This window comes from Glycine max, chromosome 14 (genome assembly GCF_000004515.6).
Source record: "Glycine max cultivar Williams 82 chromosome 14, Glycine_max_v4.0, whole genome shotgun sequence".
NCBI lineage: Eukaryota > Viridiplantae > Streptophyta > Magnoliopsida > Fabales > Fabaceae > Glycine > Glycine max.
This window is the reverse complement of record NC_038250.2, coordinates 44,608,456-44,680,544: the sequence shown is the minus strand read 5'-3', so window position 1 is coordinate 44,680,544 and position 72,089 is coordinate 44,608,456. Positions and strand designations below refer to the sequence as shown.

At 30.4% G+C, this 72,089-nt stretch overlaps 7 protein-coding genes and 1 non-coding gene across 9 annotated transcripts; 6 read left to right on the top strand and 2 right to left on the bottom strand.

The window, feature by feature from the left end:
- Positions 1 to 6,357: 6,357 nt before the first annotated feature.
- On the top strand, positions 6,358 to 10,062 carry LOC100797856 (transcription factor bHLH96). The gene is made up of 3 exons (XM_003544766.5): positions 6,358 to 7,348; positions 7,892 to 8,314; positions 9,481 to 10,062. The coding sequence occupies exons 1-3, from the start codon at positions 6,893 to 6,895 to the stop codon at positions 9,574 to 9,576; spliced, it is 975 nt and encodes a 324-aa protein (XP_003544814.1). The 5' UTR covers positions 6,358 to 6,892; the 3' UTR covers positions 9,577 to 10,062.
- A 6,352-nt stretch (positions 10,063 to 16,414) lies between these two features.
- On the bottom strand, positions 16,415 to 19,731 carry LOC100813311 (RING-H2 finger protein ATL54). Of its 2 annotated transcripts, none has more exons than XR_005888274.1 (2): positions 18,208 to 19,731; positions 16,415 to 16,823 (listed from the first exon to the last, which is right to left on the bottom strand). XR_005888274.1 is itself a non-coding variant. In XM_014766588.3 (2 exons), the coding sequence occupies exons 1-2, from the start codon at positions 19,635 to 19,637 to the stop codon at positions 18,437 to 18,439; spliced, it is 1,089 nt and encodes a 362-aa protein (XP_014622074.1). In that variant the 5' UTR covers positions 19,638 to 19,724; the 3' UTR covers positions 18,188 to 18,436. The 2 variants fall into 2 exon arrangements, 1 of the variants encoding a protein (XP_014622074.1); XM_014766588.3 differs by lacking the exon at positions 16,415 to 16,823 and having other exon boundaries at positions 18,188 to 18,444; positions 18,557 to 19,724.
- A 4,847-nt stretch (positions 19,732 to 24,578) lies between these two features.
- LOC100797309 (uncharacterized) lies at positions 24,579 to 36,174 on the top strand. Its single transcript, XM_003544765.3, has 5 exons — positions 24,579 to 24,763; positions 34,605 to 34,664; positions 34,799 to 34,881; positions 34,997 to 35,196; positions 36,073 to 36,174. Exons 1-5 carry the CDS (start codon positions 24,579 to 24,581, stop codon positions 36,172 to 36,174), a joined length of 630 nt encoding a protein of 209 aa, XP_003544813.1.
- Positions 36,175 to 44,763: 8,589 nt separating this feature from the next.
- On the top strand, positions 44,764 to 47,709 carry LOC100796784 (uncharacterized). Its single transcript, XM_041008988.1, has 6 exons — positions 44,764 to 45,220; positions 45,487 to 45,753; positions 46,640 to 46,797; positions 46,937 to 47,042; positions 47,117 to 47,239; positions 47,361 to 47,709. The coding sequence occupies exons 1-6, from the start codon at positions 45,029 to 45,031 to the stop codon at positions 47,490 to 47,492; spliced, it is 978 nt and encodes a 325-aa protein (XP_040864922.1). The 5' UTR covers positions 44,764 to 45,028; the 3' UTR covers positions 47,493 to 47,709.
- A 1,433-nt stretch (positions 47,710 to 49,142) lies between these two features.
- On the bottom strand, positions 49,143 to 49,214 carry TRNAK-UUU (transfer RNA lysine (anticodon UUU)). The gene has a single exon. It is a non-coding gene; the product is annotated as a tRNA-Lys (tRNA).
- Positions 49,215 to 52,870: 3,656 nt separating this feature from the next.
- LOC100306407 (putative phytocyanin) lies at positions 52,871 to 54,404 on the top strand. Its single transcript, NM_001251440.2, has 2 exons — positions 52,871 to 53,098; positions 53,721 to 54,404. The coding sequence occupies exons 1-2, from the start codon at positions 52,933 to 52,935 to the stop codon at positions 54,170 to 54,172; spliced, it is 618 nt and encodes a 205-aa protein (NP_001238369.2). The 5' UTR covers positions 52,871 to 52,932; the 3' UTR covers positions 54,173 to 54,404.
- A 4,822-nt stretch (positions 54,405 to 59,226) lies between these two features.
- On the top strand, positions 59,227 to 61,121 carry LOC100812773 (probable polyamine transporter At3g13620). Its single transcript, XM_003544175.3, has one exon. It carries the CDS (start codon positions 59,474 to 59,476, stop codon positions 60,917 to 60,919), a length of 1,446 nt encoding a protein of 481 aa, XP_003544223.1. The 5' UTR covers positions 59,227 to 59,473; the 3' UTR covers positions 60,920 to 61,121.
- A 7,287-nt stretch (positions 61,122 to 68,408) lies between these two features.
- LOC100796251 (uncharacterized) lies at positions 68,409 to 69,266 on the top strand. Its single transcript, XM_003544764.5, has one exon. It carries the CDS (start codon positions 68,432 to 68,434, stop codon positions 69,011 to 69,013), a length of 582 nt encoding a protein of 193 aa, XP_003544812.1. The 5' UTR covers positions 68,409 to 68,431; the 3' UTR covers positions 69,014 to 69,266.
- Positions 69,267 to 72,089: the final 2,823 nt, after the last annotated feature.

The following is a 72,089-nucleotide window of genomic DNA, read 5'->3' as shown; positions in this document are numbered from 1 at the left end:
ATAGTTCAATGTCTTAGTCGCTTCCTATTCCTTTGTAATAAGTTTATTCTCTTTCTTAATAACTTGATCCACCTTTAACATCCCAAAAAGACTTATGAGGATAAATTAAATCCTCCATCATTGCATCATCTTCATCTCCGAGCTGCAAATTTCAATGATACCTTGTTGATTTCAACCTTGCCAAGTTATGAATTGTTGTCGGTAAATTAATGAGAAGTAAATGTATGTCTATAATTTCATAACTTTTGAGTTCTAACGAGTGTTATTGCTATCTTTAGTATTGAACGCTTGATGTATTATGAAGGAGATGAAAAACAAACAAACAAGAAAAAAAGACAGTTCAAGTATGAAATCAATTACTTTCTTGGATGATCGTTCAGAGGTTTAGAGAGGAAGAACAATTATTCACATTTCTCATGTTCTTGTTTATCATCTATGCACTATTTGTGCACTTCTTGAATGCTCTGTACAATGGTTTATTTTATTATTATTGTTGTTGTTGTTGTTTTTGTTGTATGCACTATTTGAGCATGTCTTCTAGACTCTTCTTTTGTATTATTTATTTATTATAGTGGAGATTTTTTTATGGTTTGAACAACCTCTTATTTTTACCCTTGTTCTAAAGAGTTTTTCACATAAAAATCTTTGTGTATCTTGTTAATATTGTAATTTATAATTTGATTGATCATAATTTTGAGTCTACAATATATTATTTGTTTGATAGAAATGTTAAACATAAAAATGTGTAAGATTCCATGTTGAGATTATCTATGAAGAAACACATTTGTTTTTTAAAAAAATGGTTTGTACATCAGTTAGGGAAAAAATCGATATAAAAAGTGGTCACTTTCTACGGCCCTTTCTAACTACATTGATTCTGGAAATTGAATAAAAAACCTCCTAGAACTGATGTAGAAGACCATTTGTATAGCAGTGTAACTTCTTTCCTATAAATAAAAAATTTAAAAGATAATAATATATTTTTTTAAAGACAACATGTGTATTTTACTAAAAATAATTTTACTTGAACTAGATAAGACTATTATAGGAGATAAAGTCTTTTTTATGAATATTTATTGTAATTAGGTGTATATTTAGAGTTCAAATTTAAGATTATTGGTTAAGTTAAAATAATTCCACACTAATTAATAGGATCATAAAATAATTAGGATGTTATAAAATCTATATTTTACATGATCAAAGTCTCACCTAGAGAAAGGGAGATCAAAGTCAGCCACATGCCGAAGACAAAGCTTTATTTCCTAATAAGAAAAAACCCTATGAGCTGATTATAATACCCATAGGTCACATAGGCAGTAACTAACTAGTTTGATGGAAAGTTATACCTTAGTTTTTTGTATACTACACGCTACACTCTACACCTTAATTTAGCAAATAATTTATAATGACGCGTCTTATACATATAAAATTAAACATATAAATATTCATTGACGAAAAAGACATATTTAATATTGAAATAAGGAGGTTGTGATGTGACTTGCTTGCTTGAATAGCATGACGCTAGAGATAGTTAACATTCATTTCTCAACCATTAGTTAAATAAAAAAAGTCATTATATAATTCTATTTAAAGAAGTATTATTTTGGAGCAAATATAGAAATTCTTAATATGAAAAATAAGACGATATCTCTTATTTAATACGAGAAAAAAAAATAACGAGAAGACAATTAGAGACAATAATATTTAAATATTAACTTAAAATTATATTTATAATATTGAAAAACTAAAAATTGAATGAAGATATGTGCTTCTGTAGCGTTCAGTGTCGTGTACATGAGTAATTTTGTCTATTAATATCTAAGACCAGTTATTAAAATTTAAAATAATTTTTTTATTGAAAAGTACATTATTTGATGTATTAATAACTAAAAAAAACTTTGGTCATTCGTACGTAGTAGTAGCTTCAGGATTTCCATATTAGCAAGTTGCCCTGATGTTAAGTTAAGTGGTCATCGAATCTAATAATCTACAACTTCTTCTGATTCATTCAAAGGAATGCCAGTTGGGTTTGGATTTTTGTGTATTAGATTAATCATTCTGTACTCGTAGATCAGAGATTTCAGTGGTATTCTATAATAATTAACGCTAATGGAATAACACATTAATAGTTTGATTAGAATGATCATAAACTAGTTTTATGGTGTTATTATTATTCCGAAGAAGGGAGACCCGAGTAAAAGGGAAGAAACGTACAGAATGTCTTATCGAGATGTGGTCAAATGGTTAATTAGTAGTTTGTGTGAACCAAAACAAATGTGTCATTCAGTCACAGGTAAAAGTAAAATATTTATGGGTCTTCCATCTACATGAAAGATAAGTAGTTAAGTACTTCTTCCTATCTCCTGTATTTGGAAAAATATTTATGTCAAAATAAATGGTGTATTTGATTTTTTTTAATATGATATTAATTATTTTTATTAATATTTTTAATAAGTATTATTTTAATTTTTAATGTGATATTAATACTACAATTAATTTTTAAATATTCTCTTTTATATATTTATTATTTTTGTCTCGATAAAACTACCTACAAGTACAACTACTCTTATTTTAAAATCAATGATACTAAGTATTAATTGAGAATAGTGTATAAAGAAAACAAACCTCGTAGAGAGAGGGAGAGAGAGAGAGAGAGGTGCATCGTAGGTGATTATATTACAGAGTGGCCCATGGTGTGGTCACATGGATTCCTCTGAAATCTGAACTTGTCCCGTTGCCTGAACTAAACTGGTTTGACTGTTGCATGTTTTTCATTTTTCTTTTGCTCCCTCATTTCCTCTTGTATGGATCTATGACCTAAGAATCTCTGAGCTATTAACAGCTTTTTGTGACCTTTCTCTGTTCCATGCACAAGTCTCAGACCACATTATTACCCAATGAAAGCCCAGACAGACTTAATTGATAAAATACAAGTTGTAAAACACACGCATGTATAGAAATAAATTCATTTATTTTATCAATAAGTGTAGAACAAAATTTATTTATTTATTTTATATTTTTACAACTTCAATTTAACAAATATAATGGTTAAATTATATAATATTATTCTATTGAGGTATCATAATATTAATTTGAATAGATTTTATCGAAGACTATGAAATCTGACATATCTCACCTTTAATTGAACCTTTGTCTCTTTCAATCACATCATTTTATCTATAAATCTTATATTTTACATTCAAATCCAATATTATTCATCCAATAAATATAGATCTACATAAAAGAATTTTAAGTGTGATGAAATTTTGGATAGACGATTAGTCCCAAAGTCAGTTGATAAAATTTAGAATATTATGGTTTCAAAATAAATTATTAAATGAATATAAATTATATAAGATATATTTTTAGTGTAAGTATATTTTTTTCCCATACACACAGTATAATGTTTAAAAATTAGACTGATTAACGACATTAATTCACGAATTATTAATTTAACATTGATTATATTATAATTAATTTGAAAATAGAGAAATATTTTTTTTATATTAAGTAATGAAATTTGTAACCAAAAAAAGTAATGAAATAGTATATAATTACAGCAATGCACTTGTGTACAGTGGAAGGACCACAATATTTTTTTTTATATTTGTTAATTAACAAATATCGACAATGCATCGGAAGAAAAGAAAAAGATATCCACAATAGAGATGAATGTCATCACACTGAAGACCCTGCCCCTGTTGATACGGTTTATCTTGTATATAATTTTCTATATGCTTTTGTCCCCTTACCGACCAGCCGTTTGTTTCACACCCAAATTGTCATTGATATATGCACCCACAATCACACTATTTTTGGCTATAATTTGTAATTCTTCTAATTAGAGTTGATTGTGATACATTTTGGGGATAAGATCAAGTTATTCTAGAAACATAAGATTGAAGAATTATAATTTTATGCAATTTCTGCATTTAAATTGTTTTGTTTTTACAAATTGTGTATAAATAACGAATATATGTAAAAAAAGAAAAGGTGGTAAATCAATGTAGCATTTGAGATTTGACAAATTAACACAACGAAATAAACTATATTATTTTGTTGATCTCTATAATTTCACTACGTTAATAAAGTCGATCGAAGTGTTTTATTTTTGTAATCTTATATTATATTTTGCTTTACTTAAAGTTTAGAGTTTTAGAAATTACATTGTCTCTCTTAAAGTACTCTATGTTAAGTGAATCATTTATTAGATAACATTTAATTCTATTCATATAACTTACTCTCAAGATCTTGCATAAAGAATTTTTTTTTTATCAAATTTAGACTAGTGATTGATTTGGTTAAAATATTGAATAATGATGATCATCTTAGATGGATAATGACAAAGTGTGTGAAGGAGAACTGTTGATTAAGAACTCTGGTGAATATTTCACTAGAATGAACTCCGAAATAGATTGAGGTTCAAAGCTTTCTATCAAAAAAAGACGTGACACTATGAGAAATGAATTAACAGTTGTAAAAGATAGCATGACACTTAATTTAATAGAGATCTCACTTGAGTGATAATGTGTAATAAATGTTTACATGCTATAGTAATGTTTACTTTATTTTTAATAATATGGTAGGACCAAAATTTTCTTACACAAGGCCAAAGGCATCTTGTTAACAATAATTATCTATTTACTATAGCGACAAGATAACTTTGCTTTAGGTTTAGGTGTGTTCTACTAGTCACAAATGTATATTAGGAGTCTTATCCTTGGGTGTTGACTTTGGTCAACACATACAAATTAGGTTGATCTAACATTTATGCCAAAGTAAACCATTATTCGGATTGAGCCTTAAGCCCAATATAAAACAAACGGATCACTGGTTCAATTGTGATCGTTGGTGAATAGGTATATAATAAAATAATATAAAAATGAGACGATCAATGTGATGGGAAAAGATAACCAAAATAGTATTAGGATAAATAATATATGCATAAAAAATGTAACCCAATCATATATTGTTATGCATTATAAATTTGTTAATTGAATGATTTCTTATTAATTTATCATATAAACTTAGAATAGATTTTATAGAAATCTTATATAAATAAGGGTAAATAATCATTTTTGCTCGTGAATGTGTAATTTGCTGATAAATGTGTTCCTAGAAAATTTATAATGATTACGACAAAAGAATCAAATTAATAATTGAATATTTTTTTAACTTAACTCATCTCAAATAACAAACAAAAATAAGTGTACATTTAAAATTTCGATTTGGTTGTAACTAAAATTCAGATCATGGAATTAAGGTGAAAGAAAAAAATTTTAAATAAAAAAATATAATAAATAATTATTTTTGTATTTGCTTTATTAACTTTAAATTAATGATAAAAACTCGTAAATTAAATTAAGCCTATAAGAAAAAAAGAATATTTATTTTATAAACTCGTAAATAATTTTTTTTAACTCCCATGCTTGATGAAAGGTTCAAGTAAAAAAAGATTTATTGTAAAATATTATAGTTAAATTAGATCCATGAATAATTTTTAGAAAAAATAATAATTGTAATGACACTTTTAATTTGTAAAAAGCACTCACCTCCTTTGGAATATTTTTTTAAGGTTATGATTTTTTAAATGACTAGTCAATAAAAAATAATTGTGTATGATTTAAAAAAATAATTTAAAAATCAACAACTTTTATTATAATTTGTAATTTGATGTCATTGCATATACTAATAGACATTCATATTTTATTATGAAAAATTTATTAAAAAACTAATTAAATACATAATGTTTGATTAATCAAAAACAATGATTTTTTATCGTTTTACAGTCAATTTTTTTTTGTGTATTAATAGCTTAAAAATTATATAACAGAAACAAACACTTACCAGTGTGATATAGTTTTTCCAAAATTTTATCGCAATCATTACAAATTTTTCTAAATTATAATAATTAGTTACAATCTATTATTAACGTTCGGATATATTTGTCAGAATGAAAAGACGAAAGTAAAAAAATATTATATGACAAATATGTCCTTATGTTGACAATTAAAGATGACCACGCTGATAATCATTTCAGTGACAAGTTTGTCCCTCTGTGTCACATAGGCAATTTTATTAACAGTGACGAACGAAAATTAATGGCCAAATATATTTATCACACTTTTTACATTTTTGAAAATTAAATTTTGTATTTTTATCTTTCACGGACACATTTATCAACGAATTACATATTTAAAAATAAAAGTGACTATTTAGCCAATAAATAATTGATATTACTTATGTATTATTAGTCCATAACATGGAGGTTGTGTGGCATCACAAGGGGTTGGGGAAATCATTAGTCTATTGCTTGTAGTATTATAAATTTGAGTAATTAACAAATTGCCAAAAGAATCTTTCTGTGTGTTTCCCGGTGGTTAAGTTCGTGCGATCAAGGAACTGGTCTACGACGAAAAACCTCACGTGCATAGGGCTGTAGCTTTTTGTTTGTGTGCACAAATCCACTTTTTGAGATTTGAAGGCAAAAGGGCATTGTTCTTACGGTGATCATGATAAAAGGGTCACTTTGTTTGCTCTATTAGTTAGTGCCCTTGCTTTGGCCTTTGCTAAAGTAAGTACCTTCCTTTCTTCGCCCAAAACTGTTTTTAGCATCTAATCATTAACCTTCATCTTCCGTGCTTTCCCAAAACTGTTCTTAGCATCATCTAATCATTAACCTTCATCTTACTCTAAAAAAAAAACGAAGAAACTTTCTTATACAACCCCCCCTCTCTCTCCTTTTCTCTTTAAGAGACCTTTTCTCCTCATCTCTGCTTGCTCCTCTTGTGAACAAAAAAAGTGGTGTCTCCCTTGAGAGCTACACTCCCACTTTTCCACTTGAAAAATTTTCCAACTTTATCCAACAAGTGACAAAAAAAAAAAAAAAACAATGGCCCTAGAGGCCGTGGTTTTCCCACAAGATCCATTCACTTACGGTTGCAACAACAAAGACTTCTTGTACTCGTTAGTAGGAGGTGGTGGAGGAAGCCAAACCCATGTGGGAATCATCAACAACAACAACATAGACCACACCCTGCATGCAAATTGGGATTCATCTTCTCCTTCGGTGTTGCAAAATGTTAAAGACCAGTGGGATTCACACTCCTCCCCTGAAGCTTGCACTGTTGATCAATCCCTTCCTGCAGTCTTCCCTCCTCCTTCTTCCTCGGCCGAAGCCGCTGCCATGGGCCGCCGCAAACGACGTCGCACCAAGAGCGCCAAGAACAAGGAGGAGATCGAGAACCAGAGGATGACCCACATTGCAGTTGAGCGCAATAGAAGAAAACAGATGAATGAGTACCTCGCCGTGCTTAGATCCTTGATGCCTCCTTCTTATGTACAAAGGGTTAGTCTAATAGTCTTCATTTGATCATTACAAGTTAAGGTTTTAAATTGCAATCCCAGTCACACTTCTCCATCCCAATCTTTGATATTGTGAGAAATTAAGACAAATACAATTGATACAGCAGTAATTGCAATTGTAATCATATTATAGTTGCCATGATCTCAAAAACCTTAACGGTCAAAATAACAGTCACTAACCGTTTTTTAAAACCTTAAAACACAAATACATGACTTTGGTTTGTTTTACAATTGCTTTAACCTTATGTTAATTATGGTCACAATTTTTAATATTACGGAAAACTACATATAAATATAGTTGATATGTTGTAATTGGGATCACACAATTGCAATGACCCCAAAATATTTGATGGTCAAAGTTGTAGTGACAGATCGGTTTTTAAAACCTTAAACACAAGTACACAAGATTGATTCTTTTTACAATTGTTTTGACCTTAACTTGTGTTAATTTCCGAAAATGTTAAAATACTAGCTAGGCAACTAACCGTACCACATGTGTGGTTATTCAAAAAAAAAAAAAACACAGGGCGATCAAGCATCTATTATTGGGGGCGCCATTAACTTCGTGAAGGAGCTGGAGCAGCTTCTGCAGTGCATGAAGGGCCAGAAGAGAACAAAGGAGGGTGGCTTCTCTGACTCATCACCCTTTGCTGAGTTCTTCATGTTCCCCCAATACTCGACACGTGCGACACAGAGCAGCAGCAGCAGCAGCAGAGGCTACCCTGGCACGTGCGAGGCCAACAACAACATTGCACGGAACCATTCATGGGCCGTGGCAGACATAGAAGTGACCTTGGTAGATGGCCATGCCAACATGAAGATACTCTCAAAGAAACGACCAGGGTTGCTTCTGAAGATGGTTGTTGGTCTTCAAAGTCTTGGTCTCAGCATTCTTCACCTTAATGTTACCACTGTTGACGATATGGTCCTTACCTCAGTTAGTGTTAAGGTTGGTTTGTGTTTCTGCCTATTTCTGCTAGCTACCTAGCTAGGTTTTCTCTCTCTCTTTCATTTTCTCTTCATTTTTTCTCTCTCTCTTTTTTTTTATAAGTTTTTAAAGTTTTTTTAGCTCTTCTTTTTTAATTCCTCAAATTTTTTATGATAAATTTTAATTCTTCATTAATTTTTTGTTAACACTTTTAGTCTTATTAAATTTTTTTGTCCATTTTTAATCCTTCATTTATTTTTATTATTCAAAATTAGACTTAAATATAAAATAAATGAGGAAAAAATGAATAAAATACAAAATAATTTTGAATAATAAAAATAAATAAGGAATTAAAAATGGATAAAAAAATTAGAGGGAATAAAAATACTGATAAAAAATTAGTGAAGAAATAAAAATTGTTAAAAAAATTAGAAGACTAAAAATTAGAATCTTTGAGAATTTTGAAAGACAAAAAACTTAATCCTTTTTTTCTACTCTCATTTATCATTTTCTCTCTATTTAAAAAAATTGTATGGTATCTTGAGAAATTTAAGAGTTTTGGTACAATTAGTATTGGAACCAATAGTTACATGTGTTCCTATTTAATGAATTCGAAATCATATAATTTGTTTTTGTAATTTTATTGACTTTGTTAAACAAAAATTCATGTAACTATTGGTCTAAAAACTAAAAGTACAAAAATTCTTAAACTGGAAGACTATTAGGTGGTTCAAAATTATCATTTGCCACAATCTCAATCAATTTTTATAAAATATGTATTCAAATTTTTTAATCTTAAAAAAATTAATAATTTTGTATTGCATGTCATGTAGAGACTAACGGAGATTATATGATCTAGGACCACTAATAATTTTTCACTTGTTTGAGGCATTGTAGCAACTTATTTTCTTCTTATTTGTGTCTTCTTTTTCACTCAGGATAATGGATATTTAATAGTGACTTTATAATTGCTTTATTATAAAGTTGAGATTGAAAAAAATAAATAGTGAGATCATGACAATTGATCATGTCAAATTATTTACACTAGCTAGAGAAAATGTATTCCTCTCAAAATCGGGTGAACAGTTATCATTGCTCAATTTTGATATATTTATAATTAAACATTTGAAAGTTTTTTCTTTCTTTTGTATATTTTGTATTAATGTATTAATTTATTATTGGAATAGGTAGAGGAAGGGTGTCAGCTGAACACGGTGGATGAAATTGCAGCTGCTGTGCATCAATTATCACGCACAGTTCAGGAGGAAGCTGTTTTCAGCTGAATTAAACTTTGAAATACTAAAAGGCTATGGCACCCTCGTTTATCAATAATTGTGCAAAACAGCTTTGATACCCTTGTTGAAATGCGTTCAAGTTTGTAGGGTGTGGCCCGTGAAGGCATATAGAACAAGGGATAGGCTTTGTACATGCATCAGTGATCTCAAACAAGATATATAAATGTTCCATTTCAATAAGCTAGGAGATGCTAATTAAAGTATAGGTTTACTCTTTTCTCATTTTATATTTTTTTTTCCTCTTTTGCTTTTTTCTCCCAGCTCCAAGAATTTAAGCCTGAGAGGGAAAAAAAGTGTGGGAAGCGACAATCAATTTATGTTGTGGAGGCCCCCCTTACTGAACTGTGCACCCACTTGTGAATTATTAGCGTTATTTTCCAGAGCACGAGCTTCGTTAATTTCATTGGAATGTCTGTGGACCTCTTACAATTATTTTCTCCTGTAGAAAGATTTCAATATATTAAATAATTCCCTCATGCCTCTTATAAACACGCATTTGAAATGGGGGAAAATGAAAATGAAAAAGAATGTTATACCTATAAAAAAAAAGGGATGGAATTTGATCTTAATCCATTGTATCTATAAAAAAATTCTACGGTGGAAACAATTGGCATCTAACATTATTATACGCGGTGGTGTATAATTGTATACCATGATATTCGTTGTCCTTTTTTCCACGAAACCCGATATAGCATAACTCTACTAAAAATTGACCATTCTATGGCTTGTTTGACTCTACGGATTACAGAAGGCATAGTATCAGTGATATGTAAAGATCATGTTTTGGCTTATGATGATACGTATATTACTAGAAACGAAGATAGTAAAGAGGTATGACCGGTCTATTTAACTCAACTTCTGCTATTTCTTACAAGAAGAAAAAATTACACGTCAAGTTAATTTTTTTATATATAGGAATTCAATATAATACTAAAAAATTTATAATAATTCATACATTAATTGTAAACAACCAACTGAATTTGATATTTTTCATAATTATTCCTCTAATTTTTAGGCAGTTAGTTGATTATTCTTAATTAGCTTTAACTGTTTTTGTTACAGGAGTCAATTTAAAAGAGTTGTCAAAATCGAATGATCATCAACTTAGTTGAAAGATAATAGATTAATAGGTTAATAGTCTAACTAGTCACTTATTAAATAAATTAATTTGATATATATTAAAAAATTTTAAAAATATTATACAACTAAAAAAATATCATCAATTCATACTCTAAATTTAAAATTATTGTCACAATAAAGTAAAGAAAAGATGAAAAAAAAATTGAACAAACGGGACTTGTACATTGATGGGTTTATGATCAATCCACATAAGTAAATTTGACGTCATACTTTAATCCAGAATCTTAAAGCTCAGGTTTATGAGTTTTCTTCTCATTTATATAGTGTTCAACCTTCTCATTCATATCTGATATGGGACTTCACACTTGTATTCCAATTCTCTCCCTCTCAAGTATGAGTCTCTTCCACATGATAGTCTTCCCCTCGAGCAGAAATCATTTTCAATCCACAAGTGTCCAATAGTGGCCCTCAGAGCTTAATCGCGGTTGTCCCGTCTCGTCTAGCCATTGTCGCTAACATGCTCTAGTACCTTATATTGCCGTAACACGTAAGAGACCTGCTGCCTGGCTTTTATGCATGGACTCACCCACTAGGAAGACTTTTGATACATAGATCTACCGTCGCCATCTTACTTGTCTGAACTGATCACCAAGTCGAATTATGGGCTCTCAAACCAATTGTTGGGAAATTGAGGGGGGGGTAAATGCCAGGGAAATTTATACCAATGAACCATGAACAACCATATAAGCAAACCTAACACCACACTTTAACTGAAAACCTTAAAACTCAGGTTTATGGGTATTCTCCTCACTTATATGATGCTCAATTTTTTCATTTATACCTGATTTGAAACTTCACCTCACACTTGTATTCCAACAATCTTCCCCTCAAGTGTGAGTCTCTTCCACATGGTAACGTTCCCTTCGAACGAAAGTCATTTTCAATCCACTAGTATCCAATGGTGACCCGTAGAGCTTAACTATGGCTAACCCAACTTGTCTAGTCATTTCCACCAACATGCTCCAATACCTTACATTGTCGCAACACTTGCAAGACTCGTTGCCTGGCCTCTATGCATGGACTCACCCGTCAGGAAGACTTTCGATACAAGGGATCTCCATGTCCATGGATCCGCTGTCACCATTTACTCTTTTGAGTCAGTCATCAAGTCAAACCATCGACTTTGATACCAATTGTTGAAGAAATTGAGGGAGGTTAACACCGGAGATATATACATCAATGGATTATGAACAACTATATAAGTGAACCTAACATCACACCTTAACCCAAAATCTTAAGACTCTAAGTTTATGGGTCTTTTCCTCACTTATATGGTGTTCAACCTTCTCATTTCTACCCGAAGTGAAACTTCACCTTACACTCGTATTCCAAATGTATAAAACACATAAATATTAAATTATATCATGATAAAGATATATAATACTAATTAGCTATTATATATTGTTATCAAGATAAAAAAAATATATTATAGAAGTATATTATTATATACTATTCAACAATTAGCTATTAAAAACTTAGAAAGAGCTTTCACCTTTCTATTTTATAAAAAGTTTCATTGAAATGTTATGGATATCAAGCATTCAAATTTGAATCATCAAGCTTTTTTCACAAGTTTCTAATGGTACCATGAAAAGAGTTTTAAATATTTGCATCGTTTTAGGAGTTATAAAAAAATTGTTCGATCTAGGTCAAATCGAGTTGATTTGGGTGGATTACATAACTAATCCAATGACTAGCTAGGATAGGTCTTATCACTGGTTTTCGGTCTGATCGGCCGGTCTTAGACAATTTTCACAACACTAATTTAAGAAAGGGAGGCATAATTAATACAAGTATTAGCCTCATGTGTCACCTAGTTGTATTTACCTAAAGTGTAAGTTTCAATCTAATTTATAGGCTTAAATAAGTTTTTGATCCCTATAAAATTAATTTTTTAGTCCTTTAAAGATTTATTTTATTTTTTTAGTCTCTACTATTAAGTTATAGTGTTATCTGATAACGTAACAATTAGGTTGACAATATATTGACTTGTCACAGCATGAAAGAGTCTAACAAGCAGTTCCATGTAGTTTTTGGATAAATTATGTTTTTAAATTTTCCGTCAACTAGTTTGAACAAATAAGGATTTAAAAATATATTTTATAAAAAAAATCACATGATTCTCCTAAGATGCTAACGTGGTTGTTATGTCATTCATTAATATTATTACTTGATAGCAAAGACTATAAAACTTAAAAAAAATAAAAATCTTTAAAGGGTTAAAAAAAACTTGAAAAGATAAAAAAAAATTCCTATTTTATAGGACAAAAACTTATTTAAGTTAATTTTACATTTATACACGTGTGTATCTGTAAATATTTTTTAAAATATAAATTTTAAAGAAGTAAAAAATAAAATAAATAATTTTAAAATATATATTTATATTAAAAATAAATAATTTTAAAATATATTTATACAAAAACATAGACTAACATTCTTTGTATATAATAAGGGCATTTATGTAATTTTAAATTTAGGGTACCATATGCATACCTTATTATTAGGAAATAGGATAGACAAAATAAGATTTTGATTAAATATATCTGACCTATTTAAATAAATCGTGGCCTAAGTCGAATGTATCAAAAAATCATACACAAAATTTGATCTGTTACATGTGATAAGCTTTATTTTTTTAATCTAATATCATCTTTTCGATGGCCTAACTCATTTGTATATCTATTTAAATGACTATTTTATATTAAAACTTGTGTATAGGTCTGATCTATTTTAAATAGGCTAATCAACTAATATACCAATAAGAAAAAACTCTATATAAAACAAATTATAAACTACAAAAATTAAAATCCCTGCAACTCACAGCACAAGATAATTGCAAAATAAGCGAGACTACACTTTATAAGAGTTTAGTATAACTTTTTATATGATATAAGTACTTTTTAAGGTTTCATGTCAATCTATTTAAACATATATTTTTGCAATAAGATCTTTAATACACATAAATTTATTCTTCAATATTTTTAAGCCATGATTTAATAATGCATAACATCATTAATGACTCAGCAACAATATTTTTTTTAAAAAAAATATAGATTTGAATGTAACTCAATCAATCTCGAAAATTAGTTCAGGAAGTGAGGATAGAGAGTTGATTTATCATTGAGTTTACTGTAGGTAAAATTGCGCCATAAGACTTGCTTGATGTGTCTCGGATCAGGAATTATTTACTTGTATTCTCCGCTAGCTTCAAGGTGTTTCTATCGTGCCTTCAATTTAAAATAAACTAGAAACGATAAAATGGAGCACAGTAAGATTTTTGGTCCATATTTAGTTTTAAATATCTAAATTAGCTCCCGCAGGATCGATCATTGTAAATATTCGACAACAGCATGAACAATTCTTATTGATTCATGCATCAAAAGCATCCAATATTGATTCATCCAAATTCTCTTTAACGTGTGAATACTTTTGGGCACTTTTCCTTTGTCTGCTTCGCGGTAGCACAAAACCCGGTTCGTAGTTTCAAAAATGGAGAGCAATATAAGTTTGATGATCAACAAAATTTTGAATTTGTATTTTTTACCTTCAATTGGGAATAAATAATATATCGTCAATGTATGTGTCCATTATTCCATATTATATGCCATAATTGACGAGGAATTTACATTCACCATATGAAAACATGCCGTCAATATTCAACAAGATTTTTTTTTTTTTTTAACTTAGTAGAATGGTGTGACTGCTTTTTGAACGTGCCATTGGTCCATGCTTTCTTTTAAATTAAAAATTGGTCTATTGGTATGTCTTGCTACGTGTAGAATATATTTCGCTATACGTCCATTTCAGCAAAGATTCAGGTTGTTTTGTTTTATCTTCAGTCTGAATACTGTACAATACAACGTGCTACCTGTATAAGCCCATAGATTTGGCCTTTGGGTAAGCATAATACTTTATGTACGCACGTCATATGTTAAATTGTTAAGTAATTATACATGTCGAGAATAATCTCGATTACTGCTTTGGACTATTTGAGGAATGTATAGACAACTCACGTTAATGAATATATATATATATATATATATATAATAGGACCATGTGTATGTACAAATTAAAAATATTGTAATTATCAAGCCTTAGTAAAGCCAATATATGTTCTGTTTATATGCATGTTTCATCCCCCAAAAACCAAACATGTTATTGTTTGTAAGACTATTAAATAAACTTTCAAATCAATGGCATAAAATTCATTAGATTTTGTTGCTACTTTAGGGGGGAAAAGATAAAGCTATAAAGGCGTACCTATCATGCTCTGAAGAAGTTTTCCAAGGGGCATTCTTATGTGTTATTCATTCAACATGTCCAATGGGAGCTATATTTGCCAGCTGATTAGTGTTTACTGTGCATTTCGCAATGCTTCTGGGGTCCCATACATAACTTGAATTTGTTGTTTTCTTGCCTTCCCTTTTGGTTCCTCGAAATTTGGGCGTAATAAAATGCGCACTTAATTTTAAAATGAGTAATATTATATGTTTTTTTTTTTTACAAATGACTTCTTATAAAAAAAAAATCAAATATAGAAGAAAATATATTTAATATCTTGAGAATATAAATACTTTCAATATTCATCGTATAAAAGGAAATAAGAAGATTAATAAGTGGATGTAGTAGGATGATTTAAAATTATTCTCTTAAAATTATAATTTACACTATCAAGTAAAAACCACACTATATGTGGTGTGATTAATTTAAAGTTGGATTGTGAAGTAAGGGTGATGATTATTGTTTCTTAATATATGATGATATTAGTGAGAAATATTTATTAGTTTTGTCATTTATTTATATTTGTTAAGAAATCTTATTGACTATTAAGTAAAATTTATTCTTTCAATTGCATTTTTTATTCACAAGATTAATAAAGATTTTAGTGAAAGGAATTAAATTGTGATGCTACTTGATCCATAGAAACGTTGATTATTGTTTGTTAATATAAAACAGTCACAGTAAGTATTATTTACTTTAACGATTGTAATTATGCAATTGGCAAACAAAAGTGGAATTCCGAATCGTGAGGATTCGAAAAGGTTCCCCACTTCATTGCGCTCCTGTGGCAAATGATATGACCTAAAAGTAAAATTTTAGGAACAGAATGTTCTACCCACACTTTTCGTAATATAATATGACAATGATTTTGTTTCCAATACATAAAGCAATTCAGCTTTCTTCCAGAAATAAATAAATAATTTAATTAAAGTTGCAAACTGGCGAAGATTTTACTCTGCATTCAAGATGCAATGCACAGACAAAAAATAAATAACAGACAGCAATTACATAAAGTCTTGAAAGATAATTAACTTGTCAAGTGGAATCAATTTTTTAGATATCATCCAATTCAATCGTAAAAATAAAACATAATTCCACTTGAATTGATTTGAATATAATATAATAAATTTAGAAACAACAAATGTTAAATAAATTTATTCAGTTTTTAATCTTTTTAGAAACAACAAATTTAAATAAATTTAGACAAAGGAAAAGGTCGTCAAAAAGGCTTACAAAATTGAGAACACAAAAGTTGACTAACATATGGAAACATTAATATATATATTTTTTAATTTTTCTTTAACAATATCATTAAATCATAACATTTAATACATGAACGACAATAATCTATATATTACATTTTTTTGAGAGAAAATCTATATATGTTACCTAAGTCTCATAATTATAAAATAAAGCCCCTAAAAAAAATCAGTTAAATTATATGTCAAATATTTTTAGAACATAGTTCGAAACAGTCTTGCACCAAAAGAGACGTTCAAAATAATTCAGTCAACTTTTGAAGTCCGCATATGAGGATAGAACCCTAGGAATTGCTTCCTGCACCCCATAGGAAAAGTGAATGGACATGTATTTCCTTAACCCTAACACCCCTTCCCTCTCGTTTGCGATTCAGCCTTTTTTTGGAGGTGAGGGATATTTTTGTCAGGTTGAGTTTTCTTGGAGGTGCAGGAAGCTAAAAAGGGAATGTACCAAGTAAAAGCCTAGAACCCTCCATCTGAACTCTAAATACAAGAATGGGCCTTCTGGTCTGCTTCACGATGGTGCTTGTGTATAAGTTACTATCAGCCCACCAACTAATCCAAGCAAGAAAATAAAAATATTAAATTGGGGGCAATCACTTGTGGGACTTGTGGTAAGAATTAGTCTCAGTTAATTTTATGAAGTGTAGAGTATAATACCTAACAGGGTGTCCCATGTATGTGTCAAATATGAATTAAAATCCAATTAATACCTAACATGCTTTTAAACTATTTTAAAGTTTCTTTTTAAACTTAATTGATTTTTCATGTTGTAGAGCATGATAACATTTGATTAAGTAGGTATAGATATAGATATAAAACTATACTAAAGCGGTTAACTCATATGGTGCATTAATGATTAATTTTGGTCTAACTATATTTTTTGTTTCTTTAGTTTGGACTATGCAAATTTTGGTCTAACTATATTTTTTGTTTCTTTAGTTTGGACTATGCAAATTTTGGTGGCTTTAGTTTAGATTAAGTGCAATTTTGGTTTCCAATTTTTTTTTTCTTTTAGGTCTTTTTTTATTTTTAAATCAAGCAAATTTGTACCCTCCATGAATTTTCTTATTCCTTAAACTCTGAAATTCTCATTTTCTATCCAAATTCATGGATTTGTGATATGAAATAATTTTAAAAGTTTAAAAGTCACAAATTCAGTATAATTTTGATAAAATTTTGAAAGATTTTGTAAAATGTGAGATTAGTTTTTTTTTTTTTTACGAAAACAAACTCATAGCATTTCTCTATTAGATTAAAAATGAAAAAAACTATGGTCCTAACAAATTGCAGTAACACAGTAACTTAAAATATAGAATATTACAATTTACAACTACAATTCAGAACACGTTGGATGCAATTAGCTGGCTTCAACTCTCAAGGGGACTAATGCAAGTAAGCAACAACTAGAGAAAGTATTACGTGGCGTAGGACAACTATAATATTAATTAATCTCTACACCGACTACACAACTTATAAATTAAGTGTTATTATTTTTTTTTTGTAAATTAAAAAATTCGACTTCATGTAAAAATTCGTCAGAATCATAGACATATAATTCAAAACTACCTAATAATTAATTTCTCACTACCACAGTTACTATTTAAAACTTTGATTGGTTCATATGATCTGCACATATACAGAAATCACAGATCAAGGACAACATTATCAATACAAATTTGTTTTGACCCACTTCAGTTACAGCTTGAGCTGGTTGTGTTGTAGCATATTCAGCTTCTTATGGAGGACCATGATAGTTTATCAGACCACAATATCATTGTGGGGGAAGAATAATTGAAAGTATAGAATCGAAAATCTCGCATTCAAGTTATGAACCTCCAATATAAATATATATATATATATATATATATATATATATATATATATATATATATATATATATATATATATATAGCAAAAAATAGAGCATTTAATGTACCTTATTCCCTTTTGTGGGAGCAAACCTGTTCTGCAGTGCAACACTGGGCATTGTGATGTGTGATACAATTGCATACATGATACACCAGAGTTATTTTCAATGCCCGAGCACTTGGTAAAACTTCAATTACAATTTTACATTTTATTCTTCATTAAAATTGACCTCTTTTCTCTTTCACAATTTGCTGTTTATACCATTGTCAATGTTCAAACTCCAACCTAGGGTGCCCTCAAAATTCTGAGAGTAAAATGGACATCAAATCATCATGTTACTCATCAATATGTTCATCTTTCATAAAATGAGAACTCTAGTAGGGATGAATTGAGTTTAGAGTTTAGACTCATGTAACCTCTCGAAGTTAGAGTCCTTCCATTGCAAGAGGAGAATGACCTTTTCATAGATACTGGGCTTAAATGCAAACACTCTTCAATAGAGGAACGACGCACTGTTTTACACGTTTTTGAGTAGTAGTAATCACCATCTTGATCTTGCTTCCCTAGATTATCCGTGTGCAACATTGTGTCATCATCATGTTTATGATCATCAACAACACGATGACTTTCACATTCTGTAGTTGAAACAGACCCCATCTCTGTTTGAATCTCAATATTCATCAGAACCCCATTGTTCTGAGTTTCATCATTTACCCGATCCTTAGAATTTGATTCATCTATTGCTTCACTTGATTCCCCAGCAACCATGTTGCTGCTTAACCCACCTTCATTAATCCGTGAATTGTCCAAAAGGGTATCTTGATTCCTCCCCAAATTTGCATTTTCTTGCTCCGAATTCGACACGGGTGCTGGTGCTTCAGAATTGACACTATTAGAAACAATACCGGCACGACAAAGAGGGCAATTTGTGTGTGATCTCAACCAAGTGTCAATACAAGGAACGTGAAAAGCATGGTTGCACTTTGGCAAGAGTCGTAATGTCTCCTCTTCTTGAAACTCGTTCAAACACACCGAACACTCGGTTCCTTCAACCAACCCTTCATTCTTCTTGTACTTGCAAACCGTGATGGAGTTGATGATCGATTCTTGCAACCCCACAGTGGCAATGAGCCACACGGGGTGGTCAACTTGGTTCTCATTGAGAAACTCCTCAGTGGTGGTGTCTGAAGAGGGAACGGAACCGCTGAATCGCCAGCCGCACCATGTAGCATAGCACTTCACCTTGATCACGTAGAAACCAACCACAACAAAAATGACCGTGAATAGTGTAACAAGAATGATAAAGTAGGAAGATATATGGTTAACTTGGCTTGAATGTGAAATAGAAGGTGGTGGTGGTGGTGGAGGAGAGAAAAAGTAATCAGGGTTATTGTAACAATTGTAAGGGCATGCTGGGTCACAAAAGCCATAGCAATCTTGGGTTTGGTTTGTGGTTGCTGTTTCATCAGGGAAGAGTTTTCTGTGTTTGCTAGCCATTTGGAGTGTGTGTTTTATGAAGAAACTTTTACGGACACAAGTGGACAGAGAGAGGAAATGAAGAATGGGGTTAAGCGTGAGGTGGATTTTGTTTGGATTAAAAGAGAAGGAATATTTTTCTTTGTTTTGATGTCTCTTTCCAAGGCTTAGGAGACTATTGATGTGTTTGTTGGGTTTGGTAATCTGTAATAGGGTTGAAAGAACCTCCTTATCTTGTTTGGTTTGTTTATTAGTCAAGTAACAAAATTAGAGTAGCTCAGGTTTATTAAACAAGTAACAAATTAGAGTGGTTCAGTCTCACCGAAAATGAATTTTCAAATAGTTCAGGTATCATAATTTGTCCCTATCCAACTTTGTTTAAATTCCTTGGCAATTTCTTCTAGTAAAGTGGTGAAGAAAAAGGGTTTTATTCATTTCATGCAGCTCGTGCAACCCCTGTGGCAATTTCTAAAGAATGACGCTTTCTTCCTCTCCACAGGGGTTCTACAAATGGCAAAATATGAACCTGAATTTTCTTCTAAAATTAGGAAAATTGTAAAATAAAAAAAGTAAGTATATTTAATATTTATCCTTATTTTGAAGAATGTTAAGTTAACAAGCTATTTTCAATTTACATAATCTACCTCATTGTGTACTTCTCCAAGCTAAATCCCGTTCATTTATATTTAAGCAATAGAAAAGTAGTTCTTATGCAGTAAAAAAAAAAAAAAGTAGTTCCTGTATGTTGCACAAATACATTTCTAAGTCAGAGTTACTGTGCTATAATTTGTTACAAAATTAGTTTTTGATAATTAAAATTATGTACCAAAAATATACTTTGTTTAGAACATTCTGATAAAAAGATCAATGGTATTTTTAAGAAGTACCTCGTCGATTAGTTAGCTTTAAAATAAAATGATGAAGGATCGCTATCAATGTAAGAATAATGTTACCTAGGAAAAGTATACACCAACTGTTGTGTGACTTTGTTCCTGACCTTAATTGGCTTTATAATAATTAATTAATTAATTAATTTAAGTGTAGTCACATCACTTGAGATTAAATAAAATCATCATTACATGCATTTTTAAAAGTCTTAATAATTTACAATTACTTGGAAATTTATTGGTGTAAAGTCTTTATCAAGATGTGACCATATCCCATCTTAAAGTTTGGTGGATTCAGAAATCGTCTTCAAAGCTCTAATCAAATTAAATTCAACAAAGTGATGTTGAACAGCTTGAGATAGCCATTTGCATCCTTAAGCACACACAACTTGTCCTCTCTTTCTCTGTTGTGTGTTTAATTTCTCAACATCATATGTAACTCACATGTTTTCTTATGAGTTTAATTTTGTACAAAGATCTCGTTTTTCTTTTTGGTGGTGATATTAAGATCTTTGGTGGACACAAGAAGATAAGAAAGGATGAAAATATATAAATTGGATAAAATACGACCTAGTAAACTTTTATCCTATTTTGTGTTTGAAATGGAAAAAATAATGACACCAAATAATATAAATCATATTTAAAAAACAAAATTACTCTTTTGATAGAATTACTATATCTTTTTATAAGAAATAAATTGAACATATATTTTGATATTTACATATAGTATTTTAAATTATTAAAAATACAAAAATAAAAATATTATAAATTATTGAACTCTATACGTATATAATTTCAATAAAATGTACTAAATTTTAAATTTATATTCTTATAAGATTGTGTATTGAATTAAATTACAATTTTAAGTTATAAAAAAATATAGAAATAACAAGAGAGTTGTAACCTCTGTGTGTGAGTGTTCAAGTTAGATTAGACTCGTCTAAAGTGAGAAAATGCACTTTAAACGATAAAGTGCAATTATAACCGTTAATTAGAAAAAAATAGTTAAAAATTGAGATAAAATCAAATAAATATTTAACAAAATCTAAAATTAATGCTAATATCAATGGTTAATTTTTAAAATTATTATTATTATTATTTTATTTATCTTCTAAAGCGTATTTTTCTTACTTTAATGATGTGTTTGGTTCAACGAATGAGGAGAAGAATAAAAAAAAATTAATGTGTCTCACACCTTCTACATTCTACTTTAATTTAAATATATCTCTTTTATTTTTGTCTTCTTTATTGCATCCTCCCAACCAAACACAACATAATATAAGGGGATCAAATCCATCAAAGTTACGATGATGACAGGGAAGTATACACATCTTGAAGAATACTACGATAACCAGAGTTGCGAGCTGCCAAAACAGAGAACAAGGGATGTGATGATAACCTCAATCATAATGCATGATGCATGTAGATACCCATTTAATGCACAAGAGTCGTATGAGTCAGAGAGCACTGACCCTATAGTGCACTAAGTCTTTGATCCAACACTAAGCATTGATCCAGGGGTTAGTGAAGTTAGAAAAGGAAGGGTTGGGAGGAGGGTAAGAGGTTAGGATAGTAGGGTAATTTTAAAATGCTGGGGTGCACTTAGGGAAAATAAGGATGTGTTTAACAATGCCCGTAATGGAAAGCAGTTCACAAAAAAGGACTTACAATTTGGTATATACTTGAAAACTAAGGCAATTGCTTCCTACACCTTTTTAACCTTCTGAAAATCCTATTAATTTTACGATTTGGATTAGCTTTTCAGAATGTAAATTACATTTCAGAATGGGATGCAGGAAGCAAATCCAGAATTGCACGAAGCAATTACCGAAAGTATAGCATTTTAACACCCCTCACAATTGTACAAGAAACTAAGGTACTTGCTATATACATTCCCAGTTTTTGCTAAGTACACCCCAATCCTTCCCTTTTTAAATCATAATTACTCATTATACTCTTTTTACTTAAAGGAGTGTACACCCCTAGGTATCCATTTTTCTTTTCAAAAATGTCTTTCTAGATATCTATTCTGGAAATATATTTTTAGAATTATATATCATAGTTCTAGAAATACATTTCTGGAATAAGTATATGTTATTCTGAAAACACATTTTTGGTAATAATAAAGTTAAGATCGTTGATGTTGTAAATACTTATCTTACACTTCTATTTTTGTTAGTATTATGTTTATCCTATCATTAGTTTTCTTTAAACCATATCTAAAATCTTATTTTTACTCTACCTTATATTGTTCTTTAAACCCTAATTTTGAGTCTCATCTTCATTATATGAATTTTAATTATCCTTCAAAAACTCTTGTGTGAATTGTGTGTGCATCACCTCTGGTGTAGTATTTGATTGTGCACTTGATTATGCATCCTCCATCAAGGTTTTTCATCAATTTGTACTCATAACACACCTTCTTCAATGTGTCCAACAATACATTGCCTTCACCTACTTTGTATTAGTACATGTAATTTTCTTGGTCCCCCTATCTACCTTTTGTTTGACGGTTCACATATCCTATTCCAACTCAAGATTCGTAAAAGGTAGATATATAAAACGAATTATAAAAAAGATACCAAGAGCAAATTCTATTTTTTTTATATAAAAAAGGCGCCAGATGTTATATAAATGCTTCATAAAATTTAATTCTAATATACTAGCTATAAAAAAATTGACACTATAAATCAATATATATATATATATATATATATATATATATATATATATATATCACTTTCAATTATGTAACAATTTACTGTTGGATTGTAGTATAAAAAATATACATGTTGTCAATATATATTCTAATTAAAATCTTATTTAATTTAAAAGAATGATGACAAGAATATAACAAACATACTATAAATTAAATTTCAAAGTTAAACTTAATTTACCATTAACAAGAACAAACTTCTTAATGAATCCTGACACTTCGTCTCCAAAGATTTTATAACTTTTGATGAAGTTTGGTATAACTTTTGGCATAACATTGCCAAAATCATTTTTTTTTCTATACCATGAGGTGAAGATGGGGTTCATAATTAGGGTTTAAAAAACAATAAATGTAGAATAAAAATAAGATTTTAAATAGGGTTTAAACTTTAAAAAACACTCATGATGGAATGAAAATAAGACTAAAAAATATGGGGGGTATAAGAGAAGCATTTACAACTTTAACGATCTTAAATTTATTACAACCAAAAATATCTTTTCAGGATAACATATATCTTTTCTTGAAATGTATTTCTAGAACTATGATATACAGTTTTTAAAATATATTTCCAAAATAGATATATGATATTCCGAAAAAGACACTTTTGGAAAGGAAAATGGATATCAAGGGGTGTACTCCTTTAAGTAAAAGGGTATAATGGATAATGAGGGGATTGGGGTGTACTTAGCAAAAAATGACCATGTAAATAGTGAGCACCAACACTATTTAAGCATAAAGATGGTGGAGAATTAAGGCCCAAATATTCCACGCCATAGCATGCTCAACAAAAATCGTTGCAATAATAAATGTCTCCCAGCACGCCAGAGACTCAAAGTAAATCAATTCAATCTTAATCCGATTGACTTAGTTTAAATTAATTGATTTTTTATTTTTAAATCCAAACCAAACTAGTTTAATTAAATATGATTAAGTTGAATTTAATTTCATCTTAAATATGCACCAATTCAACTGATGAATACTCCTAAATTTTACCTAAACAGTGGGATTAATTTGCTATCTGGTTCAATACTTTTCATGTGTTACCAATATAATAGAGTCTTGAATTGGATAAAACAGATGCTCAATTTAAACAATTATTTTATTAATGAAATATTTTGCTAAAAAATTATTTTAATGTATGTTGACTTTTCGTTACCCTTCTCCTTACTCGCAAATTCTGGCTTATTTTAAAACAAGTTCATATACATACTATTCCTTTCTACGTGTCTACTTGTCCACTTGAACAAGTCCTATACCTATACAATTCAATCCTCATACATTTCCTCAGCGTCCCCATTGGAAAAATTGTTCCGATATATTATATATAGTTACAATCCGAATATTAGATTCATATATATAATGATGGCAAATACAATCTTTACTCAAACGATTACTTGCTTAGCCGTAGGAAAATATCCAGCTTCAAATGTTGATCATCCCATTCATCCCCTTCAATTCAACTCCAAACTCAAACATAATAATCGCTTTTCGGTTCCAGAAAAGAACCTAGCCTTGAGATTTCAAAATGGTTCCACAAGAAAGATGTACGTAACATCTTAATTAATTAGTTTTTTCATTACATTATTTGTTTTGTTGCTAGATTTGCACTACTACAAAAAACAGTTTTAACATCGGTTTATTAACATCGGTTTTGGACAAAACCGATGTTAAGTTAAACGCGGTGGCATATTTGTAAATAAAGTATTATTCTTAACATCGGTTTTCCAAAAAACCGATGTTAATGCATACACATTAACATCGGTTTTTGAAAAACCGATCTTAACATCATTAGTTAACATCGGTTTTTCAAAAACCGATGTTAACATGTGACACGTTAACATTGGTTTTTCAAAAACCGATGTTAACTAATGATGTTAACATCGGTTTTTGAAAAAACCGATGTTAATATAAACTTTTTTTTAATTATTTATATATTTAAAAAAAACATATATTGCGTTATTAATTATATTTTAATTAAAATAATAATAATTAATAAACAATAATAAATTCAAAAGGTAAACATTTAAAAATTAAACTAAATTTTTAAAATGAATTTCGTAATTTTAATTTTATTATTTCATGATTATCATTTAAATATAACACACATTTATATAAATTATTTGATATTAGTTAATTTGAAAAAAAAAACTGTTTTTAATAATAGAGTTTAACTTTTATAAATTTTTTATAAAATGTTGGTAAAATCAATTATATCGTAAAAAAATTAAAATTTATTACTAATATATTTTGATTTAATTATTATAAAAATAAAAAAATCTTCATAAAAAGGTAAATGGAGAATATTGTTTAAAAATTCTATGAAATCCTACTATATTTATGTTATCGTATTATCTTTAAATTAAAAATAAATTAAAATATTTGTATATATTAATTTGATTTATTGAAAATATATGTTACAGTGGTTTAATTTAAATAATTATAGTTATCTCATATATTTGTAGGATTTTAAAAAAAATTATATTTTCATTATTTCTAAACAAAATTTTCAGAACAAAAATAAAAATATTTTCATGAGACACGAAAATTATGTTTTAAGTCTTTAAATTTAGAGTTAATTATAATCCACATATAATTTATTTTTATTACATTTGTCATTTTTTTATTATTTTTAACCACATTTGTTAATTATGTGAATTTTTTGTTAATAAATTTAATAAAAAAATCATTTATGAAAGAAGAAACAAAGAAAAAGAATTATTTTTAAATAGTGATGAATTTTTAAAAGAGTAATTAAATTAAAAAAAGTTAAAAGTAAATGTTTTAAAATATTTTTTTAGCTAATGAAAGAAAAATTTAAAAATTAACTAAAATAGTATGTCAAGACTTATTTCGAATACACTTGACAATGCATTGCCTTATGACTTATGTGATGCGTCGAGGAAGACAGTGTAGAGAAATAATATTACAACATAAATTTTTGCATCAATTTAATATAAAAAAATTCTCTATAATCAAACAATACAACATAAATTTTTGCATCAATTTAATATAAAAAAATTCTCTATAATCAAACAATTTTCTACGCACGTATAGAAAAATTGTCACGCTAAGCTTACTATAAATAACAATTAATATTTATTATCAAATAATAGTGTAAAAATAATTTATACTATCTATATATGTATAAACTATTTGCTCTTAAAATTTAAAACAAAAGAAGGAAGATTAAACTCTTGTGAGAGCACGAGAAATAAAAGTATATAACTGAATCAAAGGATGTATGCTTAGAGACGAAAGTATATAATTGTTGATAATTAAATTATCAATACCAAAATAGTTTTTTAAATAAGTAAAAAAAACCCGATGCTTTGCATCTTAAAAATTACTTATTAATAATAATCTTTTGGTATAAATAATTTTTTCTTATTCGAAAAGTCTGGACTTTGTTTAGTTTGGTTGCCTTTGGGCGTTGGTCCTTCAAATTTGGAAACAAAAACTGACTATATTGTGAGTCAATTTATGAATAGAAGTGCATTCCAATTTTTTTCTTTCCTTATTTTTTTGAATTAAAATTAAAAATAATAATTAAGATTGGAATTTGTCTCTTTCTTCAATGATAATCATAATAAAAAAAATTCAAAAGATAAGATTGATTTAGGAATATAAGACATACGTTGTGGGAAGAGAACTCTTCAGCAGATTGTTGATACAGCTCCGGGTTCCTTGGTGCTTTTGAATTGAGAATTTTAATCTTTGGTTTCGTTTTGTTGTTTCTTATCTCTTTCTACCAAAAAATAGAAATAAAAAATAAAGGAACCGTGTAGTGAGAGGGATTAAGAGAAAAAGGCACCTGTGAGAGTGACAGATATTAAGATTAATTAATATGATATTTGATCTAACAGATATTAAGATTAATTAATATGATATTCGATCTAGAATCTTCGGTTTATTATAAAATTAAATATGGATTGATTTGCACCGATTACATGTATATCAAGATAAAAGAGGAAGTGAATAATTTTATATAAATAAATTATTACTACAATATTTTAACAAATATATTGCAAAAAATAAATATTTATTTCATATAACTAAAATTTATAATTTATAATATATAAATTATATTCTGAATAAAATTTATAATAAATAAATATTTTTGAACATAAAAGTTATATTTTAAATTTATAATAAATAATTTATATGTGATATATTATTATTTTTAATTATTCGTAATTTCTTTTAAAAAATTGAAATTTAAATTAGAACTAGAGGTTGAAAGAGATGGAAAAAAAAACTCTTAAAATACTCACGCTCAAGAATAACAACTAAAAGAGCTTTCATTCACGCTATAGAAGGATTTATAGTATTATTTTTTATCAAGGGAAAATAATAGAAAGGCAAGAAGCAGCCAAAAGAAAGGCAAGAAAGGAAGGGGCACCAAAAGGCAAGAAGCTTCCAGAAGAAAGGCAAGAAGCAGCCGATAACGCCACAACACAGTTTCTTTGTATTTCACAGTACAATCAAGTAAACTTGTTTTTCTTCTCTTTTATTCTGAACTTCATTGATGCCTTCATGTTGTGTTTTTCTGTTACTGATTTCTATTGTTCGCTGCGTTTCGTTGAAATGAATGCTTTGTTTCGGTGGAGCTTTTTCAATTGAAAAGAAGAAAACAAATTATGGATAAATAAAAAGATTGAAAAACTGATTCAAAGAGGTAGAGATATCTCTGCGAAGAGGATTTGTATTTCATATCATCGATATCGTTGCGAGGGAAATGGATCCTCTTCATATTTCTTTTTTCCTTGATTTCTTCTATTTTATAAGGCTTTGAAAAAATAAATAAAATGGAAATGATATACACTTTGGTGGAGTAAGATTTATTTTCTAAAGGAGAGGATCCGATCCCCGTTATGAGAACTCCTGTGTATGTTCATGAAAAAAGAAATCTATGGCTGATAATGCAAAGCAATGTTCAAATTTTAATTTATTTTTAATCATATATATATATATATATATATATATATATATATATATATATATATATATATATATATATATATGACCATTCATTAATTTTTCTTTTCTAAGCTTCTTTCCATTTTTTAACAAATTGTTGAAATTCAACTTAAAAATATATATGTGAAGTTGTGAACCATGTTTTACGGGAGTCAACCTAAAACAGTTTATAATTTTGAAATATGCTTCACAAGACTATGTGCACCCAAAGTGATGTTACGATTTCTTATGCAGGTAGGAGCTACTGCATCAATGCTGGTAAGATGCCCCTTTGCATCCAAATCTTAATTGTTGGATTTTATGTTTAAATTACAATATTGTGTTTACTTTTTTAGCTAACCATACAATTTATATAAATAAGTTTCCTTTTGATATTTTACCAATGCAAAAGAATATCTAATTTGTGCATGCTGATAAAAAATGAGTTTCTACTCATCAATATTGGTCTTACATCCCTCATTTTTTGTCATCCTACTGGTATGTATCAATTTGAGACCTTTTTATCCGCACTTCTTTTTTTTCTTATTAAACCATGGTGCTAACATCAACTAGGGGGAGAAATAAATTATGCAACACATAAATTGTTAGTTTATTTAATCATTTTTATGTTTTTTTTCTCTCACCAAGAATATGTTTTGACCAACCAATAATTAGAGACTAATTTTTTGTATTCACATTGTCAGGGATCAAACTCCTACTAATACGCTTAAAAAATTGCTATAAAAAAGGACGAGTCAATATGTGGGCGTGAACTTTACAATTACGTGGCCATACATGGCTAGTTGCCAATATGCCATTGATAGAAATTTGAACCGTTCAAAATCGTTGATGCAATCAGAATGCATTTTTAATACAAGTTTGTTAAAAAGATTTTGTGCTTGTTTTTCTTCCCATCCCATGAGAACCAAACTTCTAAGTTCTAACCTTATCGCATCTCATTATTACCATTTAGGCTGGATCTAAATTAAAAAATCATGGTAGTGGTAATATAGCAACTATGTTTCACTTTTTTTTTTAATCCGTAAGAATTAAAAAGAAATATCAAAATATTTACAATTATGACTCCGTTAATATACTTTCGCAGAATGATTGAATGCACATCTTTTCTAAAGTGTATTTTATTTCAAAATTTATTTTTCCAAGAGTAAAAAAATATACTTGCCTCCAGCTTGTCATACTTTATCCAGAAAGGAGAAGATCAGTTTGTGCCAGTGTCTGCGCCAGGTTAAAGTACCACAAGGATACTCTTCAAATATTAAGAGCCTTGTGCAGTTCAAGGAGCTTAAACTGGTGGGGTTAAAGTCTCATGATTGTCACGTGTTGATGCAACAATTGTTAGCCGTGGCCATACGAGACATTTTGCCTAACAAAGTCAGGTTAGCCATAACTCGCCTGTGCTTTTTCTTCAATGCCATATGTAGCAAAGTCCTTGATCCGGTCAAGTTTGATGACTTGGAAAACGAGGCTGTAATTATACTGTGCCAGTTGGAGATGTATTTTCCTCCTGCTTTCTTTGACATCATGGTCCACTTAATTGTTCACTTGGTCAGAGAAATCAAATGTTGTGGTCCTGTTTATCTGCGCTGGATGTACCCGGTTGAGCGCTACATGAAGATCTTAAAAGGGTATACCAAGAATCTACATCGTCCAGAAGCATCTATTGTTGAAAGGTACATTGCAGAAGAAGCCGTTGAATTTTGTTCAGAGTACATTGAAAAGGCTAAACCTGTTGGCCTTCCTGAGTCTCGCCATGACGACAGAGTGGGCGGTAAGGGTTCAAGAGGACTGCATGTTATCACTCCAAGTGTAGAAGATTTGTTACAAGCTCACTTGTATGTATTGAATAACAGCAATGAAGTTTTGCCATACATAGTTCAGCATGAACATTTAGTCAAACAAAGTAATCCAAAAATGTCAAAGAACTGGGTCTTGAAAAATCATAACAAGACTTTCTCTGATTGGTTTAAAGATACAATCTTTGCTGACGAAAATGCTTCTGAAACATTAAGAAAGCTAGCTCATGGGCCTAAAAGAAATGTTATAACTTGGCAAGGATACGACATAAACAAGTATTCCTTTTACACAAAAGCACAAGACGACAAAAGTACAATGCAAAACAGCGGGGTCACCCTAAGGGCTGAATCTCAACACTTTGCAACTGTACATGATGACAATCCCTTTGTAGCTTCAATCCCTTACTTTGGCTTCATTGATGAAATATGGGAGCTTAACTATGTCAAATTTACTGTTTGTGTTTTCAAATGTAAGTGGGTTGACAGCAACACCGGTGTGCGGACTGATGATGTAGGATTTACGTTGGTATACTTAAAGAAACTAGCTTACCAGAATGACCCTTTCATCATGGCAGAACAAGCTAAGCAAGTATTTTATGTGCAAGACCCTTGTGATGAAAGGTGGTCTGTGGTTCTAAACGGGAAAAAAATTGGTGTTAATGTAAAAGATGATGATTCATACATGGACACTTATGTTAGTCCTTTGTCTACAAAAATGACTTCTAACAACGTCGTAGAAGAAGAAGCTGACGACGTTCATGCTAATCGTAATGATCATGATGAAGGAGAATTAATTAACATCGTCTAACGTAATTTTCTAATATAATATTTCATTTCGGTACATTCATTTACATAACTCATACAGTGTTTTTTTGATAATATTAACTAACTCAACTTTTTCTCTTTAAAGGACCATGGCTACTCCACCTGCCTCGCCTCCTCCTCCTCTTCCTCCTCCTCCTACAGACGCTGATGCGTCTCCATCTACGTTGAAGCGGACACGCAAGGCGACACGGCTACGATCATTGGCCACTAGACCACCTGGGGCAGAAAGACTTGTGGTCAACGTCGATCCTGCTACCGGCAAGGCCGACGGTCCCCATAAGAAGAAATTAAGAACATATTTGGGGATTGTCGCTCGTGATAAGGTCGACGTGACATATGACACTTGGAAGGAAGTCCCTACTGCTCAGAAGGATTTGATATGGAAGGATATTCAGGTATTTGAGTTTTCTTCGTTGATTTTCTTTAATAGTCTAAATTTGTTATTTACTTACAATAAAACCTAATTTATTGTTTGTCAGGCGGAATTTCAAATCCCTGAAGCTTCTGACAGTAGGACAAAGAAGAAAATTCTTCAGATTGTCGCCGAGCGCTGAAGGCAGTTTAAATCTGACTTGACTAGGAAATGGGCACTTGCAGTCGACAAGGACGGTGCAGACGACATTGTCTGTGAAAAATATGGCATTAGTAAGGAGAAATGGACTCAGTTTTGTCAGACCCGCAGAGACCCCTCATAGGAGGTATGTACTTTGTCATTTTAGTTGTTTTCCACAACAAAATCACTTCTTATAATTTATTGTAATAATCATTTTCATTAATGTTAAACTTTTGCAAGATGTACGGAAAAAGGCACAGGCCTCCCAGAAGCAAAACACTGCCCCCCACGTATTGTCTCGTGGGGGTTACGAATATTTAGAAGAAAAGCTCATGGCTGAGAAGACAAAGAAAAGACTGGAAGAAGCTGCCCAGTCTGGAAGCACTGAGGGCATCATTGACCCTCCATCTCCCATCAGACGCCACGTGAAATGGAAGATGGCCCGCACGAAGAAAACTGAACAAATGACGTCTGAGACAACAAAGGAAATAACTGACAGGATTGTAAGTCATTTTTAATTAATAATTGTAATTATCTTTGTGTATTTTGTGAATTCCTTGGACAAATATGTGTTCGGTACAGGATTCTTTGGACGAGCAGGGGTCATAGGGATCGTTCGTCCCCCATGGACGTCAGGATATCCTGACTGCTGCCATTGGGCGACCAGAGCACCCTGACCGTGTTCGTGCTGTTGGAGCCGGTGTCACCATAAAACAATACTTTGGATCAGCTTCACGAACATCCCGCAGTTCTTCCTCCATGCCTCTTGAAGACCTAGAACAACTGACCCAACAAATCAGAGACCAACTAGAGGAGTCAATTACAGAAAAAGTGACTCGAAAGATGATGGAATCCTTTAGCCAGATGCAGTCGCAGTTTCAGTCTCAGATGCAATCACAGGCAATTGCACTACCTCCAGAGCCAGAGGTTGGTCCCTCAGGTCCTCGTGTCAGCACAAAGGAGAGTTATGTTGCTCCCTCAGGGAACGATCCAGGGACGGGTGACTCAGACAAATGCGGCCTATATATTGAAGAAAATCCTTCTCGCTTGGTTGCCCTAGGAAGACTTTACGAGGGATCCACAACAGTTCACAACATCCCATTGTTGCATGGCCAAGTCAAGGTTGGTGTTGAGGAGGTTAAAGATACAGAGGCTCTCGTTCCTGTACCCACTGACGAGGTTACCTTAGTGGGGCAGGCACTTAACACTTTCCTTGCTTGGCCAACACATCTTGTGAAGCGTTTATTAGAACAGGTATTTTACTCTGATTATATGTTTATTTTTTTCAATTAATTTGTTCACTGTAATCAAAACTTGCTAATTAACTATGTTTTATCAATAGGCAGCTGTGTCTCCAGCAAAACCTCTAGAAAGCCCGGATGAAGAGGTCGATGATCCCCTGTACCTGATGACATTGACTATCCCACAACTGTTTTTGAAGCCGCTCTAGGTTATGTGGGATGCTACCATATTCGGGGTGTTTAATCAAAACTTCCCGTTGTATATAAAGCACGAAGATCTCTCTGAAATTGCACATGGTGGTCAATGTCTCAGCATATCTGTTATACAGTTGTGGATTCTGTAAGTCATTTTACATTACTATTAATTACCAAAGTAATTGTTTTAAATTCATACATAATTAACTTTGACTTAACAACACAACCATCTGACTGAGACAAGTGTGCGAGCGGGGAATTCTGATGTGTATGGATTCCTCGAGCCACAGTCCATTCAGAGATCTGGGCAATCACAATTTGAATCCGAAAGTTACATCAGGAGTTGGATACAGAGTTCAAAACGAGATGTTTACCTTGGAGCCTATCTGAATAGGTAAGTCAAACACAATAATTGAATTTAAATAATCTATACTAATACAATAACCCATATTCGTCTCTACTGCAGTGGACACTGGCAAATGGTCGTCATTCTACCTAAGGAAAACCTAGTTGTCTGGTTTTATTCTTTGCATAACAGGCCAGACAACTACCTTAAGGGAATAATTAACAGGTCAGTATTGTTTTCAATACATTTTCATTGGCATAACTCAACAACATCAATATTTTAATGTTCCTTATATTCAACACTAGTGCTTTGAAAGGACTTGATGATACTCCACAACCGAAATCCAAGGCTGTTGCTAGGTGGATTGTTGTTAAGGTACGTGATTTAAATAAAAGTTCTACTTATATATATTTTATGTGTGTGTACACTAATTGTAGTTAACGTTTAATTAATATCCAAATTTCATTATGTATTTAGTGTAATAGACAAAAAGGAATCACTGAATGTGGCTACTACGTGATGCACTGGATGTCCACGATAATCTTATGATCTTTCAGGAATAATTGGGAGACGGTAATTGTTTATTACAAACAAATTTGGTTTTTTTTTATAATTGTTATTACATTATTAATTTATTTTTTTATTTGATCATGCAGTATTTTAATGAAGTTAGACCATTGGAAGCAGAGAGATTCAAGGCACTTCGCATACAGTGGGCACAGTATTATCTAAAAGTTAGAAATCAAACATAGGATGTTAGGCAACTATGTAACTTTAGGTTAATAAATTAGTTTACGTACTTTGCATTACATTTTTTACAATTGTTGTTTCATCTTAACATTGAACAACCTTTGTTGATAGCTAGTTTTTTGCTAAAATCTATTTGAAAACTGAATGCAAATGATATATGTTGTGTGTTGTGTGGTCTGATTTTAAATTTACAGGTTAAATTTTGGTTTTTTTGTAAAAACAAAGACATTATATAAAAAAAATTCCTGAAAACAACATCGGTTTTTTATAAAAACCGATGTTAACGTGGGTTAACATCGGTTTTTTATAAAAAAAAACCGATGTTAACTGTCAATAGCAACACATTCGTTAACATCGGTTTTTTGTAAAAAACCGATGTTAACTGTCAACAGTAACACATTCGTTAACATCGGTTTTTTGTAAAAACCGATGTTAACTTTCAACATTAATATACATTTTCTGGGTGTAATTCATATTAGCAACATCGGTTATTTATATAACCGATGTTGGTAATTTTACGTTAATATCGGTTTTTCAAAAACCGATGTTAACGATAATATTATCAACGTTGGTACTTTCAACATCGGTTGAAAAAACGATGTTGAAAGTCATAAATAACCGATGTAGAAAGCATATTTTCTAATAGTGTTGCTTCATGAAGAGCTAGTTTCTTAGTTCGTTCTTAAGATTGAATCCTTCATGCAGGAATATGGTTGTCTACGCTAGCATAACACCAGGAGACCCTATTGATCCTTCTGGTCATTGGTAACTCATTTCCTCACCAAATCTCTTATCATATGTGACATTATTCACTTGTGCTTTTAATTATTTTTTTTTTCTTTTAGTTTAATTTGACTTGGCAAATAGACAAAAAGATTAAAGAATATATTCTCTCCCAGGAAAATTTGGATCGTTGGCACAATATTCACGATACTTGTATCCTTTACGAGGGGCAAATGGGGACCCTTGCTACAATTGAAAGGTAAGAGATCACCCATGTTAACTATTAGCAAAAATGAATTATTATTGGCAATTAATATTAATTAGGCCTGAAATTTTCTCTTGTGTGATGATGAGCTTTTTTGCTTTGTTCGTAGAGAAAGTTGAAACAACAATAGACGAAGCACAACGAGTAGTAGACATTGTAGAAGACGTGGCTGAGGGGGTGGACAAGGTGGCAGAAGAAGCTGTGAAGCATCTTCCTGATGGAAAACTTCGTGATGCTGTTGAATTTGTTGAAAAAGTAGCTGAAGATATAGATAAGCATGCCGAACGCGCAGAAGATGAATTAGAAAAGGTTTTAAATTAATCTCTATTATTTGGATGACATCAAACTAACGTTTAATATTCTCATAATCTAAAAATATTTATTTCTTTTTTATAAAGCAATTTGAATGATTTATTTAATGAAGAGAAAAAAAAATATGTTCAGACATTGTCTTTCAATTACACACCATCATCAATTAAAATTTATTAATTTTATAACAATTATTCTAGAAGTAACATCAATAATGATTTGCGATTGGATGATCAATAAATTATTTAATAACAAATAATAAATATTTCAACTTTTAAAAGCATATTAGTTGACAAGAAAAACGAAAACTCTTTAATGACAAGTAATAAATATTTCAACTTTATAAACATATTTACTATGGAGGCATCCGTTAAAAAAAAATTACGTGGATCATACGGCTTAGGTAGTGAACAAGAAAAAGGAAATTGAAAGAAAAACGCAAACGCTAATTTTTCTCAATTATCTTAAAATTGTGGCTGGATGGTTAGATATGAATTGAATTATGTGATTGGTTTTTATGATTTGGCTTAGTATCTTAGTCTCAATGTTAGAAGTTTTCTATTAACATTGAATAACTTCCCTTAGACAATAAATTAGACTTTAATAAATAACGAAATTACTTGTTTAATCTTCAACACGAAAGTTGGCTGATTCAGTTTTCGATTCAATTGCCTTGTTCAGAATTTCCTCCCTAGCTCGAGCCAATAACAATAAATATATAACTTGTTAATCGCTATTATTGCTTATTGCAGAATTATATATATCACTTTAGTTATCTTTTGAAGGCCAATTGCATGTGCAAGTTTATTCTTTATTTGATAAGTTTTGGTCTTAGATTTGAGCAAGACATGATGACCTATTTGGATTAACGTGTAGGTGGAGAACATGGAAAACGAGTTTGAGTCCTTCATTGAATCAACCACTCATCATCAGGAAAATTCAGTCACAACGACCGCAGAAGCAAAAGAACAGAAGTAGAAAAAAACACGGTTGCAGACCATGGCGACAATTCATAAACTAAAAAATTCAACAGGACATTTCAATATTTTCTTTTACAACATACTTGTATACTTATTTGTTATATATATAAATAAATCACCATGTGGAAGTATATACATAGAATAGAACACAATATAATCGAATAATATAAATTCGTGTACAGCTTATTAAATTATAGGTGTTAAGTAAAACTAGAGATAACAAAACAAACTGACTCAACTCTTTTTGGTCTAGCCGGTCACTAGCCCATCAAAATCGGGATGGGATAGTGTTACCTTTATTACGTAAAATTTGACCAAGTTATTAAAATCAAATTTGGATATATTTGGTTCAAGAGGTGTAAGAGAATCTCTCCAAAATCGAGTGGAATATGAGCAAAAGTTCAAGAAACAAGACTACTTAATCATAAGGAGTGATTTCAATTGAGACAACTGATTTGATTTCGTTAACTTCATTCATGTACATGTGATTGGAAAGCATTGGAGAGCAAGTATTTTTCAACAAATCAAAGTACTAGTTAGTGCAATTGCGGAGAAATTATGTGATAACAGTTATTAGTATCAAATCAACGTATTTAGAAACATTTTTATACACATGCCAAAATCATATAATTCAACCATTACTATGTATTCAATTTTGGGGGATTGAAATATAATTACTTAATTCCTTAAAACACCAACACCTCTACCATCAAAATTGGTAAATGTTCGATAAGTCATTGTATATGTATTCAATTTTCAACTTTTATGAATTTATGATTGTTTATTTTACTACACATTTTTAAACTCTTTACTCTTTCCAATCTATATTTCTTCTCCAAACTTTACTTTTTCATTTCCCATTTCTTATTATTATCAAAATCATTTACAAACTAATTACTGAATCGAAAACACTTGTATAAAAATTCCTTATTATTAATCCTATCAACTATTATACTATTATAATAAAAATGGATATGTCTATCAAAATTATAACCGTAATTTGCATTAAATGTTAGATAATTCTCTATTAATTTGACAATTATGAACTTGTTTGTTTAACTAAAAAGAACTCATAATTGAAAATGGATTTTATGTTTCATCTTTAAACATTTATTTGTTAATTAAACCGTGTAGTGAAAATTCATTTATTATTTTGAAAATACCTTCCTTTCGAAGAATAGATATGATTTTCATGATTAACAGGCCGACTGGCCTGCTAAGACTTGACGGGTTGGACATGTTGGCCTGTCCTACCTAAAGGTGGACTGGTGGGCTAGAAAATTGGTCTGTCCTTTTAAAAAATAAAAACTCTTAAAAAATAATTGACAATACAAAATATTTAAAATAACAAACTAGTCTTAAAATCTTAAATCACACAAAGTATTAATAGTCATTAATATTAACTTATAATAAGTCTACGAAGTAGTTAAGTCACAACACAAAGTCATAAACTCTAAAAGTAGTCTTAAAATCTTAAAAATACAAAGTAATTAAATATAAACCAATTTAAAAGATCTTTTCTATCCTTTTTATTTTTATTTTTAGTAGTCTTGTATATTAATATAATTATTATTTATAAAAACAGTTAATTTTGCAGGCTGGCGGGCTAACCTGTCCCACCCCGAGATGGGACAACGGCAAAGGACGTTCATGGAGCGCACATGAGAGAATTCGGAACAGTTGGAGAAAGGAAAAGAGGAGAAGGGAGAAGAGGAGACGCGAGGTCATTGCCAAGTTGCATATTAGAAGTCCATTGTAGTGCAGAAAACAACCCCAAAGCTTCGACCACACCTTTGCAACCCATCTTATTAAGTGTAACCTTATGTAGTTGTTGTATATTGATTTAATCAACTGTCATGTTTTGAATATATTGACATTTTCCCTATATTTTTTGTTAGAAATAGATGTTCTAAGGGTTCTATAGGATTTTGAACCACTTAATTTTCATTTTTAGATAATAAAATATGAATTTACCAAGATGAGTATGAAGATGGACTTAAACTATGGAAAGTAGTTTTGTTTGCTTGAGTTGGAATAGATTTTGAGGCAACTATAGGAACAATAAAAATATAGGAAAAAAATTCCAGTGTTTTATTAAGCCTCTAAGAAGGTCTCTATAAAAATTTATCACCAAACAATGAATTTTCCATTTTTTTAGAATTTTCTCACCCAAATTATTCATTAGTGGATTTCATATGCCTATAAGTTAAGGTTTGGTGTTTTAATTTTGTGGAATCCTAGTCTTTAGTAGGTTGTAAACTAAGTTCTATATAGTTTTACATTATAAATATCCATATGTATTCATTTATATAGAGATACTTTCATATTGATGACTATAATTTAAACTTCATACTTCTACTTTAAAGTATTTTCTTGTTTTCCTTCTAAAGTGAAGATTAACTACTCGTTTTTTACCCAAGTTTAGATAAGCCTTGAAGGTAAGGGGAAAAGGGGGGAAAGAAAGAAAATAAAACATACTTGCATATCTTTAAACTATTAATTGTCATTATTAACCCAATTCTCAAGATGGACAAATTCTAGGATAAATTTTATTTTTTAGGGGAACAACAGTGTACTCCTATTTTTAAACCTTGTCAAATTTTAACCACTGTCAAATATAATAATTGAATATTGAATGATTCAGATCATCGACCTACAACTGGTGTTGTCTGTTTTTGAAATTTTGCAAGACAGTCCTTCTATAACCAATTATAGTGGATAATTTGCGGAAGAAAAAAAAGCATAGTGACGATGATGAACCCAACTAGAAGCATGCCTATGGTCATTGCAATTCAGCCTCATTGGAGCCGTGATCGGGGTTGTCCTTCAATGACAACATTTAAGTGTTTGTGTGGGTGAATGACCCCTTTTGAGGGTTGGCCTCTGATTTAGTTTGAATGTTGATTTTGACACCGCTCCGTAGGCCGCAAGTTCGCCCTCTAGCCTTATCTTACAACACAATTTGACTTTAACCATCATCTCGCATTGTCGATGGTGGACCTCATGGTTGCCAATGTTCTTGGTATAGAGGTGATGCTGAAGTCTTTATCATTCACTAATTCATTAGAAAGCAATTGGTTTGGAGTTCTTAAGCAAACACGACATCATTAAGATCTTCAAAATCTCGGCCAAACATAGACTTCATCAGCTCGACTTAATTGCAGGTCACGAACAAGAACACGACGTCGCTCAGGCAAAAATGGTTGCTTCGATGGTGGAAGACACAGGGAAAGGGAGTTGCGGTAAGACAAAGACACTTTCGATAACAACAAACTCATTTCACATGGAGATAGGGCACAATAAACTAAAATACATGTTAATTAAAAATTAAAAAGGCATATTAGCAATTAAAAAAACATGGATATTGTTAAATGTAAATAATTATTCCCAATGACTACTTAGCAATTTTGACCAAACTATCATAAAATCTACTATAGCATGTCATAATATCGGGACAACAGTGTACCCTTAAAAAACAAGCTTCACCCTAGAATTTGTCCTCAAGATGTCTTTTGCTTATAAATACATCCCAAGGGTGAGAAGGGTCCTTAAAATAAAATAGAAGTTTTTAATTAATGGGAAAGTGTTTTATTTAGAGCTCTACTCTATCCATCTCATTTTTATGATACCAAAGATAAAATATAAGGAAATGACTTATGCATTATGACATCACAGGCTTAGTTCCTTCTAGGACTTAATGCCACTTATCAGGCTTAATGCTACTTACATGACTTTTGACTACTTGCAAGCATTTTATGCATTAAATGGAAGGATATTAATTAATAACTTAGGGTGTGATTGAGGGAGAAATGAGAGAAATAGAGAAAAAGTTTTATGGGTCTCACACCTCTTACACTCTATGATGCATGAAAATAGTACTCACACAAGGATAAGGGTATCCTACACAATAATATCGTGGACTTAAGTCCGGATGTCAAACCCTAAAGATAATTAAGAAAACAAACAATACCAATTCAAGAAGATTCTAACAGATTAAAAGGCCTAGGATTATGATTTCAGACTTATCTTTACATTCCCCCTAGTCTTTTATTTCAATCAAATAAAACCCCAATTATCTAATCAATTAGTATTTTTTCCTCTTTTAAATGATAATCAAAATTGGTTCGTGTTTTGAAAATTCTTTTCTATCTAATTCATTCCTTTATTGTTCATGAGGTTTTGATTAGTAGGAAGATTAAACACAAAGAGGTTAATTAACAATGTCAATTGGATTAGAAATCCTAGGATAAAATGGTTCATACAAATCCAATGAATCCTATTATTGTATAAGTCAATCAATTAATGACTTTTGTTCATGGCAATTAATCCATTCATGCATCAGATGATCAGTCCAAAATAACAATGAGGAGCAATGCAATAATATAATTGATAAACAATTGAGAGTATAATTTCAATACAAGGAAAAAAGGGTTCATAGATAAATCCTACATCACAACCCTAACATAAGTGTTTAGCTAGTCATATGCATTGGAAAGCATAAATAGAAATAAGAAGACAATAGGGATATTAGGGAAAGAATCCTTTTCAAGAAATTATCCATGTGATGTTCAGATTTCTAAATACTCAAGGGTTAACTAAGTTTTTAATCTCTAAACTTTTTCAAAATTCAGATTTTTTGGGGATATTGACAGATCAAACTTTTGTTTAAGGACTAAACCAAATTTTGAAAAAATTTAAAGACTAAAAACTTAGTTAACTCAATACTCAAAATACAAAACTGAATTCGAAAATTAAAAAAAAAAACTCATTTACAACTAAAGCCTAAACTATTTATGTGTTAATGGGCCTATTATGTCATGTGAGGACAAGCAAAGTCCATGCTTAGATAAGCATGGGATCGTGCTTAAAGTTCGAAGCAATGGCCATTATGCATATCCCTCGTGGGGCTGTGCATGGGTAAACACAACCCCTGCTCAATTAAGCACAGGGTAGTGCTTACGAGCCTGGAGTCAATTTCACCCTTTTGTGTTCTTTTTCCATTCCATTGGAAGTTCACAAGGCTTGCACGAATTTAGCATAAATTAGATTGAAATAATCTATTAAAGCACCCATAATCATAAAATAAGTTGCAAGAAACCCCATGGAAATTAAAACCATAATGGGGTTTATCACTCTATTTTAATTCAAAAATTTATCTTCTATTTATATCTTCTCTATTTTCATCTTCTAAACCAAGCACTCCCTTAGGTAGTACTTATGTGCATGATGAGTATTAGTGATGCATAAGGAAGCACTCTATGTGCACTATAAGCATTCAATATGCACGAGGAACCACCATAGGTTCATGATGAACATTTGATATGCATAGGGGAACATTTTATTGCAAAAGGAGAGCTTTGTATGCATGCATGATCAACACTTTATGTGAATAAGGAAAACTTAATGTGCATGAGGAGTATCTTACATATAAGATAAGCACCATAGGTGTAAGATAGTATCAGGTGTGTACAAGTGTTCAAGTAATGCATGTCTTCAATACAAAAGTGAGGATTTTATGTATTAATTGAGAGAGTAGATTTTGACTAATCTTAAACATCATGTTTTGCATATATATAACATTATGTACGTGTTATTATGAGATTAATGCCTATTGCTTGACCTTTTTGTTTATGAATTATGTGAATAGCTCACCATGATATTGTACTTTCGCATGTTTATGATGTCAACAGATAAGTGTAAGGTTGTGGATATGTATATCGGCGACTAAATGTTTTGAATTGTCTACTACTATATACAAGTGCATTTTCCTGTGATCCAATATAAATGCATCCACTTGCGATCCAGCATAAATGCATTTGTCTGTGAATTAATACATTTTATGGCTAGCTATATGTATATGTACTTTATTTGTGTTTATATGTATGTTTATTCTCTCGTGCCTTTTCATACTTCAAACCTCACTCCTCTTTCTTTGTCACTTTTATTAATGTCATCTTAAGCAGTAAACGAGAGAAAAAGATTATAGGAAGGCCAAACAGGTGGATGCTAGACATAACCACTAAGGGTTGTTTGTGGTTTAAGTTTTTATGTGTTGTTTTTTGTATGTATATTTGTTTGTGTTTTGTTATCAGGAGCTAAGAAACGACTTAGACTTGCTCCTGTGAACTTACCTTGAATATATTCTTGTCTATGGTTGGTACACCATCTTCAACTTTTTATGTTTAGAATCTATTGCACTTATGAGAAGTACAATGTTATGTATTTGAATTCTCTTACCTTTTCTCCTTTTTATATACATTATATTTGTTAGAAACTGTCAATCAAGTACCTCAGGACTGTGTACATATGTTGTATATGTTATGACCTTCTTCTAGCTTAGCCATAAATTACATACTCAATTAATATAAATTGTTTATCAGGTACTTGACATGTTTCATATCAATGTTTACATTTTTGTTATGCTTATCAAGAAATCAAATGCATTTGACACCCCCCATCTATTTGCCTACAAAATAAAAGCATTTCCTTTATTCTGATAACATAATTCAAAACCTTTTTTTCCTAATTGTGAAATTTTTTCCCATATTTTCCTTTATACCTTTGAACAAAACCTCAAACAAGTTAAGTTCAATTCCAACCCTTAAAGGCTGTTGATAAAAAAAAATCCCTAAAAATACTCGTTGAAAAAAAAATTCTAAAATGCTTTTAATAAAGAATAACTCCTAAAAGTGCTCTTATTTAAGATAGACACTTTAATTTATAGAGAGAAGATGTGTCATTAGGTGACGCTATAAAAAGGGTAAAGTTTCATTAGTGTAACATACACCAACTATTACATCATTAGTCGAATTATTTGTCAAATTTTCTATAAAAAGAATAATAATATAAAAGTAATCAAATTATTTATATTTTAAAAGTATATATTACATCAATTTTAGTGTATATAAATGAAACTTCAAATGAATTTGGATTAGTATAGAATTTTGTAGATATAATCAATGGAAAAGAAACTTTCAATCCTGATTGATTTGAGACATAATTATCCAATTAAATGTTATTATATATATGTAGATAGATAGATATTTGTCTTTAATTAATTTAAATGTGTGAACCGCTCAATGTTTATTTGTATATATTGTGTCCATAGAACATCAAATTATGAATATTTTGTCTAGAAACTTATGCATACATATTTATTAGATGAATTTTTATTTTTTATTTTTACAATTTGTCTCTTATCATCCAATTCTAGTTTTGTCTATGCATTTATGATTCGTTGTCCCATTGAGACACATATTTTATCCTAATTTTATATTTTGAGTATTTCATTTAATTTTTTATTTCTTTCAAATATATTTCTTAATTTTAATTTGATTGAACAATTAAATTTTTTATAATGTTCAAAAATTGCTTTTTCAACTATCTCAAATTACTCTCCTTTTATCTTTGTGTATTTAATTTTCTTAACCATTGATCTCTTCCTATCTACTTCCTCCTTTCCAAAATAAATGCTGCATTTGAAAAAAAAAATTATTCAAAAAGATAACCTTTACTTCTAAATTGAATTTTAAAGGAAAAATATATTTGTGATCTCTATATTTTTAATCAAAGTTGATTTTAGTTCTTATATTTTCAAATGGACAAAATGAGTCCTCCAAATTTTGAAAATATATAATTTTCATTCCTCTCCACTCACTTTATTGGTGACAAAATCACATATGTGGATTGACGAATATCACATATTTTCATAAGTTGGAGAATTTATTTTAAAGTATAAGGACTAAAACTAAGTTTGATAAATAAATAAATAAAAAAAACTGAGACTAGAAACGCTTCTTTCCAGATTTCAATATTTTTAAGAGAAAATAATCAAATAGTTAAAAATAACCTTATATTATACTATAAATTATTTGTTGTAAACATTATTTATATGTTTAAAAATATTTATTTGTTATAAATTTTAATTATAATATAATTTATATAAAAAAAATATTCAGTTTAATTATTCACTTGATCACCATACTTGCAAAATCTTTATATTTTAGTTCTTATAGTTAGAAATTACTTTAAACATACATTTTTTTAAAACTTGTTTTAATTCTTGCAATTTTAAATGATGGAGACTAAAACAAATTAAAAATATATAGACAAAGACAAAAATGAATAATTTTTAAATGTAGACACTAAAATGCAAAACTTGTGCATGTATATAACCTAAATAAGTAATCAAATCAAATATTCATACATTTTTAATTTTAGTTATATAAAATAAGTATTTAGCTTAGGTCGACACACACTAAACTATTATTCCTTCCATTCTAACATAATAGTTGTTTTAGGTTGTTTTACACGGATAAAAATAATAAATAGATAAAAGAGAATAATAATTTATAAAATTAATTTTATTTTATTATTAATTTCTTTAAATAAAAATTAGTATTTGATTTGAAAAACTAAAATAATAATGATTTTGAGATAATTTTATTTCATTGTACAGCAATTATAATAATACAAAGGGAGTAATTCATAAAAATATTTAATTATGGAGAGTAAAGAGAATCATCCTCTTAGTAGTGGATAGGAGTAAATCACACTCATAAATACATATATAATTCCATCACAAATTGTTATAGTGGTGGAGCAAGCAAAAGGAAACGTTAACGTCTGGTATTAACTCCCCAGTCCCCACGGCTATCAAAATTCCAATTTGAATCTCCCAACGGCTATCAATATATTTCAATTAAACCCTTTTTCTCCGATCGCAACGTCCCTTTCGTTTTCACAATCCACCGTTCCCACCGATTAGGGTTTATACCGCCATCGCTTTCTCCCTTTATCGCAACCACCACCGATTCCGAACCCGTACCTTTGACTTTCGTCGAGCATCAACAATGGATCTTCCTCCAGAAATCGACGGTTACATCAAGGAATCCATCGACCACAGCGTGGGCCTTCCCGTATCCTCGCAAACCCTCCTCTCCAAGCTTCACGCTTCCCAAGAATCCCAGCGCCAACTCCGCGACCAGCACCTCTTCCTCCTCTCGAAATTGAAGGAGAAAGACGATCTCATCGAACGCGCTAGAGTTTGTATTCCTTTTCTTTTGCTTCCATGACAATTATTCATTTGGTCCTTATACCTCTACAATTACGTTGAAACTACTCATGTTTTAGTCCCTAGACATATAATTTTTAACTCGTTTTAGTTCTTACACCAACGCGCTAGTTTCCAAGTGTGTGAACTATTAGTAAGAATTGTATATGTACAAGGATCAAATGATTAATTAAACCGTGATTAATTGTTGTATTTCTTTTTATGTTATGTTTATTATGGGGTATGGTTTTTGAGTAGTGTGAGGCGAACATGAACGCGCAAGCAGTGAAGAGGTTCGTTGAGGAGAATCAGAAGTTGGCAGCGGAGTGTGAGAGTCTGGTGGAGCAGCGTGTGAAATTGGAGCGGGAATGCGCGCTCTATGACCACGACAGGGAAGCGTTAATGGAGTTTGGGAACGAGGCCGATGAACGCGCGCAGGAGGCTCAGGAGCGTGCACTCGAGTTGGAACGCGATTTGTGCTTGTTGGAGCAGGAATTGATCAAATACAAGCAGCAGAACGAATTGGTATCGTTATGTTTTCATCTTTCTTGTTTTATTGGCTTATTTCAACTTTCTGGTTTGATTGAAATAATTACTGGAGTGTTGTTTAATTATCTAAGACAATTTCTGATATATATGATTTATGAAACAACTGACCTTAGGCTTATCCAACTTGGTAGTGTGGAGGGGTTTGATTAAGCATTGATGTGTTCAGTGCTGAAAAGCCTGTCCCTCTGTGTGTATTTGAGTTGATTAGTTGGAATTTCATTTTCTGATGTAAATATATCATTTTTAAGTTGAAAACCATCCCTGGTTTCTTCCTTAGATTTTGTTAGAGAGCATGATTGAATGATTTCTGATGTGAAGGGCATTGAAACTTGGAATTGGATGTGTCATATATGATAGGATGGACTCTGGAACTTATTTCATTCTCATTGTTATGCAATTGTCAATTTCTTTAAATTCTTATATTTAGATATGCTTACCCAGGTTTGAAATTTGAATTTGCTAGTGTTCTATTGTCTCTTGGTTATTAAACTATAGGAAAGAGGCCTGGAATTGCATCTACTATCTACTGCTCTATTATCTAACTTATATTTCAATTGGTATCATGAAAATTGAAATAATTTGGCTTGGCTGTTGCGTGTAGTCACAGTATACCCTATTGAAATAATTCGGCACATTCACTTTGTATGGCTACAATTTACTGTGAATACACTGGTGCTGCTAATTGCTAAGTTGAAAACCATATTATTGAACTTTAATTTCTACTAATACAGAAATTTCCTTGTTTATAGTTCTTTTTTCCCCTCATTTTCTTAATTGTCAAATGGTAATAGCTTTCAGTCTTTCACAAGTTGCAGTCCTTTGGCCATGAAAGCTAACTACTGATATTTACTTTGCGTTGAAGGTTGATTCTTCTTCTGGAAGTACACTTGATGAAGAGAATTTGCTTGACTCCCTTTTGGCTACAGTTACTACTACTACAGATGAGTCTTCTACATATGCATTCTTGAGTGCAAACAGTGAAAATGAGCACTGTGAGAAGATGCTGACAATGTGGAACTGGTGAGCCTTCTACCTCTTTAATTGTGATTTTCATATCCCAGATAATTAACATATCCGTCTCTTAAACCATTAGGATCAATATGTATTCTCATTATCAGTTCATAATTAGAAACATGATTTTTCATTATGGATTTGGTAGCTTGAAGCCATCAACACGGAGAGTTCTGTGTCTTGTTGCTGAAGTCAAATCTCTAGAGAATGATAAAGAAAACCTAAGGGTTAACCTTCACAGAGCTGAAGAGGAGGTTAGGACTTCTTTTGAGGACCTTTCCATTTTTTGGATTATTAATGAATACTAATAACCCTGACTTGGTAATAGGTCAAATTATTGTTTGATGAAAATAGCGTCTTGGATGAGGAGAACAAAAGATTAGCGAAGCGATGCAAGGGAAGGAACCACAGCAGTTCTGGTGGGAAACCTACTGGCAGTGCATCTGTGAAGGTGGTGACATAATATATTGTCTTATCATGTTTACCATAGATTATGTTATATCAGAGACACTTTTTTGAATATGTAACAAATGGACCCTTGTTTATTTATTGAAATATTTTGGTTTTTGCAGTCAAACAAGAGAAAATCTAGTCCCAAGATATGTAGCCCAATGGCAAGGAAGATTGATTTTGAAGATGTAGATTCAGCAAGAACACCCTTGTCGCCTTTGGAAAATGAACTCTCCCGACTGCCGCATGTATAAGAAATAAAAGGAACTAATGTCATTAGACAGGGCTGATAATTTCTTTTAATACAAAGTTGTTATGATGGGGTTTCTGATTAGTAGTCTATCACTAGTAAGAATTGCATGCTATGGGATCACATTCTTACTTGGGAATGAAAGCCATTTTTTTTTTTTTGTTGAACTCATAACATGTAATTTTCTCAATTCATGGCTTATGCGAGGCAACTCTTTGCTATTCAATTTTTTTTATTGTCATTTTATGAGAACTTGCTGAACACCCTATGCTGGGAAAATAAATATAGTAATAAATAGAAGTATATACAACCAAATTTATTTCTCCATTTGGTTTACAGCAGCATGTACAACCAAATGTATGGTTGATGAGATTAAAGTAACATAAACGTGGATTAGGGGCTGTATAGAATGAATCATGGAAAAGGATTATAAAAACGATAACAATAACATGAAAGAGCATTATGCTGGAAAAAAATATAATGAATAACATGAAAGGACATTATGGTCGGGTAAAAGAAGGACATGGAGGTTTTACATTAATTAGATTGGATATCGAAAAATCTGAACTTCACAAAGAATAGTTTCAAGGGAACTCAATAGGTCTGATTGATTTTCCATCCTTTTCTTATTCTTCTCCTTCCCATTCCTTATCATACCCACCTGAAAGTCAAATTCGAAGATCAACCCCCTTCACCATTAATACTACTTATTAGGACAATCCTGATTATGAATATCATCATGTTTACCCGAAGATAGCAACCTGGGAAAATGGCACAGATTTCTTCTTAATTATAATATTCTTAGCAGTCAAATCCCAAATGTCTTTCATCATCCAAATAGATTTCAAGAGTTACATTTGAGTTTGTGTTTGGAACACATCTTGTGTGCCAAATCTGTTTCAATACAATTTGCCTTCATCGCTTTCAAATTAACAATGTAGGAGCTGGGCTTCCTTCATCGCTTTCAAACCTTCAAGAGTTACATCTCATTCTCTTGAATCTTTCCGAGAATGAATTTAGCGGTCAAATTCCATCTTCATTGTTTGATAATAAATTTTCAGCATTGCAAACCTTACTGACTTGTGTCTATCATCAAACAACTTGAGTGGTTGTCAACTTAAAAGTCTTAAACTTCTTTTCCTTTTGCAGAATAATCAATTATTACTAAATTTCAATAACAGTGTCAATTTTTCCATCTTCATTGTTTGACTTAACTTTATGACTTGGATTGTTCCTGATAATAAATTTTCAGCCTTGTCAACCTTACTGACTTGTGTCTATCATCAAACAACTTGAGTGGTTGTCAACTTAAAAGTCTTAAACTTCTTTTCCTTTTGCAGAATAATGAATTATTACTAAATTTCAATTACAGTGTCAATCTTAATTTCTACCCTTTAAAAATATTTGGACTTGGCTTCTTTCAATTCGACTGAAATTCCAAAATCATTAGGAAAAATCCCAAGTTTGAGGTATCTCAATCTGTCCAATAACAAACTTAATGCAAAAGTCCCCCCATTTTGTTACAAGAAAGGGATTCGTTACAATTTTTGAACCTATTCCAAAATCTATCCACATCATTAATGGACCATTTCTCCAGGAATGACAAGCTCGGTTAACCTTGATATTGGTTTCAACTTACTCAAACAAATAAAAACGCCGTCTGTGGGGATCGAACCCACGACCACGTGGTTAAAAGCCACGCGCTCTACCACTGAGCTAAGACGGCTTTTAAAAATTCATTTGAATAAATATATATTAGATAATTTATTATGTGACAGGTGTATCAGTGACTATTATTATATCATATTCATACCTATTCCTTAATAGAGGCAACATAAGAGAAATGCACGGAAAATAATAATAAATTATTATAAAGTGAAAAAGTAAACATCGGTGAAACATGTGCTCAAGTAATGAAAATTTAAAAAATGCAGAACTTATAATAGTGAAAAAATGTTGACATAACCTACAAGCGGTGCATCAATTAGCATGAATTATTCCAATTTAAATAATGATCTCCAATTTTAGTTATTTGAAAGAAAAACTTTTTTGTATATAATAATTTGATCCTACTTAAATATAATTATTTTTAATAAAAAATACATGTCGTCTAAAAAATGTTAACTTAACATAAAATCAAAGTTGAAAAACAATTACTGTAAAAACTTTACCTGTGCATTAGATTTAATAATATAAGCATAATGAAATCAAAGAAATAAAGAAAAAAAAAAAGACTGTTGTATATTCAACCAAAATATATGCAGTTGCATTTAAAAAAAAAGGTAAACATAGTTAATAAAAATTAGTTAAAAAAGTTAATTCATATACATTATATTATTCTAATTTAAGTAAAATTGAAATTGAAATTATATATACGACTCTCAGATATTACATGATGATATTCTAATTTAAGAAAAATTTAAAAAATGAATCAAATGAAAAATATACAAAATTATATGAAAAATTACATGATGATAAATAATGGATGTTCTATGATAGACAAGTACTGTGGGCTAGTGGAGGAGATTAAGAATTTAAGCACGCAGCTGCAGCGTGGTGAGTTTAGACATATAATGAGAGAACCAAATAATCTAGCTAATTCCTTTGTTAAGCATGGAGTTAATTTGGAGTGTGATTGGTGTATTTTTAAAGACTTGCCTTAGTGATTTAATTGATTCGGGTTGGGACTTTTTGCCCATCCCAATCAGCAAAAAATAAATAAATAAATAAATAAAAGAAATATTTTTCTAAGTGATTGTCCACTTTTATTTAAATTATTTTCATAAATAAACCCATGTACTTGATTAAAGAATAAAATGGAAAAAGAATATAAATACAAAGTTTTGAAATTTCTATTCAGTAACTGACACTTTCATGTATTATCCTACTATCCTGCATTCTGCTCATCAGTTTTTTGAGTTGATTACCCAATCAACCAATAACAATATTAATATACAAACTGTTTTGGATTAGCTAATTTGAATGTCACTGCACCTTCCCTCAAATTAATAACAATGCCTCAAAGGAAGGTTCCGATTTTTATTCTTAATTTTTGGATTCAAATTTCAATCTAAAATTTCTTTCTTTTACTTTCTCTACTTTTTTCTTCTCCTTCTTCATCTTTCTCTGTATAATTATCTTTTTTATAGAAATTTGGAAGAATAAAAATTATAAGGTGCAAATTATAACAATACATTCAAGTCCTCTCTACTTTTTAATCCGTCAAGCCATCTCTTTACTTTTTAAATATTACATCATATCTTAAATTGGGACGGGATCCACGTATTTAAAAAAATGGGTAGTTGTAGTATACAAACTTATAGTTTTTTTAAAATAAAAATTGGTCAATTTTTAATACTTTTAAAAAAATCCAATTTTAATTAAAAAATTAGTAGATTTTAAAAAAAGCCACAAATAATAAATCATTTTTTAAAATTTCGCTAATATTAAACAAATATAGTTCTACATACCCGGAGACACCTAAATATTGTTAAGTATACCAGGATATTAAATTGTGAGGGAATCCACGTATTTTTTTAAAAATGGATAGTTGTAGTATACAAACTTATAGATATTTTAAAATAAAAATTGGTCAATTTTTAATATTTTTTTTAAAAAAATCCAATTTTAATTAACAAATTAGTAGATTTTTAATTGTCAATTTTATATTTTAGTAACTGAAATATAGACCGTTAATTAATTACTTTAAAGTGAAATCCATAAACACATCACATAAAGATATATTATTATAAACTTATTATCCATGCCTTTGTTAATAGTGTGTGCCAAGTTTTCGTTTCTGCCATTTGAACTTCATGTATTATATTAGAGTTTGATGTCTATGTATAATGTAAAACAATTTTAAAAACCAATAAATTTAAAATAATTTTAAAATTTAATAAATTTATCATATATAATAAGTTGTAAGTGTATAATTTTTTTTCTCATTTATTTATCATATTACCGTAAATATTTGAGACATGAGAATTAAAAAAATACATATAGATATACAAGTATTTAGACAAAATAGTAAATTAATAAAATAAATTTAAAATATATTAAATTTAGATCATACCTGTGTTTTCGTCAGTAACTTATAATATGAATAAGTGAGATTTGAAATATATATACACACATTGAGTGTTGTTACTTTCAAGGCAATTTTTTCATAATATTTAGACATTCTTTAATTTTAAATACTTCATTAATATTTATCACTTCTCTCTAGCTATCTCTTTCTTTTTATTACATATCATTTATCATTTTTTTTCTTGTTTTCCTCTCTCACACTAAATATTAAGGGTGTCCAAATATATTTACCCTTTTTTAAACCCTAAAAAATGGCTATGTAGGTAGGCACCGACATTCGATAGTACAAAATACAACTCGTGGAACTCCGACACCAAGAGAAAATAGAAATCTGGTTTTGAAAGCAATGAACATAGGTACACATTCAACAACGATTTGTACAGAACACATTTCCTTAAGCCCTAAGTCTAAGTGAACATGACAAATGACATATCAGTTCTGATTCTTTGTTGGAATAAAGCTCGAGTTCTTTATCCGAATTTTTTTTATACAAAAAAAAAACCCTTTTTGACGTTGAAAACAAGCTGGTTATGTTTATTTTCTAGTAGTCTAATGATCAGTTTTGTGCTCCACAATGAGTAGGCATTAAGCAAAACAATCAATTTTCAAGTGATGGTCTTACTCATGTTGTGTTTGTGTATGATATCAACTATGGAAGGATGTTGACAAAAAATCTTCTAGAGACTAACACACGACCTTCTCAACCATGAATACAAAAATTAATTAGTAGAACTTTGCACCTCCATTAAACAATAAGATGACCTAGTTATTAATAGAATATAGTGCACTCGATGTAATATTAAATGATATTCATATACTTCTACGTAGAATATAGTGCACCTCCATTATTTATTATATTTTTAATTTTTCTATCTATACCTTTTTTCTATTTCCTTTTTTCTTTCCACCTCTTAGAATACAAAATGAAGTACACAAGAAAGATTTCCCTATCAATACAATCTCCCTTTCATTATCTTCATTCTCAATCCATCCCCCATAATCGTTAATCCATCATTATCAGTTTATTACTGTTACAAGTGAAACTTTTGCCTTCAGGTGGTGTTGCTTACGATAATAAAATAGAATTTCAACAAAATAATATGATTCAATCACTACTCATGAGAATTGGAAAGAACAGCAGACCCACTTTTCTGGTACACTAATTGGGTATGAAGTGCAACTCAAGTCATCCTCATGCAAACCGAGACCAACTGGGCTTACTTAACTCCACCAACTATATGTTCCCTACACAAAAACAATTATATAAAGCAACCCCATTCTACAATTAAGAGCACCCTCTCAGAGCAGCTTCTGTAGTTAATTTGCTTCCCTTTTTTCACACTCACTCTCACTAAATGGCTTCCTCTGTTGCTTTAGTTTTGGGTCTATGTCTAGCACTCAACATGGTTCTGCCGACACGTGCAGCTACCCACACAGTGGGAGACACCTCAGGTTGGGCACTCGGTGCTGATTACAGTACATGGGCCAGTGGCTTGAAATTGAAAGTCGGAGATAGTCTTGGTAAGATTCTTTGGTTTCATGCACAAATGCACAATGCACAATGCACAATGCACAATGCTCCCTTGAAGAGATTTATTTCCTCTAAAGTGTCATTGATTATAAGATCAATAAAATATATCTTAGGTCTTTTAACTTTCGGTTAAAATTAATCTGGGTTTTATATATTTTTTTTAAAAATGATATCTTGTTCTCTGCATTTTGAAAAATAGGTGAATTTCATCTCTCTTAATGGAACTTATGATATTTAGGTAAGGATGAAATTCACCAATTATAAAAAAAAATATATATGAATAAAATCATTAGTTTTAAAATGTAGGAACTATAAGACTAAAATCATTGGTTTTACTAATATGGTATAGTATGATGAATAGATAATTTTGATCTTTAAACATTAACTTATAAGATAAATCTTCAAGTCTGTTGTATTAAATAATTTGTTGGAAAATGTCAATCTTGTGTTAAAAAAGAAAAAAAAAATGAAAAATTAAGCAACTTGAAACACATCTTAACCAAAAATTAATAATTTCATACTTTAGTATTCGTGTATATACATAATTTCAGCACACTTTAAAGCACTCAGATGATTCCAAAGAGGCACCTCATTTATATTCATGTGTGACAGTTTTCAATTATGGGGCTGGTCACACAGTGGACGAAGTGAAAGAAAGTGATTACAAGAGCTGCACCACAGGCAATTCACTAAGCACAGACAGCAGTGGCACCACCACAATCACCCTCAAGACTGCCGGCACTCACTACTTCATATGTGCTTCTCCTGGCCATTGTGATGGTGGTATGAAGCTTGCTGTTAAAGTAAAGGCTAAAAAAGCATCTGCTCCTGCTACAGCACCTTCACCAGCTGCAAAGGACTCACCTTCTGATTCTGATGACACCAAAGACACACCCACTTCCACCTCCACTAACCCTAAAACTTCAACCTCCACCACCCCTTCAACTGAAACCTCCACCACTACCACATCTTCTTATACATCATCTGCAACTGCTGCTGGCTCCCCAATTGTTGCTATGTTTTTTGCTTCTTTGATCCCATACTTTGTGTTGCGTTTGATGTGAATTTGAGGGGAGATGTTATGGAGTCAGGACAGAGGCAGTGCTTTCGGGGTTTCCTTGCCTTTCAATTTGTTTACTCTGTTTTCTTCTTTTGATCCAATTGACCAATTCAGATTTTGCTATGACTATGAGTGATATTTATTCTAATATATGTTTATTGTATGTTCTTTACATTTTTTAATGTATACGTACGGCGAGGAGTGAGTACCTACTGCTGAATAACTTGCATTGCAATCCCAGGGACATGTGGTTCCTTCCTAAGTAATTAAATTTGGGGAAATGAAGAAAATTCTGAAATGATTATAAATCCAAACTGTGTCAACCAATTCAGATTTTGAAATTAATTTTTTAAGCAAAAGTCTCTGAGTTTTCTGAATAAAAAAAATATGTTTAGAAGAAAAAATTAACTATCCACTAATGTAATTAGTCAAGTTATCTTTTGGAAATTAGTCACTACAAAGTCAATAAATACTTCTAATTAATGACATGATTATAAAAAAAAATAACCACCGTGGATCTCATCAATTCTAGTCTTTCAATTAAATTTTGGCTTAATTGTATTTAGGCTATCAAATATTCTCTAATTTCAAATTTTTTTAACCGTACTAGGTTTGGATTAGTGGCATAGGACATAGAATGGAGTGGAAGGAGTAACTTGTTCTATTATTTGGTTTTTAAAAATAGGAATGGAACATATAATTATTTTATCTTTGCAAAATTTTCCAAATCATAAGTCTCTTGAAGATAATATGTGAATTAAAAAGTTATAACTCATTTTATTACAATAGAATGAAATCTTTATTATGTTCCATTATAAAATAGTTAAACAATAGAATCACATTTTTATTTCAACTTTTTCCTTTTCTTTGTCTAGTTCTCTCTCATTTTATTTATTATACTTCTCACCTTTTATCATTTTTATTTATTATTCAAATACTTGCTTTGGAGACAAAGAAGCAAGTGCAATTTTATGTTCACTGTGTATAAGGCCTAGGAACTTGGTGGTGCGCAAATTCAGTTTCTCCACTAGGAAGGTAGTACTTACTACATTGGTGCAATTCCTCCATCTATATCATGTTACACACTTTTCCTTGAACAAGACACTTAGTATGAAAGATATTTTCTTTTTGAGCTTCATCTTCTTCTTCTTTTAACTTGCATATTCAATACTTTTCTTACTACCAACAAATCTTTATTTCCATGCATCTTTTAATTATCCGGATCGCTTGTCATAATAATTAATAAAATGAGAGAATAGAGGACCTCACAATTCACCCGTGTTTGTCACACAATTTGGCTTTTCTCAATGATGATCTTACCACTCTTTTCTTTTAGTACTTAATTTCCTCTTTAAGTTCTTAAGAGAAAACTTTATCAATGATTATTTTTAAGACAACAAGCAAACAATCAAGTGACTTGAATTTAGAGAGCAAAAAATCAACAAGAAATATAACAAGAACAAGATGGATGATAAACACACCAAAGATAATGAATAAAGACACCACAAGATCATATTTAACAAAGAAAACATAGAATTCTTCCAATTCACAAACAACTAGTGAATTTGCTGTTGATGCACTCTTGCTCTTAGATTTATTTTTTTTTTACAATTTTTTTCTTTTTTATATTTTTTTCAATTTTCTTTCTGTATTTTCGAATAGAACTCAAAATTCAACTAGCCATATGTTGTTGACACAAAAAAGATGAAAGGTAATGAAAAGACACAAATGAAGAACAAGAAATTACAAAAAGAAATAAAACAAGGATGACAGAAACAAAATAGAATGGCACAAGAAATAAACAAGATGAACACAAATTAAAGAAACAAAATTAGAATATTTTTTTAATAGGATTGAAACAAAGAAAAACTCAAATCTGAATTTCAAGAAGTTGAAGCTTTGATGTCAAGTAACACGAAACCGAAATGGATTACCTTGAAAAATTCGGTATTAATTTTTTGTTTCTTTTATAACTTTCTTATAAAGAAGTATGTTGACACTAAAATTATTAGATTTATTTTACTCTTCAAATTATTGTCTTTGAATGTATTAAATTTATTTTTAAGTTGTAAAAATGAGACAATTCTTGAATTCAACATAATTTAGCAAGATTGTCTTTAGCTTTCACTTTTATGATTGAACTCTCAAAACCCTTTTTGCTTCTTTTAACTCTTGCTCTTATTTGACATTGGTAGATTCATATCATCATGTTTAGCATGCATTAAATAATACCAATAGAATGGCATAGTGTAAACGGTTTTAGATAATATAAATGAAATCTTAGTTTCAAATCTTATTATCACAATATTAAACACAGAAAAGAAATATCAATTAGACATTTCATCATATTTTTTGTCAATTTTCTTCTTCAATTTCTAAAACCATATTTAACAATTAGGAAGCATCATAGTTAATTTTCTATAGTTTTTTTATTAATTTAAAAACTTATTTGACTGATAAACAAGTTTTCTCAATAATTTTTAGTATTTTTTTGACATAATACTTCAAATAGCTTTTTTTCAAAGCATTCACTTCAAATTTCTAACTTTTTTATATTTATCATTTTTATCCTTAAATATTCAATAGATGCTAGGTTTTTTTTTTATTTTAATATTAAATTATTTATTTTAACCATTACTATATTCATATTATTTTTCTATTATTTTTAATACTATACTTTAAGATATTTTAACCATTATCCTAATTAACTTAATGAGAGTGTGATATCTAGCTACTTAAAGTATGCTTTTTTATTTTAAATTTGATTCAAAATATTTAAGATACAATATAAAATTAACAGTAAAAGATACAATATTTTAACCAATATGAACATCATTTTTAATTTTTTTTCATCATTCTTATTTTCATTCGTCCAAGTTAGTTATTTTTTATATACTATATTTCTAAATCAATAGAGTAGAACCAAATAAATGTGGGCCAATATCCAAAAAGAATAATAATTGATTTGATAGAGGGCAACCCTAACTAAGTTTAGGTGTCAGCACTAATTCAACAAGTTTTTAAATTAAACAACAACATTACCGTACTTGATATCCAATAAATTATAAAATATGCATCAGTAAAAAAATTATAGAATATAGCTTTATCTCCACACCAGTGACCACACGACTAGCTAAGGCCCAAATACGTATTACCTCTTGTCCGTCTCTGCCCTTTTCAACGTTCATTTATTTAGTTTTAGTTTTAAACGCTACACCTAAAGTAGAAAATTGCCAGTCAAAAACCCGTGAACATTTTTTATTTTATTTTCCTGGGTTAAAGATAAAGATGCTATGGTTTCTTAAAAAATGAATAAGATTTAGTTTGTCTTTAAAATATTTTTTTTACTTTTAGATTTTGGTCTTTCTAATTTGTTTTATTTTTATCTTTCCAAAATTTAAAACCATTATTTTTAATCCTTAACATTCATTTTAAGATAAATAAATGGTATTTATTTTAAGATTTTTTTAAAAAGACACTATTGGCATGACATCAAATGTGCATCAGTGCATTTCTAGGTGCCATGAAGAAACTTTTTTTGTCTTTTAAATATGTTCACGCTTCTTATATTTAATTCACCATATAAATTATATAGATTCACGATATAAGTTACCTTTAAATATTTTAATATTCTAATACTATTGTAATAAAACATTGATCCCCTTTGTTGTTGAATTTGTTTTCTAATAGTGTGTCTCCTGTTACACGTGTGAGGAAAATATATAGGAAAAAAAACGTAACATATAATTTATTAGCTCTTGTTTGGATTGTTATCTAATTAAAGTTATAGTTTTATCTCATTAATTTTCATAACTATTCAACATAAACTTGTATTATACAGATTATCAAAATAAGTCTTTACTTATAATTAAATAATAATATAAATAATATTTAAAAAATTGTATAATTTTAAAAGACAGCACAAGACAAGAATAATACTGAAAAAAGATAATAAAGAAGTCAAATTCGTATTTATATTGATTGCAATTCTGTGATTGAATACAGGCATAGAAGATTGCTAGGAGTAGATAATCTAGAAGAAATAAGAGAATATTTAATATACATTTAGTTTTTCATTTTAATATCTTTTTTTTTTCCTTTCTATCTATTCTCTATTTTCACTCCTATTATAACACATAAGCTCTATCTACACAAGGACCACACACCCCACCCCACTTTTAGCTAAAAGCCCAAATACACGTATTACCTTTTGTCCATCTCCACCCTTTTCAACGCCCATTTGGCAAATTCTACGGTGGACTATCAAATAGGTGGTCCACTACTGAATTACTGTTTTCTATAATTTTTTTAATATGTTAAAAGTTCATTTTATCTTAAGAAAAAAATTATTTCAAAATTTATCTTGTGTTCTCAGCCATCCCACCTCCAACTCCCAAAATGACACATTGTTGAGTGGTTAATTCAAAATCTTAATATTTATCTTATGCTCTCAGTCATCCCACCTCCAATCTTCTTATCTCATGATATTTAATTTTTTTATTTTTAAATAAATAATTATTTTTATCTTTAAATATATAAAGTGCTAATAAATTCATTTCAAAAGAAATGAAAATTCAAATTTTAGTTTGAATCTCTACCATATTTGTGCACGTATTAATCACTATGAATTTTTGTTTCCTTTATCATAGCATACAAAAAGGTGAGTTTAGAGCATAACGACCCGTGAAGAGTGATAAGTACTCGTTGGCAACAAGAGTGGGAATCCGGCGGTAGGAGTTAGAAGGACAATTTGCACCCAAAGGGTTAAAATAGTCTACTCACAATATAATTTATAACCATTTTTTTATACATCAAATTAATATCTGACTCTCCCTCCCAAATCTCAAACATCCAATTAATTATTTGTAAATCCAACGCTTACTATTGAGGGTAAAATTGACATTTCCTTTTCCAAAATCACACGTTCACGAGTGAACCACCTATCTTAGGGTCCACCGTAGAACTCTCCACATATATGTATTTGAACAAATAGAAAAAGTAAAAACTTAATTGCAACTTTTCTCATTCATCTTTTATGTTTGAACAAATTTTGCTACCAAACTATTAAATTTTATACATTTTGTTATTCAACTTTTAAAATTTTGTATATTTTTTCACTCTTTTGTTTGCACATATCGTCTCTTAAACTATAAAATAATTTTAAAAAATTGTGCATTATGCAACACAATTTTCAAAACAAAAATAATTAATTGCAATATAAATTTAGGAAGTCCACTCTTGAGTCTTGAATCAGATCAGATTCTCCTTTCCTAAACCAAATTCAACAACGCCTTAACCCGTCGTCATGGGCGAAAAAGAAAATCCTTCTGCAGAATCTGCACCAACCACAACCGTTCCCACCGTTTCCAGAACCACAAAAAAACCCAAGAAACTAACCCTAATCCCTCTGATATTCCTCATCTACTTCGAGGTCGCGGGCGGGCCCTATGGCGAGGAGCCCGCGGTGCAAGCCGCGGGCCCCCTCCTAGCCCTCCTGGGCTTCCTCGTCTTCCCCTTCATCTGGAGCGTCCCGGAAGCCCTAATAACCGCCGAATTAACCACCGCCTACCCCGGCAACGGCGGCTTCGTCCTATGGGCCTCACGGGCCTTCGGCCCATTCTGGGGCTCCTTGATGGGCACGTGGAAGTTCCTCAGCGGCGTCATCAACATCGCCGCCTTCCCGGTCCTCTGCATCGACTACGTCCAGAAAATCTTCCCCGTCTTCCACTCCGGCTGGGCCCGCCACGTGGCGGTTCTCTCCTCAACCCTCACCCTCTCCTTCCTGAACTACACCGGCCTCACCATCGTGGGCTACGTCGCCGTTTTACTTGCTGTGATTTCTCTCACCCCCTTTATCGTAATGTCCCTCATCGCAATCCCCAAGATTAAACCACACAGGTGGATCAGTCTGGGGCAGAAGGGTGTGAAGAAAGATTGGAACTTGTTCTTCAACACTCTTTTCTGGAACTTGAACTTCTGGGACAACGTGAGTACCTTAGCAGGGGAAGTTGATGAACCGCAGAAAACTTTCCCCTTGGCTCTCTTTGTGGCAGTGATTTTCACTTGCGTGTCTTACCTGATACCACTTTTCGCTGTCACCGGAGCTGTTTTGGTTGATCAAACTCAATGGGAAAACGGGTTTCACGCGCAGGCTGCGGAGATCATCGCGGGAAAATGGTTGAAAATATGGATTGATTTTGGCGCGGTTTTATCTGCAATTGGGCTTTTCGAGGCCCAATTGAGCAGCAGCGCGTATCAGATCCTCGGCATGGCGGAGATCGGGATATTACCGAAGCTTTTCGGTGTTCGGTCTAAGTGGTTCCACACGCCGTGGTTGGGGATTTTGGTTTCTACCATAATAACGATTGGTGTGTCGTACATGGACTTCACCGACATCATTTCCTCGGCGAATTTCTTGTACAGTTTGGGAATGTTGTTGGAGTTCGCCTCGTTTCTTTGGTTGAGATGGAAATCTCCTTCCATTAAGAGGCCTTACCGAGTTCCATTGAAGCTTCCACTTTTGGTGGTGATGTGTTTGGTGCCCTCTGGGTTTCTGGTTTTGATTATGGTTATTGCTACGAAAACTGTATATTTGGTGAGTGGGGTGATGAGCGTGGCTGGGATTGGGTTTTTCTTGTTCATAAAACTCTGCAAGAGGAAGAAGTGGGTAGGGTTTGAACAAGAGGAAGATGATGGCTTTGAAAGGGATAATGTGTCTTCGCTGTGTATAAGTGTAGTAGTCTTAGATTGAGTCCACTCTCACTCTAGACTATTTTAAGAAATTAAAGTTTCCTGTGTAATTATTTTTAGAGAAAAAAGACATGTGCTTGGTCAATTTTAGTGGAGGTCTTTGTCACAAATTATATAGAGCTGTACTTTACCATTAAGGTAAGCGTTTCGTTTAGGAACTTAGTGTCAAAGTTCTTGAAGTAATTGAAATTCATTTTATTTGAGCTCTTTTTCTTTTTCTTTTTTTAATCACTAGATAATAGACCCATGCCATACTCGAAAAAGAAAATTACAATAATATAAGAATGAAAATTTGAAAACAATTGAAATATTTTTAATAACAATATGATATTATACCAACTCAAAAATATATAATAGATTAAATATACCTTAACTATCTCAAATTATGAAAAACTTTCCTGTAAATAATATTTGAAGTCACATTACATACTTATTCCTTCTCATTTTCTTTTAGTCTCTTCAAACGAGCAACATGTATAACTGTATATGTGAAAAAACAGGTTATAAAAAAAGGTTATAAACGAACATGTAAAGTAATCCTTATCATCTTATATTTATATATTAAATATATATAAATTTTTTTAATTTATTTAATATGAACTTATTTAAATATAGTTAAATCTATAATCAAATGAGTGGAAGTAGTATAATCATAATATAACATTTAAATATAAATATCTATTTTACTTTTTGAAAACGTTAGGGTGTGATAAATTTATCTTTAAAAGATTAAAAATTAAAATTTAGTTTTTTAAATGTGTAAAAAGTATGACCAAATAGTATTATAAATAATTTAATGATAAATTAATTTCAAAATTTTGTAATTTAATGTCAAATTGATCCTAAAAAAAATTCAATGTCAAATTCATTTTTAAACATTATAACTTAATAATAAAATTATCTTACAAATTTAAATGTTAAGACCAATATGCCACATTATTTATACATTTAGGGATTAAATTTGAATTTTAAATTTTTTATAAACTAATTTTTTATTATCTCACACTTTCAGATATCAAAATAAATATTTATTTAATATTTAAATTGTTTTAAATAGCGTTTAAAATATTTTTATTCATTGAAAAAGAATAGATTAATTTATATATAGATATACATATTTATTCAAATTAAAAAAATTGTCACAAACATTTAATAAGGTATATCTAATGCAAAAAATAAATATAAAAAAAACTCGTTTCTCACTTTTTTCTGGATGTCATATCATTCATTGATAGTACAACATATAGTAATAAGATAAGTTTTTATTAAATATTTTTGTAAATATTTAGCGCATTTAATACTAATATTTTTTTACATATAAATGAAACTTAATATATATATATATATATATATATAATATTATAAAAATCTCAAATATTAGAAAAAATATTCTTTTCTTGGTCTTAAATATAATTTTTTTTACTAACTTTACTTTATTTTATGTTATTATCTATAAAATATTTTTCATTAAAATTTTAGTTTTAATAACACTTTTTTTTATTTTTAGTACTAATTTTCAATGAAAAGTAAGTTAGGAGAAAAATTACGGCTATCCAATGTCATCAACTCCTTCCGCATCAAAGAAATGACCAAAAAAATGATGATTAAAAATAAAAATTGATTGAAGGTTTTACAAATAATATCTTTATTGATAATAACACATGAAATGGACTTGAATTATAAATATTCGTAAAAATGAATGATTAATTTAAAATGCATGTTATAAATTTAAGAACGAAAAATAAAATAGAAATGTCAGTAGAAAAATTTAAGAAGAAAAAAAATGGAGTTAAAAAGTTGCAATAAAAAAACTAAATTAAAAATTTAAAAGTCATTGGTTTAAAAACACTATACTAAATAGCTTTTAAATTTAGAGTACAAAAACATATGCAAAAAGCAAGAAACTAAAACACTATACTGAAAATTATGGTTGTTTTGCTTCAAGTTTGAAACAAAAATTATAACTTTCAAAAAATAAAATAAAAAGGTAAAGGCGAAAAAAGAAATATTACAGTAGATATGTGTTGCAGGTTTAGTTTCGAGTAAAGTTAGTGAATTGAAAGAATAAGAAAGTTACTGAAAGGTTAAGACAGCAAGAACCGTGCCTTGTCAGTGCTTGAAAAAGTTTAGTGTCAATGGAAGAAATATATCTCAGATTGTTCTTATTGTCTTCGTTGTTTATCAAATAAAAAAATTAATTTTTTAGTAATCTTATTTATTTTTAGATTCAATTTGAATATTTAATTTTTTTTAATTTAATCATCTAATTTTTTAAATTAATTTAATTTAATCTTTTAATCTAAACGGTAAGAAATCATAAATTGTTCAAAACAACCACAAAATATATGTTTTTCAAAAAAATAAATCAATTTTAAATTTTAGAGCATCAAATTAAAAAAAAATTAAAGGATCAAATTAAATTAATTTTAAATTAGAGAATTAAATTGAATTTCAAAATAATTGGAGAATTAAATTAAATATAAATAATAAATTAAAGGATAAAAAAAATGAATTTAATTAAAAAAAACACTATAACCGTACATGCCGTGTCAATTTATAGCGCTATTTCTTGTTTAAAAGTTGTGGATTTTCATTGACAGATAAGAATTGAGAAGCTCAATTGCTTTTCATATTCTAGTGATAAATTGGTTTATTTCAAATCTGAGCATCGTACCGTATCAGGACATTTAAAAAAAAATGGCCTGAAATTGGAATATGTATACGGATATGTATAAATGTTGCACAAAATAGCATATACGTGCTTCAGTGTGAGAGCACAAAACCCCAACACCCAAAAAATAAAAAACTTTTAACTATTTAAATTTAGAATAAATATAACTTTTTTTTTACAATGATCCTACTAAGATTCAAAATAAAGCATCGTTGGCATTAAGATCTAAACTTCTTAAACATAGGAGTTTATTTACATATTTTCAAAATATATGAATTTATAAGCATTTTAATTAGGAGTTTTTTTAACTTGTATGTTAAAAAGTGTTTGGTTAATTAAACTTTAAATTACAGTTAATATTAACATTTCTATTTGTATCACAATCTAAATCTATTACCAATTTATAATTAAATTGACCATTGTTTATTGTTGTCTATAAAACAACTTCATTCCACAAAACAAACTTATTCCAAAATGGTGTTCTTTTCCAATAAAATCCAACTAGTAAGTTCAGATTTGGACTTGTGGTATTACCGTGTTAGGGTTGGGACATGAATTTGGGCTTTCTTTAACTACTCATTCGGAGCTACTATTAGCAACAACCTCTCATAAAAAAAGTCTATTTTGCCCCTCCTTCCTCCATCATCACACCCACTCCCCACACCCCAACCTTCTTCTCACCAAACCCCTGCGACTCCACCCTCCCTTCGCCATAGTCACACAATCATCATCATCACTATCGACCACCTCCACACAGCACCACCACCCTATCTCATCTCCTCCACGTTGTGCCGCCACCCATTCCCACGATCATTGTCACGTAGAGTCCCTACTCATGAGCAACCTCCATCATATGTCATTTCCTCCATGCCACACACAGTTGCCTGCCCCCACCATCACTATTGCACAAATCCCCTACTCGTGCGCGACCTCCACCCGTGCATAATCTCCACCTTCGAGGCTCCATGGGGGCAACTCCTTTCCACCATCACAATGTCGTTATGCACATCCACCATTGTGCACTCCTCTGCCATAATGGAATCACATTTTCGCATGCATATTTGGCTGCACAAAATTTGTGATTCTATTGGATTAAATGGGGGTGAAAAAATATATACAACGGAAGAACGAAATCGTGTTTCCGTTGTATATATTTTTTTCACCCCCACCTAATCCAATAGAATTACAATTTTGTTGAGGATATTTTTTTTCATCACAAATGAATCATGATTTTGTTGTGATAAAAATAAATATCTTTAACGAAATCGTGATTCCTTTGTGTTAAGGGGGTGCCGCAAAAGATAACAACGAAATCATGATTTTGTTATTATGTATGGGGTGAGAAAAATTATACAATGGAATAACAATTTTGTTGTGCTAAGGAAGGGCGAAAACTGGTGCACAACGAAATCATGAATCTATTGTGCATCTTGTTCAATGGAATCATAATTCCATGAATAGGGTATTTTTGGAATATAAAAAGTTTCAGTCCCTTGGTAAGGGCCAAGAGTAATTTTAATGGGGCCAATAATAACTCCCCTACTCATTCTTTGTCATAGCCCATAGAAACAATATTGAAAGGAAGTGAAAATCGGGAGCTACTATTCTCATGACCACCTTTTCTATTTTGACTAGAAGTATTGTTGAAGAGACATCCTTGTCCTTGTCTGTTTATCTCCATAACCCCTCATCTTCCCCTCTCTTGGTTTAGAGACTTTCTCCTCGCCCTAACTTTCCATTTCATTTTCTCACCCAAACAACTCCACTATTGCACCACTTTCCTGTCGTTCGAGCAACATGACATCATGCCACCCTCCCTCGTCCAAATCTAAGCATCCATCAATGCCAACATCTAGATCCAAGATTGTGGCAATGAAGGACACCAACAAGTTTTATGTCGCGCCATGGCACCCTACGTTGTCGAGATTTGCACACCCACCCCGCGCCATCAAGATTCGTACACCTTAACCCCACGTTGTCAAGATCCATGCACCCCACCATGCATTGCCAAGATTCGTTCACCCAACCTCAAGTCGTCAAGATTGGATCAAAACCATGCACTCCTTACCCCTTGTCTATTTATCGTTTTTGGATTTTGTTAAGGGGTTTGTGGGTTTGGGGGATAGATGTTTTGAATTTGGGTTGAATTTGTGATTATCAATGGGTATGTCCTGTTTGGCATGGTGATCGAGGTTTGTGGTACCATGGTGATTGTTGTTCTAGTGATCAAGGATGTTGACCCAACAATAGAAATATAGTTTTGTTGTTATACAATATACAAAGCAATCATGTTTATGAGCGAGGTTTCCTATTTTACCATGCATATATGTAAAAACTAAAAAGTAAAGCTGTCAAACAATTATGAACAAGGTTTATTTTACCATTTTTTTTATTTCTACTTCACAATAATTAAATACAAACATAAATTAATTGAAGATTAAGTAAAAGTAAAAGGATATAATTAGTAAAAGAGTAATTAATATTATCTTGAAATTCAAATTAAAATACAGATCTTGAGTATTAAACTAACTTAATGAATAATGAATTATATAAATATTTAATAAAATTATTTATTGAAGTGATTGATAAATGTAAAACGATAAATATAGGCATGTTTATATAAACTTTAATTTTATGTATATACGTTTCTTTCTCCTTTTCCATCTTATGCATACAAATTTGATATACTAGTCACGCTACTAATTAATATATCATTTGTTACTTTTCATCTTCGCACAAAAGACATAAAGATAAATATATGTTGATCACATTGTACGTAAATCACGCAGGTGGGCCTGGACCTGGTCCTGTCTGTGACTACATATTATAATAACAAAATTAAAAAAAAAAAGTATAAACTCTTACCCTTCCAGCTTAACTTAGTACGTCTATGTAAAGATTGCAACTTTCTTTAAGTTTTTTTTTTTCTATAAAAGAAAAAAAAAATACTTAAAGAAAGATCAAACAGTGCACAGCCAATCTTAGACGCATAAACTAACAAGTAATAAACTGACTTTGCTTTTTTATTTATAGACAAGCATACCTATTGTATTTGTTTTAGCATCTTGATATAGGTCTTCTTGTATTAGGGGAACTTTTGATTTTCTTTAACTACGGTATGCCCTGTTTATTATTGTATCATTTTGGGTTTAATATAATTTATTTATTTTTTTTCAAAAAAAATAAACTGACTTTGCGGCAGTGGCAAAAGACAATGAGGAGTGGGGAATGGGATTTTGGCATGGCCCTCGTATACGGAAAATCGGTACTCTTTAATGCCATTGTCCCAGATTCGTATGCCACATACAGTTGTCTCCACCAACGCACTTCGCGTTTTTTCTTTTTTCTGACACTCACGCGGCAAAAATAGCTTAACATCATGATTAAGGAATTAGTTAAGAGATATTAAGGGCATCTTCAATAAGAATTTTTTACACAAATATTAAGAAATTTTGTGGTTTCTGTGATCGATCAAAAACCTAGGTCTAATACGAGTTGGATTGTGTCAAAAAATCAAAATAAAACATATAAATGAAAGATGGTTCTTATCTTATAATAGTAAGACTATCTATCAAAGGTACCCATTATATTGATCTACGTGTAATTTAATATAAATATGTGACACTATAAACTCTTTGATCTATTCTTGTTTTTTTTTTTTATCCCACCAAAACAATATATATACTTCCTTCCCTGGTTCTTTTGTGTCCCTTCTATAAATTGAAGTACCAAAGAATACTCACAAGTCTACATCGATCCCTAGTTTATGTTAGCGAATTACGTGAAGAAATTAATTCTCTCGCGTTATTTTTTTACTTTTATACTTTTTTTACATGCATAAATCTCAAATAAAACTGATTTCTAGACTAAATCATATCTCGTGTAAAGTTGAGTCTTACTAAGAAATTATATTAACATCTTTTCGTGTTGACGTTAGATTGATTAGGTGTATATATATGTTGAGACTTGAGCGCATATTTTTTTTTTATAAAAGAAATTATGTTGCTTGCATAAATTATCTGTGTACGTAATAAAAAAGGAGTAATTAAAAAAAATGAAAGAATGTCAACATTATCGAGTTTAGCATTCTTGTATTATCCTCACAAAAAATTTATCCTATTAAGTAACTAAAGTATATCCTTGATCAATTTCAAAATAATTATTATAAAAATCAATAAATTTATTATTTATGACTATTTGTAACTATATGTTAACATAAAAAAATCTTTACATACTATTATTTATTCTATTATTATTTGAAGAATAATAATAACATACTACTATAACACACTATTTTTATTAAACCTCACTTATTATTTTTAGTTTTATATATAGTACTCCACCCGAATGACTTGGTATAGAAGTTAACGTACATATAACCCAAGTACCTAGTTTTCCTTAGTAGTTATTCAATACGTGTACAAAACGGCACCGCTTCAAACCTTGGTTGGTCTGATTTGTCTTAGCCAATACTTTTTTAAATTTCCAAAATATATTTCCACGCCGCCCCACAGAAAGCATTGGCCTTTTTTTTTTTCACACAGTACTTTGAGATTGCGACCCTCCCAAGCATGATCAACCACCGACTCCACCAGTGGGCCCCACTTGCCTCCATCACAACCGTCCACGTAACCCCCCAAAAAATTCTCAATTAATTAAAAATAATAAAACGTCAAAAAGATCATTTTGAGAAGAACACAAGGAAACACCCATGAACCATCACGGAAAAATTAGTGGGAACACACACATACATGACACACCCCATGCCAACTTCGTTTTTCTCTTTGCCTCCTCTATATATTGAACCAGCCAATTACACCAACATTTGCAAAATAATGCAAAATGGAAACCCTACGAAGACATTTCTCAAAGAAAAAAAAGGACACATATTGTGTTATTGGCCGGGTCAAGCACAATGGCTATTGCAAGAAGCACCCCAAACACCACCAATCACCCGGTGTGTGTTCTCTTTGTTTAAGGGAAAAGCTTTCTCAACTATCTTCTTCTTCTTCTGACTCACATAGAAGAATCTCATCTATTTGTTCTTCTAGTTCTTCTTCTTTGTCATCATCATCTTGTTACTCCTCAGCTTCAGCCTCTTCTTCATGTGCTTCTCCAATGCAATGTTTCTGTTTCACTACTACCGAGGGGAAGAGTAGTTCTTCTTCGGTCTCGATTTTCCTGCTGAGTGGTAACGATGGAATCATAAAGGGTAGGTGTAGGCCATTGGATATTGTTCCAAGAAGAAGAGATTGTGAAGGTGGTGGTTTTGATCATCATGGTCATGATAAGAGTGCCAACAAAAGTGGATTTTGGTTCAAGTTGCTTCATCCTAAAAGCAAGAGAATGAAGGAATGTTATAGGGAGGACAATAAGCAGCTTGTTCGTGCTATGTCTATAGAAATAAGAGAAACAATGGCTTAATTTTTTTGAAAGAGATTAATTGGTCTTGAGAAAAGTAATCAAGTATTACGTTTATTTCTTTTAGTTTTATTTCCCACCTTTAAAGTTCATTGGTGGATCATAGTGTTTGACTCCTAGGTTTTGTTATTTATTTCCATTTTCTTTTCTACGAACATGAAGAAAAATTGAGATCTTGATTTGGATTACATGCATGTGTACTAATGTACTATTCTGTATATAAATTGATGTACATTTTTTGGATCGTACGTGAAAAGGAGAATTAAAAGAACAATATTATTATTTTTGGTGAAATTATTATATATATATAGTGATACGTACTGTACGTACGTATATTATTATTAGTTTGGTGTGACGAATACGTATATAAATTTAGTTAACGGATCTAAAGGGAGAATATAGTCCTAAGAAATTAAAGTATAAAATGATTATAAGTTAAAAAAATTTCATATACACCCCTTGAATATTTTTATTTATTAGTATTTCTTATCGATATTTATTTCTCAGTCCATATTTAATGTACTCGAAGCAAAATCATAGTAAATAATATTATTTAATTTAGTTTTCTTGCTCATTATAGGCTAGTGGCGAGTGGCGAATGACTTAGCTGGATGGGATATATGAATGTTTTCATAAATAAATTTCGAATCTAATCTGCGACGGCAATAAATAATTTTTCCACAAGGTTCCATATTTCACGGTGACTTGGTTGTAGTGTTGAAATCTTTATTTATGTATTTGGTCATGAGACTTTGAAGTGTATTATATAGCTTAATTAAGTTTTTATTCCACAAAAATTCCCTGATATTTTAATCTGAGCACTCTCTTTTTTAATTTTTTTTTCTAAATAAGCTTTTCATAAAATATTTTTATCAAATAGTTTAGTTTGGAAATTAATTTCTATTTTTATTTGGTTAATTAAAATTTTATGATTTTTATTTAAATATCATAAGTTCATTACTTGGTACTCTTAATTACGAGTTTTTATCCTTTTAAAACATGGGATTAAATAAATAAAAAAATTTGTGATGTCTAGAGAGATTAAATAAATTCTTCAAAAAAAGAGAGATTAAATAAAAGAAGTGATATCTAGAAAGACTAAATAAAAAAAAAACTATCGATGATAAGAAATATTTTAAATAAAATTTAAAAAGACTAAAAACTTAATCTTGTTTTAAGAGGGTGGTTAGGGATTTCGAGTTTTCGACCATGTTTGGAGGGATCGGAAAACGCAACCCTAAATCCTTAATACCGTGGCAAATTGCAATTTTCTTTGTTTGCAACTGCATGCGTTGTAAAGTTCAAGTTGTTGTTGAGTTGGCACCAAAGATTCAAATTAATTTGTCTTCCCCGTATATAAGAAGCGCAAGACATTTTTTCTCTTTTCATAATTTAATTTATTAATTTTTATTATCAGAAAGATTTAAATTCAAAGATTTCTAATTTTCTTCTTCTTTTGTCAAGTCAATTTTATAACTCCTTAAAATACAAAATTAAATTGAAAGTACATAGGAGAAGAGAAAGCGACAAGAAAACCCAAATATTTTTTTTTCTTAGACACCACCAATATTTTTTATTGGAGACAATAATATTATTTGACATTGTTCAACTACTGTGGAATATGCATGAAAAAGTTTTTCTTCTAAATATTCAGCCTAGTTCCAGTTGCATATCTAGATCAAATACGTTGGATCAATTTAACGAGTACAGAGTACAAACAATTATTAAAAACTTTTATATGCTGAATAAACACATTAACTATTATATTTATCTTCATTAGTGTTGTTTTTATTCAACAAACAATCGATTAATATAAAAATTAATTTATATTATATTATAAATGTAGATATACATGTGTTAATGGTAGAAATTCGTTTGAGTAATCGAAAATAAATATATTGATTTTCCAATCATAAACAACTTATTTTATTTAGTAGAATTAAATTGTAATTGTAAATTCTTTTTTGTTAAACTAACAATGTTTTTTAACTTTTAACTAGAAGAACAATGAGACTAATTTTAAAAATTATTTGAATAAATAACAATGCATTCAAAATGCTAGCAAAGTTAAAATATATATGGAAGTAAATATATAGTCATTTATGAAATCCAAAAGAAAACCTTTCATTATGTTTACAATTAGAAGACTATGTAAAACAAATATCTTTAGAGATAAAGATATATTGAAATAAAATTTTTCCGATTATGCTCATAACTAGAAAATTAGGTGAAACAAATATCTTGAGAAATAATAAAGATATATCATTAATTAAATCGAAACAAAATTTGTTTTATTATGTTCACAATAAAAAAATTGTGCAAAAGTATAATTGTTCATGTAATTGAAATGTAGTATGAAATGAAAAAAAAAAAAAAAGAGTAAGAGTTTGAAGAAGAAATGGAAGTTAGAAAGAGTTTAGAGTTTGGAAGAGAAATGTAAAAGCGATTGTAATAAAGTAAATTGGTAAAAAAAATAAATTAAAGAAAAGATAAACTCCATTAAAATATGGGTTCAAACATATGCGTTGTTCCTAAAATTAATAGTCTTTTTCCATGCCACATGATGATGTAAACAAAACTTATGCAAATGTTCTCCTCGGGGAGAAATGACTATCAGGATGCCTATTTATAGTTTTTCGACTCAAGAGTTGAATTACAAAATTTATACACGCATACAACTTATTCAATAAACTATCTAAGATGTTGACAATTGTCTTTGGTCTGTGAGTCGAAAAAACCATTGATAACTGCCTTCTTCGTTTCTTCTGTCAAAAATTCGTTGATGTATGTCTTTGTTTCTTCGGTTGGAAAACCGCTAATAACTATCTTTGAATGTACGATCGAAAATCACATGACTTCAATAAATTTTCATTTGTGCCTTCAAATGATTTGTTTTCAAAAATTCTTTTCATAATTTGAAATCTCCAAACACTTAAAAACTTTTTAAAAGTTTGATTAGACAAATCTCGTTATCAACTTTTACATTTCAATTATTTATCAAAATGAGCATTATATTACATCTTGAGTAAACTTTTTTTCGATTGTTAAATCAAAATGAACATTACACCTCTAGTAAGCT

What these genes read in the sequence shown, in the direction of transcription:
- LOC100306407 (NM_001251440.2), top strand. Translation starts at nt 52,933, where the DNA reads ATGGCTTCCTCTGTTGCTTTAGTTTTGGGTCTATGTCTAGCACTCAAC. An exon ending in GAAAGTCGGAGATAGTCTTG is followed by an intron (nt 53,099 to 53,720) that starts GTAAGATTCTTT and finishes CATGTGTGACAG; the next exon opens with TTTTCAATTATGGGGCTGGT.
- LOC100797856 (XM_003544766.5), top strand. Translation starts at nt 6,893, where the DNA reads ATGGCCCTAGAGGCCGTGGTTTTCCCACAAGATCCATTCACTTACGGT. An exon ending in CTCCTTCTTATGTACAAAGG is followed by an intron (nt 7,349 to 7,891) that starts GTTAGTCTAATA and finishes AAAAAAACACAG; the next exon opens with GGCGATCAAGCATCTATTAT. An exon ending in TTACCTCAGTTAGTGTTAAG is followed by an intron (nt 8,315 to 9,480) that starts GTTGGTTTGTGT and finishes TTATTGGAATAG; the next exon opens with GTAGAGGAAGGGTGTCAGCT.
- LOC100812773 (XM_003544175.3), top strand. Translation starts at nt 59,474, where the DNA reads ATGGGCGAAAAAGAAAATCCTTCTGCAGAATCTGCACCAACCACAACC.
- LOC100797309 (XM_003544765.3), top strand. Translation starts at nt 24,579, where the DNA reads ATGATGGCAAATACAATCTTTACTCAAACGATTACTTGCTTAGCCGTA. An exon ending in AATGGTTCCACAAGAAAGAT is followed by an intron (nt 24,764 to 34,604) that starts GTACGTAACATC and finishes TCCTTCATGCAG; the next exon opens with GAATATGGTTGTCTACGCTA. An exon ending in ACCCTTGCTACAATTGAAAG is followed by an intron (nt 34,882 to 34,996) that starts GTAAGAGATCAC and finishes CTTTGTTCGTAG; the next exon opens with AGAAAGTTGAAACAACAATA.
- LOC100796251 (XM_003544764.5), top strand. Translation starts at nt 68,432, where the DNA reads ATGGAAACCCTACGAAGACATTTCTCAAAGAAAAAAAAGGACACATAT.
- LOC100796784 (XM_041008988.1), top strand. Translation starts at nt 45,029, where the DNA reads ATGGATCTTCCTCCAGAAATCGACGGTTACATCAAGGAATCCATCGAC. An exon ending in ACAAGCAGCAGAACGAATTG is followed by an intron (nt 45,754 to 46,639) that starts GTATCGTTATGT and finishes TTTGCGTTGAAG; the next exon opens with GTTGATTCTTCTTCTGGAAG. An exon ending in TTCACAGAGCTGAAGAGGAG is followed by an intron (nt 47,043 to 47,116) that starts GTTAGGACTTCT and finishes ACTTGGTAATAG; the next exon opens with GTCAAATTATTGTTTGATGA.
- LOC100813311 (XM_014766588.3), bottom strand. Translation starts at nt 19,637, where the DNA reads ATGGCTAGCAAACACAGAAAACTCTTCCCTGATGAAACAGCAACCACA.